Source organism: Globicephala melas, chromosome 3, assembly GCF_963455315.2.
Source record: "Globicephala melas chromosome 3, mGloMel1.2, whole genome shotgun sequence".
Lineage (NCBI taxonomy): Eukaryota > Metazoa > Chordata > Mammalia > Artiodactyla > Delphinidae > Globicephala > Globicephala melas.
In genome coordinates, this window is record NC_083316.1 from 70,127,314 (window position 1) to 70,199,402 (window position 72,089).

Genomic DNA, 72,089 nt, shown 5'->3' on the forward strand with positions numbered 1-72,089 from the left:
CGGGGATTATGTCTGTTTTGTTCCCTCACAGGACTCTACTACACTGCCTAACAGAAAATGAGTACTCAGTATTTGTTGACTGGGAAAATATTAGGAGATGGCAGCTTTGAGTAAGGAAATCATTTTAGTGCCCATGTTTTTCTTCGACTGTCTATTTCCTTACTTATTTTGACAGACAGAAAAATAAGGCCAATGTTTTTTGGTTTTGTCTTTTCTTCACTACTTATAGCTAAAGATTTGCTTGAGCCTCATCTCTGTTATTGCATAATAACAAACAGATGGTAGGGTTGTTTGTTTTGGGATCTGGGGTTTTTTGACTCCGAATTTCTCTCCCTCCAAAAGATGTTTTAAAATTTTCCTTCTAGAACTGTTTGGGACATACCCTACTAGAAGTATAAGCCCATGAGCAGGGAATTCCAAAGCAATCCTCTGTAGCCCGTAGCACTGACAATTGAATTTGGGGAGCAATGTATAGGATGCAGAGTCTAGAATAAAAATCCAAGTTTCTATTTCAGACTCAGCCAGTTGTGTGATCCCATGCAAGTCATTTAATTGCTTTGATGAATTATTTTCTCCCACTATTTCCACATCTTACCCCAAGTCTGCTAACCTGTGAGGCTTAAGATCTTCAGTGAAAGTTGTACCAAATTGTTTTCAAACAAAATCAAAATGTCAACAATGATACAAATTATACAGGTTATAACTGTGTTACATTTCCAGAAGGAGAAGGGGACCACTGGGGAAATGGAACAATGGAGATGTTGTTCTAACAGTGATCCTGTTTACCGAGTCTCTCTTGCCCACCTTCCCCTTCCTTTTGTCATCCTCTTCTTCTGGGGGTACACTTTCACTGGCAAGGAGTATAAAAAGCTATTACAAAAAGAAACTGGTAAAGTATTGACCCAGGGGGCAAGGAAATGAATTAGATAACTATAGAATGGTATGTGAGAAAATATATACAGACAGGAGATGAATAAAAACAGGCACTGTGCATGTTATTAACTTGAACAAGAATAAAAGAAAAGAACCTTATCATCTCACTTTTTCTCCGCCGTATTTTTCTAGATACATTTGACCACTCCGAATTCCTCTGTGATGCTCCCGTCCTTATTTCACAACTTTTTGGTTCATCTTTCTTCCCTTCCTTCCAGAGTTTTCAAGCCCCCCTCTCAAACTAAGAAAAAAAAAAAAAAAAAAGGAGGAGGGGGAAGAATCACAGTGCTGGGGCTTGCACATAACTCTGCAAGACTTGGAGGAGTCTGTCTCTCTGCACTTGTTTCTTCATCTGGAAAGTGGGCACAATAATACTTGTCCCAGCCATGAAACAAGAACCTGTGACTAGCAAGTTGGAGGACATGGTGCAAAAGTTAACCTCTTTAAGTGTCATTTCTCCTCTCAAATCTCTCTTTAACTCACTAGGAGCCTTGCTGGTTGTGCGCTTCCAGGGTCCCCTGCCTTTTCATTCACAGCCACTATTCTTTTACTTGCCCACCCCTGTAAAATGATCTTTTTTTTTTTTTTTTTTTTTTTTTTTTTTTTTGCCTATGGCATCATCTGGTTTTAGTCCTTCTGCTTCTCTCATATTCTTAGCTCAAATAAACTAATAGTTCATCAACATCTATAATCTATTTATCTATGATTTTTAAAAACCACATAAAATCCCATTCCCATGTGAGACTAAAATGCCAATTCTAATTCTTCTTTGAGTTGGAAGCATGTGACATTTTCTTGAAAAACCTATTAATCATATTTACAAAGAAGAAAGCTTAATTTTAATATTCTTTTATACTCATTGTAGTTATTGATTTCTTTTCTTTCTTTCTTTTTTTTTTTTTTTTTTTTTTTTTGCTGTCTCTGACCTCTTTTGAAACTGTCCTTTAAAAACTCCCTTTAGTGTTTGTAGGAATAGAGTAAGTAGGACAAATCCCCCAAACGCCTAATAATTTCTGGGGGAAACAAATTTTCTTAACACTGTCTATACCAATTCAATACCATGAAAACCTGTTTTCTTTCATATCTACATCCTGACCAAAGAGTAAATAAATAAAAAGTTCGATTCCTACATTACTTCAATACCTTTTTCTTGTGGGACATGGAATTCTGTAATACCTCCTACAACATGGTCCATGCTTTTCCTTGTTTAATTCTTTACAATTATTGTTTTAAAGAGTGCAAATTAAACTAAGTAAATGGTGACATTGGGCTGGAGTCCTCTGATGCAAAATTATAGATCTCAGAGGGTCTTTTAAATACGGCTTGCTATTTATCATCAAACATACCCAAATGTTTATAGTGTGTGAATATTTTAAAGCCAACCTACCATAGTGTCTGAGTATAGAGTTCAGTCAATAGTTTGCAAACATCTCTTTGCTTCTTTATATGCATTTAGCTACTGATATATCTTTTTCAGTGAATGAAGCAGACCTAAGCACATACAATAAAGGAAAGCAAAAATTACCAGGTTTGGACTTCACTTCACAGCCAGAAAGATTCTCTTGAGTCTGCCAGCAGGGGATCTTGCGTATTAATACCCTACCTGGAAGAGCTGACATGTTGAAAATGAGATTAACACCTTCCTGTTTTACATTAACTAAGGCTAAAGTGGCATTTGCCTAATCGGGAGAAAAAAATTCAGTACTAAAATGATAGGGTTGCCAACAAGGTATGGTTTTAAGAAAATGTTAAAATTTTAAGTAGTATTGTGTGTGTGTGTGTGTGTCTGTGTGTGTGTGTGTGTGTGTGGTGCTGTTGGTGAGTCTCTGAAGATAAATATGTTGTGCAAATAAAAGCCAAAATAATCAGGATGACTCGAAAACTAAACACAAACACGTGTAGCACAGTAACTCCTTTTTCAGGCCAATGCTAATTGACATTTGGCTCACAGTAAACAATTTGTCAGAGCACTAAAAAAATAATAAATTAATGAATACACCATGTCAAAGAGTACTGATGTCCTGGTATTTGTTGCCAATTCCAGACCAGCCTAGAAACAGAAGAGCTAATATAAATGATTTATTCATTCAGATATAAGATAGCACTTTTTAATTCCCTCACTTCACAATCCATCTAGTTATATATTTACTAAAGATGAGCATTTAGATGAAAAAATATTAAAAATTCTAATATAGGAAAGTCTCAAATCACTGTCAAGTGTAAGTGGAAATGGGGTGGGAGAAGTGGGCCAGAAGTGGTCTGATGTTCCCCTGATCGAGAGGGACCCCAAACTGGAATTGGTGGGCTTTTCTCAGGCTCAAAGCCCAGGCAGGCATCCACACTTCATCCTCAGGTAACAGAGCCCTTCTGCTGTGCCAGGCATCCTCCTAGGAATGGCAGAGGGTCCAGAAAGGAGGACATAAGTTCTTTGTCCTCCATCTCATAATCTAGTTGTGTAAACATATATCAACAATAGCTGGATTTCAAAGTAGACTCCAATCAGAGCGGAGGCATCAATACTCTCAACGGGAGCCAGGAGGGAGGGAGAAGAATTCTCCGGAGGATTTGGGACAATTGCCCAGGGGAGATTTGACTGTGAGCTGGAACCTGCAGAATGGGTAGTATTTTAACAGGTGGGAGGGGAAAATGGTGGAGAGGGCTTTCTAGGTAGAATGGACCAATTCATTATATTTTGACACCATGACCACATAGAGCATTATCGTTAAGCAGACACCTAAAATACATCAACGGAAAACACATAATTACAGAAAACACTGTCAACAATCCACTGAAAAATAAACTACACATATACACTGAATATACAAACGGTGAAAAAGAAAAAGGGGGGGGGAATGAGACTTCATTCTGCATGCTAAATGTCTACTATTCAGATCTCAAGAATAAAACGTACCAGTAGCTATTGTTTCTATTCATTTCAGAGCTTCTAATTGCTGCTATCTTATGGGGTCTCACTGAGAAGGAAGGAGGAGGGGGGAATGAAAATACAAGAGAGTTGCAGGAATGTGAAGTTGGAAGCCCACTCTAACTACTTTCATTCATTGTTCCAAAGGTGACACTGGTCCTTGCGTTCAAAGGGAACCGGAGGAGGACAAGCAGTTTTAAGGTAGCACAAAGGAAGGCAACTTAATGCCTCCCTAAGGAGAAGCCGCAGAGGGCTGTGCTGGTGGAGAGAAGGCTAAGAGCAATAATAACAATAAAAGAAAAAAGAGTGGGGGTGGAGTGGGGTGCAAAGGAGTCCTGAGAACTTGGGATGAGGAGGGAGGGAGAGGTGGAGGTAACCTTCGCAGGTGTTCGAGGAGGATTTGTAAATGATGCAAACATAGAGACGACAGAAGCTGTGAGGCAGGATGCAGGAACATATTCAGGGAGCTCGCAGGAATAATGGAGAGCACACGTTGCATCATCAGGATCATTGAGACCCGAATCCTCTGGGGAAGTCACGTCTTTTTTGTACAAAATGTTTTGAAGCTGAGCTTGGGGGTGGAGTGAAAGAGGAGGGGAAAATCACCGGGAAAAATTAAGCAGTCTGAAAGGAGTGTAAGATTATGAAGATAAATGTTTACCTCTCCGCTGCATTGTATCTCTTGAAATGGAACTGTTTTTGAATAGTGCTGCATCCGTACTGCAAGAATGTGGGCATTGTGAACAAATTGACTGTCTCAGATGATTTGACACATTTTGATTTCTGCTTAGGAAAATATCTGTTAATCCTATTAGAACAAGGAGGAGAGGGTCCTGAGCAGGAATGTAAGAGATCAAATCACTTCACCATCTTGATCACACTCTCCCAATGCCAAGGTCTTAAAGTCTCAGCTATTTCCACAAGACCCGGTGCCTCATCCCTGCCCTGCTTGGCATCACATCAAAACCCCTTCTTCTCCACCTCCCCCAGCCCCACCATGGCACTGGCTAAAATCAGGACAAGACTGGATGGCTGCCCTCTCCCTGGCAAACTAAAGCAGAAAAGAGATCTTATTTTATGCTTTATCTTCATGTAGTTTTCCTTCTTTCCTTCCTATTCTCCTTTTCTTCCTTCTCCCTCCCTCATGCCCTTTCTTCTTTATGTGGTTTGCTGTTTGCTAATATCCAACTCCAGACCATTCTTTGTGTTTGGCAAAGGAAGCAGTTTTATTGTTTGGTAACTCCAGGGGGGATATGGTGTCTATGATGTTGTCTAGGCCAAGTCTCCCCCAGGAAGGTTAACTACCTCTGGCCTGCTCTCCAAGGGCAAACATGCCTGGCGATGCACACTTCGGCACCTGCCATCCTTCAGCGAGAAAGCAGATCCGCCCTGGCCCAGAGGTACCTTTGCTTCCCACAGTGGTGCATCTCCAGGTCACCGTGCCACTTACTGGGACCAGTTACCTGGAATCCCAATCTACAGACTGCAAATTAGGAGTGAGGGAAAGAGAAGACATTTTTTTCCCGACTACTTTCTGAAAAAGGTTCTTCTTGGAGCAACACCCAAGTCTGAGCAAAGGGTCTGTTCATCTGTCGCAAGAGCCAACACTGGAGCCCAGCATGTAGCTAAAAATATGCACTCACAGTGCTAGAAAATTGTGTTCATTAAACTCTACCTACAGGTCCTCACCCAGAATCTGCTCTATGCCAAAGCAGCATGTTGCTTTTTATCCTCCTTTATAGATTAGGCAGTAAAATAAAGAGGGTGGGGCTGAAATGCAGGGGAAGTCTGCACACGTGTTTGGAAAAGAAGAAAAGGAAAAGCACAGGGATTTCTTTTTCTCTCCTTCATGTTCCGAGTTGCCAGGGTTGTCCAGACACCACGGAGAGGTGCAGGGCTTTTTCACGTTCACAGTATTTTCACTTCCACAGGGTAAGTGCTACATGTAAAATGGGAATTTAGAGCCAGATCAAATAAATGCCTTTCAAACTGTGGCACATTGCTATTTCTGGATCCCCTCCTCCCCCCTTCTTTGTACATTAAGGAGGAAATAGGAATAATCACAGCTGACATTATTGAGCACTTACTATGTGCCAAGCACTGTGGCACGTGTGCTGCATACATCATCTCAGTCCCTTCTTCTAAAATCCCCACAAGGTGCTTGTGTCACCACCATTCTGCAGAGGATGACATGAAGGTTGTAGAAAGGTGAAATAACTTGAGCAAGTAAGTGACAAAGCTGGGATTTGAACCCTAAGCTTCCAACATCTTGCTCTTAATGTCTATGCCATAATGCCGTCTCTAAGCAGTTCCTGTAAAAATATGCTCTGTGGTTTTTCATTTAAGATTTTGGTGACTTCGCCTTAATAATAATTCTGTTATTATCTTAATTTTTACAATTTTCTGCAGTCAAATAGTAGGGTTCCTCAAAGGAAGGGACTGTGTCTCCCTCACCTTTGCACCCCCTGCAGCCCTTAAAACAAAGTATCTTGAACAGGAGTTAAAGAATTATTTGTTGAAATGCACTTTACGTTATCTGTGTACCTAAATAAAGCCCATCTAAACAAGTCCATTTCGCAGACACTGGGGTTTTCCTCTTCTTTGTAGCCACCCTCTTCTCCCTGTTTTGTTTTCAAAAGGTTGATTTTTAACTGGAGGGACATTGCAGTTGTCTTGTCACTTAGCGTGATTTGAAAGTGAGAGTCTGTGTAGTGCTTTAGCCTGCCCTCAGCAATCAGGCTTCACACTCGCAAGGCTCTGATTGTAGGAGTTGCCTTATTTGCATTGATGAGGATGAGCCAGCTGCTAGAGCATACAGAACTGCACCTGACACAATCACCGAGTTCAGGATTAGCGCGGGGAATCAGGAATCCACTGCGCTGCATGGCAATCTCAGCCCCACATTAGAGTCACTCATGCAAGATGACCCAAATTTGCAATGAGCACAATTAGCAATCCAAAGATGCATGTTAATTTGGGGGCTGGAGATTTTCCTACATTTCCCTAAATTAAAAATAATAAATATACTCTTTCCTAGACGAGTCTGGGCATGAAAATAATGCAGGGGATTCTGAGTTTGTAAAACATGGGTAAACCCCAGAAAATGTGGATTTCTTAGCCCCCCCCCACTCCGCGCCCCCCCCCCCCATACACACACCCGAGGTATTAAGTTTGGCATCAAATACAGTAAGGGCTTTGTGGTGTCATACTCCTTTTTGAATTAGTAGAAAACAGCTATTTATAAGGATAAAATAATAAAAATAGCAATAACTATAATACGTAGAAATGGAAAATTTAAGCTTCTAAAAGGGACCTGATATTTTATATTCTGTATTAATATTTCTGGGGCTATGTTTGGGTCACACATCACCACAGATACACCCACTGATTTCAGGATTTCCTAAAAGTGCAAGAGATTATGTTGAATTTTTATGAAACAGAGTTTGTAAATCAAATGGAACATACTCAAGCCTTGGGCTGTGTTTCCATGGGTCTGCAGTCTATAGGTATTGAAATGCTCACCTATACTTTAGGAAAAAAAAAAACACAACATTTTGCAAAAATTGAATGAATGATCATTCGAAGCAAAAGCATGCAGTTCAAAAGCTAAACCTCCCATTGGAGAACAGAAAATTTAATGAGCTTTTAATGGAATGCAATGCTCAGAGTAGTAAATTATTTGTTAGTTGACGATGCAATCAGCATGCTGATTAAGGTTGCTTGGTTTTTTACTAAACATTAACTGAATGAAAACGGGTAGTCCTTGTTCTGCTTGGGGGGCTTTAAGGAAGCAAATGGACTTTCAGAACAGAGATTGTCAATAAAGGTGAGTGCACTCCAGGTGTCATTTGAATATGATGATAAAATACTTCTGATAAATATTTAAAAGCATTTTAAATCCACAATGTTCGCCTAGTGTATTGTGGACTCTGTTTAAAGAAACAGTGGGCCTTAGCAGGCCTAACAACAATCCCTCTATCTCTCTCTAGAAAGAAATATCTAGATCTGCTTTCTTTTATTGCAATAGAGAAAAAAAGGGGGGGTGGTATGCTTTGAAAATATAAGCCAGCATGGACTCTAGGACCAGGAACTGTTTGGGAGTTTGGAATATAAGCCTAAGAAAAGACAAAAAAGGACAAAAATCAAAACAAAGGAAAATATTCTGACAGCAAATAAAGAGACATCTGTTTCTCTGGAATAGATTAAGATAAAAATTTAATCAAGTAGTTTTGATGTTTTAAAATAATTGCTATTAGAATACATATTTTTTTCAATTTATAAATGATGGCATTCTGAGACAAGAAGGATTGTGATATCGGAGTTATATTCTGTCTAATTTAGGAGGTCTGAAAGGGGAGTAAAAGATCAAAACTTGGAAATAAATTATGCAATGCTTATTTTTGTGGTTAGATTGTTAATACAGAATTTATAAGGTATATTATTCACCATATATTAATCAATATGTACATTAGCTACAAATTATTGTTTCTGAGAGAGATTTTGTTACTAAATCTGTTTAAATTGCTAGATTTATTTTCCCCCCAAAAAGAAGGGATTCTTTTGTTTGTTTGTTTTTCTCCCTACCAACTGAAGAATTATGGTAGGTTAATTTTCTTTGAACAGCTACAAAGTTCTTTTTCTGTAAATCCTAATTAGTTTCATCATCGGTGATTCTCTGGCAATGATAAGGTACCCTTAAAATCCGATAAATAACTACCTCTTGCTTTTAACTCTTCCTGTTTTATGACCCAAGAGGTTAAAAGCCTTTGACTGGCATTTGACTTCTGACCTCATATAAATGTTATCTTATCAGTTCCTGCTTGTTAACTCGTATTGAGTACTTGTCCCTGATGGCTTTTAGATAAAGGGTTGTGGGTTTTTTTCTTTTTTTTTTCTTTTTAATATATTTCCTATAGGAACTAAACCACTTGCTTTGTTCTATGCCTAGTGCACTCCAGTCTACACAGTAACCCGCTATAAATCTGTTAGAAAACCCCAAATATACTTTTATTTATTCTCGACATTATTTTTAGTTTAGCTTTATGGGTGGGATTTTATGATTGAATATATTTATTATAATTAATAGCAGTAATTACTAGTGCTCTTAATCCTTTAACATGTCAGTCAGGAAGCTGGTGAGCATGGTACACTTTTTTTTAATGCAAAAAAATTTAAAAAATAAACAACAATTTTAGCTTTGCATTTTGCACCAGCATGAGATGAGCTAGAGAGATAATTTATGGAAATCTTGTCTCCCCAGACTTCAGAAGTCTGCCTAATGAGAGAGTCATCAGTAAGATATATCTTTTTTAAAAAATCGAATCCAGACCATGAACAGTGCATTTTTGGACCTTTGAGGGAGGAAGGTGGCGGCCTGGCGTCCTCCTTTGCCCTTCTGTCCTAAGAATTAAGAAGGATTTCAGCCTTTTATTCCTTTTGCAGCCGTGTGTGTTGTTCACACATTCAAGTGTGTATGTGTGTGAGTCCAATCACTATGTACACATCTAAATACATTTGAATGTTTGCATTTTAATCTCTCTCCATACCTCGACGGCATCATGAGGGTATTCTAGGTGGATGCTGGTGCCTCAGAGACTGCCTCATTCACAGATGACCTACAGTGTGATTTGTAAACAAAATATTACATGAATTTCTATGTGGAAAACAGGCAGCGGGGAGGGGAAGAAGGCAGAGGCAGCCATCTTGGAGTCATTTTTCCTTTTAGCCTCCTTCTTCCTCATCCCAAGGCTCGATAGTTAGAATATTATCTTCATTTTTAATTGGCCTTCAACATAATGCAGGAGGCATGTACAAGGGACCTTTGTATCAGTGTTTGGAGTAGAAAAAAGTTGTAACCTCTTTGGACTTTAAATAATAACTGCGACTATACACAAGCTACACCTATTATTCTCTATCCTTCTAAATAAATATACATATAAATGAAACATATGCCACGGCTTGTAAGAGACCTGTACAAAACCTATTAAGGGAAACAAACGTCTATTTGGACCATTCATTTACTGCTATCTAAAGAATTAATATGTCAGTAAAGTTATCTGCCCTTCTCCTCCCCATTCTTTTCTCCCCACACAAACACTCACATGCACATACACAAACACCCTCACCATGCAGCAATGACAACCCTAGAAACTTGTTTTTTTAAACACGAATTCCCTTTCTCTTAGATCTGAAGTAGTTAAGGATGAATTTAAAAGACCAGCTTTTATTTTTTATTTTATTTTAATTTTCTGTGTGTGTGTGGAGAGCTGCTCCGGCTCTGTAATGTCCCAACACTGCTTTCATCATGTTCATATCCTGGCAACACACAGGTTTCACGCAATTTGTCCTAACTTTTCATTTCAACCATTGCTTTTCTCAAAGTGGCCAGAGTTTAAAGACTCAAAAGCAAAGGGAAAAGAAATACCCCGGCAGGGGGAATAACAAACCAGCCCCCAAACTGGTGCTGGTATTCACAGCATTGACACATTCTCCAATGTTTTCTCTGTAGTTATAACACAAAAGCGCTTTCTTCCCTGTTTTGATGTGTTAAAGACGAGAAAGAGAGAGGACACTTGGAAGTGGTAAAATAAGTATTTGGAAGCACAGGGAAGGTGTTTCTCCTTTGAATGTCCAGCATGTGTCAATAACATGCAGATACTTACAGTTTAACATTAATTAAATGTTTAAAAATGGAAAGGGGGTGAAGAGTTAAATTTAAGCAAGTTGTGTCGCATCCGTTGAACTTTTAGCTATCAGTGTTGCCTTCATATTTGTCTAATGAGATGTGCATCTGATGCCAACCATTCTGCTATCTCTGAAATAAGGGTAACCACGATCCTAAGTCCCTCCGAAAAGGGTGTGAGTGGATCAATAACGAACTATTGTCTAATTCTGGTATTTGACAGGAGAAACCACAAACTTTTACTCCTTTTGTGTCAGTAATCTGAGTTAATTTTTCTAGTCAATACGATTTGCAGATTGTTTTACTGGGCGAAACAAATAAGGATCTGAAACAAATAAGGATCTGAATCCTAAACGCTCTCCTGTTCTGACGGCTAAATTCTCTGAGTTGAATCCCAGAGTCCTCTACCATTGTACGTTGTATCCTGGCTTTAAGAAAAAACAAGATTTAAACATGTAAGCTAGATGATTTCAAAACTGGTGCACATTATACCACCATTCTTATTTATAATTAATTTTTTAATATATAGTTGTAAGTCTTCGTATACCTAAGGCAGAAAAAAGTATTTACTTACATCAGTTTCTATACCAATCAAAATGAACTCCGCAGCCATTTTTGAGGTAATATTTTAAAATCATTGTGGTTAGTAATACTTGTAAATCATCATAGTGAGAGGAAGAAGACGAAAGGTAATTGAGGCCCTTGTTTTTCTGTATAGCTGTATCATCAAGCTTTATAAAGTTACTTAAGGGTGTATTAAAATACATTGCTTCTATGTATTTATACACTTATAAACTTACTCTAAGAATATAGCAAGAAATACAGTCCATTTGATTTTTTTTTTTTCCATTCCTTGCCAGAAATCAAACCTGCTCTGTTTGGAAAAAGCAGAGACTTCTGTGATATCGTGGACTTTTTTGTATTTCAGTAAAGAAGTTGAGGACATGGAATCAGAAATATCAAAATTTTTAGGACCCAAGTTATTCCTGTAAAGGTTTTATCCCTTCCTTTGTGAAGACTGATACAGATGGATTTCTAATTTCCTTTGGTCTCTGTCCTCTCTTTTTTGTGTTTTCTTATTCACATAAATTAGCTTTGTCCTTTCTTACTAGAATGTTTGATTTGGGCACACTCTCCCAGATAGATTCTCAGTCTCACTCCCCCCAACTTGTCTGGGGTTTAGGATGGGGAGTGGTTTTCCTTATTTAAAAAGCTTTGTAATTCAGACTCCGAGAGCCTGGACCTTTTCTCTATCCATCTGGACATGCTCAAAGGTCATACCCAAGATCATAAGCCATGTTTATATCCTTCTTATGGGCAAATGATAAAATAATATCCACAGGCATCTGATACTAGGGGCATGGCCTGGACACACACCTTGCCCTCTTCCCCTTGGCCTCTCCTGCCCTGATGAATGAATACATCCTTCTCCAAAGCTGATGCTTTCAAGGGACCAGTCAGATGCTGGCAGGTCAGCTGGCTGTCCTCTTGAACACTCTAGGGTTCATAAATCAGAGAAACGTTGGTGTGGTTGAAAGAAGAAGGTAGTCCAGCCTGAGGGAAGCCACGTAAATCTCTCCCGGAGCATTGTTCCTGATAGAGAGTGGGGATTCGAGCTGGGGTAACTCCTGGGGTCTTGGCTGCTATTAATGCCCTGGCCCTCCCGCAGTGGGTGCTAACTTGTGCAGGAGAGCTGCCACCACCCTTCCCAAACATCGGGCCACTTGGAAAAGTCAAGCACTGCTGAGCCCTGATTTTCATTTAATAGTCAAAACCAAGATGCATTTGGGCTATGATGATAGGACAGCTCCCTTGAAAAGAATATTTGAACTACAAAGGCATTCATTTAGGGCTGGCGATGTTGCAAAAGGGCCTGCTAGAAATTAGCAGCCTGTCCTGGTATTTGGAGAGCAAGAGTGACAACTTATTGGAAGTTCTCAAGGAATCATTTATATTTCACACTCCACTAGGCCGCTGATTTGAGATTGTCTGTTAGCATAACAAAGGCTCTGAGCCTGTGAACTTCAGAAACCTTTCGACCTCTTAGCTGCTGGCATGAATAGCCCCCAGTCCTGCCTATAGAGATCTCCCAAAGCTCCCCTGTTCGTGGCTAAATTGTTAATCAGGGTAATTTAATATAGTTTTCAATATGCCTCATCTCTTATTGGGAAAGGTATTCACAGCTCCCCTACCCCTGAAAAAAAAGTTCTTTTATTCAAGTGTGAGAGGGGCAGCTGCAGACAGACCCCCATCCCCCAACACCCCCCCTGTAGCAGCAGTAACATTCGGAGCAGCAACCATGGTGAAGGGCCAGAAAAAGAAACTCGAACGACCATCCCTCTGCGTGCATGCACTCCAACCTGAACCTGAAATTCCAGTCTGTTTAGGCTAGGAACCGACAAAACAAAAACCCAGAGCTCAGCATAACTGAAACCTCAGCGCTTACACACACACACACACACACACACACACACGCCACACCCCCTTCTCCACCCTCTCTTTTCCCCCACCCTTCTCCTCCCTCCTCGTCTCCTAACTAAGCTTCTCTTCTGGCTCCCGTCAAGACAAAACGCACCAGAGCCCAAGGCCTGCTAATTTTCATTTCTCTCCCTCTTTGGAGGCAGCCCACACCATCCTGCACGCTCCTTCACACAGTCACCCTCAGCCCGAGCCCGCAGCCTCCCCCAGTGTCACATACACTTGCTCTCACCGTTCCCTCGCACACTCTCAATTCACATGCACATTAGTTAGCTGAAAAGAGCCAGAGCACAAATATATTCATTTTAATCCAGTTAAGACCTAAGAGGTCTCATAGGATGTTCTTCGATAGTTTGAAAACCAAGTATAAAACTCAGATTTTGCTGTTTCATCTCTAAGAGGCCTACAGCGTGCCTTTCTTTCACTTTCTACCAGTATATATTGTAAAAATATAAAATAAAGTGAATAAAAAACAATCACGAGCAAACCACCCAGCTTCAGGCAGACGCTGCTCAAATATTAATATGTTGTCTTTTTAAATTCTTGTACCCATGTGCAAAGTCAGAAGAATAATTTCATACAAAGAAGGAAAAAATATAAAATCACTATTTTTAAAAATTACAAATGTAAGGATACAATCTCTTAATCTCATTTTTCCACGTGAGAATTTTAAGACATTTATAATCTTCAATCTTTCATTTCCACCTGAGAGTTTTAAGACATCTGTAAAGTGTATCTGAATATTTCCTGATCCCTTTGGTGATGATTTTCTGTGCATTTGTGCTCTGTCTTTGTGCGAGTTGAGGCCCTGTGTCTTGCTGCTTCCTGCAAAAGCCATTACTAGTGTGCCCTGTTTTGGTTGGTGGGCTGGCCTCAGCCTCCTGAAGTTGGATAAAGCCAGGATCTAGTGCCTGAAGTATTTTCTTTGAATTTGCTGTAGTTAGAGTGGTCCCTGGTGGGGGTGGGGAGACATTCTTTGCTCATTTGGGATTGTAATCTAGCATCTCAGAATCGCTGAGATGGGAGACAAATTTCTGTATACAGGATCAGGAAAAGGATTATTAACCTCCAAAACAGTAGTACAAATATAGGCCCACAATTAATAAAACAAAACAAAACAAACATTCCAACCTCTTTCCCAAGATAATTTTTCCTGGAGTTAAAAGAATAAAAGGTTTTAAAAAAAGTTTTCCTGGTCAATTTTAATATCTAAACAATACCCAGAGGTGACACTTTAGAACATAAAATAAAATAAGTATATCTGGTTGATATATTACATGGCAATCCTAAAATCTGCATTTTCCTTAAAAAAAAAAGGATTCTGACAGCTTTCATTTCAGTGTTTGAAAGTTTTTAGATTATAAGCATTTTTGTCAATAATCTGTGCATTATTCATTTTAATGTTGGGCTTTTCCATTTATTTTATTCTGTAAGTAGTGCTTTTCATTTTCCTAATGTCTTAAACCAGAACATTTCTAAAAATATTAATTGATAGTTACTACAAATCAGTGTATAAATATTTCTGGTTTCTCTTGTTAAAAAACCAAATATGTTAAATAATTCCTATATAAATTGACAGAAATTTAACTTTCAAAAGATGTTTAGAGAGAAAAAAATATTATGGCTTTTAAACCCAAGAAAGAAAAAAAATACACAATTTGCATTTTTCAGTGCTTTCACTTAACATTGTTTTCATTAGCTTTTTCTTCATTAGAATTTATGATCCATGTCCATCATTACACTTTCACATCTCTGATTTCTGTTAAATTTTCTAACAGAGGTTAATAAATATAAAGGGGTAAAAAGGCCTATTTGCTTTCATCTAAAGTGTTCACTATTTCAAGGTTATTTGTATTTGCATTAACATTTTTCCATGTTCTAATTTAAATTATTTAAATTGGCCTGAAATTAATTCTATTTGGAGTTAGGAAGTAACAGGAGGATTTTTTTAAAGGAATTAAATAACATGATTTTGCTTAATTATAATGTTTTCTTAAGGTTGGGCCATCTAACACTCTTTCTAGCATGGCAGAGTTTGGGCTTCATATTTATGGAAGAAATAGGGTTGGGGGGAGAAGGATGTATATTTGGAATGGTGTTTGACAGGGGGAATGAACGCAGACACCAGAACAATTATATTACAATCCCATTGGGAATGCCAGCACCAAATTTAGCCAGACTGATGGGGTACTGTCTAGACGGTCCCCTTTGTGTATCAGCTGGTTTCTCCCTGCTTTATTGCACTGCTTGAATGTGTGAGTTGAACGTGCATATGGATCCCAAACATAACCATTCCTGCAACCATACATTGCTGTTAAATTTTCTCTCATTTGGCTAAGAATCAAGGGCTGTGTATACTTACTATATTCCCTTTACAATACTTTGTAATTAAAATGCAGCTTCCAGAATCAGAGGTTTAACAAAGGTCATAAGACAGAGTAGAAAGTGCCTAGGCTGTTTCTTTATATGAAGAAAAAAAATGTACTAGGTAAACATTTCTATCTTCTCAAACATGTCCACCTCTTTTCTACAGAAGTAAAAGAAAGCCAGAAAGAAAAGAAATAGAACAATGAGAGGAAAGAGGCATAGTACATGTAAATTACCACCTTTCCTTTTGCAAAGGATAGAAAGAAAGAATATTTATTAAATGTTTACAGTGTAATTAATGGCAGTGTGTGTGGTTTTCCTTTTTTTTTTTCTTTCCCTCTCTTTATTTGGTAAACCAAATAGAGTTCAGTAATCAGGGTTCTTGTGAGGTCTTAGAAATAGATTCCCAAACTCTTAAATAAATGCTTACAAGATTGCTGTTCTGTTATTGGTCAGGTAGGAAATCCCAGAGACATTTCACATCTGGGCAACTGTCCGGATTGTGTTTTGTTTGTCAAGATAGTGCAGGAAGGCTAGGACTTAGTTATATGTGATTACAGTATCCACACAAAACATTCAGTGTTCAAAGGAGCAGAAATGCACCCCTAAATATGATGCACACTCCACGGGTGATAGGTACTAAGGTTGGATGCCTTTGCTAACAACCAAGAATTTGAAACAAGCACAAATTAATTATTCAAATTAGAAAGTGAGAAATAGAAAGACACATTAATGCTAATGAAAGTAGGTATCAGATCTACCTCTGTCTATGAAAGGTTTATCAAAAATTTTTGTCACCAAGAATGAAAAGGTATAAGAAATTGGAATTCCACAAAATGTAAAACATCACAAATATAATTCTTGCCTTGTAGTAGTAGCCCAAATGAATCCACTGTTTCAGGAAAGAGAATCCCATGTTTCACAGCACATTAATAACTTTTATTAATATGTACACACAAACTATTTGGAGCAGGTTCCTACTTTCCATTTGTTGAATTATTTTGTGTGTGTGTGCCTTAACAAAAAGGAAAATGGTAAAAATGTTTTGCCCTTAAGGAAAATAAAATAAAAAAGTTAGTGATAGAAAAAAATATTTTTAATAGTTATATGGTTTGGGGCACTAAATTTTGTCAGTAACTAATTAATGGATTTTTAAAATAATAATTTTCCATGCTTTACCACTGGAATTCAGTAACTACCATGTCCTATGGGCAATGAAGATTTTGTCCATCTTTTGAGGATTGGGTATTGAAGAGAAGGCTGGAGGAAAGAGAAAGTAAATTTTGTTCCCAATTTTACTGAACAAGGTAAGACTAGAAGTGATCTGTTTTTTGGCTTGAAACATCAGATCACAAATCAACAACCATAAGATATGACTGGGGATATAGGGTTGGGGAAATTTCCAGGTTGGAAGAAGGTATGAGACTTGAACAACTGACATTAAACATGACGACCTTGAGTAGGCACTTGTAGGCACTGATATTAAAAACCTCTGAGATATAACTTTGGCATGACTGAGAAAAAAATTCAACCAGAGGCAGGGACAGAGAGCAAGAGAAACCAAGACTGAGATATAAGAAAGCAAGAGAAAAATGGTGGGAAGGGGGGTCCGGGGAGTGGTGCTTGGGGGTGGGTGCTAGGCAGGAGTGGTGAGTGAGAAAGAAAGAGAGAGAGAGAAGAGAATGAATATTCTAAGCATTGTTTTAATCTAAAACAGAGATGCTTCCAGGAGAATGAATTTCAATGGAGCTGAGCCAAAAATAATTATAGAGATTTTCTTGTTTTGTTTTGTGAATGAAGAGCATCTCTTTTCTCTGAGGATGCGAGAGTGAGAAAGGACCAGAGCCAAGAGATTGAAGTGATGCCCCTCTGCCCCTTTACTTCCACACAGCACAGTAGCGGACCTTTCTTTCTTCCCCTTTCCAAAAGCTATTGGCACCAAACTGTGCTAGGAAGAGAGGGAAGTGGCAGCAGCCCTCCAACCTAGCTGGATTTTCTATTCTTACAATAGCTTGTTTACTTTGATAAGGCTGAAGTATTGAAATTGGATGCAAGATTGGGTTGGGGGGAGCAGGGATACATATTTTAGGTTCTAGAGATAAAATTGAGCTATTTACAACTATGAATATTTCCCTGTTAGAGATACTTGAAACTTCCTCTGGGGTTTGTTTTATCAATTACATTTGTTGTCTTGTTTTTCATTATCAATAGCAGGCTACTAAAGGAAATAAAGTATTCTCTCAATTTTCTTCCATTTTCTCTGTGATGTAAAATCTTTATCTTGGAACCTTTCTTACAGGGAAAAAAATTGTCGTTTGTTAAAATATCTTAAGCTATGACTGGATTTTTGTGAAAGCGATATAATATACCCCTCACGAAAGCAGAAATAGAAAGCTTTATACTAATCTGAAACACAGTATTGGGGGAGAAACTCACTAACATTAATAGACGTTGGGGAGGAAGTAATCATAAACAACTCAGAATTAATACCTAAAGACTATTCATTTTCTTAAGTTAAATTGACTTTCATACAATTCACACCATTAAGTACTGTCTGAACTTGAATATTCTCTCCAAATCTCTTGTTTTAAATGTTGTGCCATGTTAAAGACCCTGTTGTCATTTTTATCATTCATAGATAGAAGTTAGTTCTACAAGTAGGCTTCAGGTATTTTATTTTTGTATTACTTGAATTTATATATATATATATATATATATATATATATATATTTCAGAAACCTAAGAACCATTTCCTTTCCTCTACATGGTATGTCACAACTTTTTTAAACAAAAGTGAAAATTAACTTTTGTTTTTATAAATATTTGACCTGCTAAGTTTAACAATGTAGTTATCCAATAGAAGAACAACACAGAGTCATAAGCTTAATGGGTTAACACGAAAATGACCTTCATACACATTTAAAACAAGGAAACCTATGTTGCATTAGCAGTCAAGATTATCTATTGGCTTAAGCATAAACATCTTTGAAAGTAGCAAAAATACATCTAATTTCCTTTAAAACTTTTACATATTAAAATTCTTCCTGTTTCTGTCAAAAAACTATTAAAATGTATAGGAGTTGGCAGTAAAGTTGTATGATTCTATTATGTAGTTAAGTTTTTAAAAAATTTTCTTAAAGATGGAAAATGTCTTCATGTACATGAGACTTTATTTAGGGATTTTCAAAACATGTTTTAAATGTCACTGTGAATATACTGTATAAATCTATGAATATGAGTTTTATGAATCCACCTTTAATTTAATTAATCATATTGATTCACTTGACATTTTTCTCCTCCTGCATCTCCCCTCCCCCCTTTTTCCATCACTCTATTAAAAGCAGTTCATTCACAGGGCTAGACTAATTATTGAAGCAGATTTTACAAAATAAAACTGACAATGGTTTTAGAAGAACTTTTAAAAGCATTCAACTTAGATTTTGTTAAAAGTGGTTAAAATGAATATTTAAGAATTCAAAGTACTTAATCATACTAATCTTAACATTACATTTAAAACCCAATCCCCAAATGAGAGATCAACTTTTTAAAAAGAGCAATTATTAATATTAAATAACCAGAATAATCACTAATATATTCTAAGCTGAAATAAGTATATGAGATTAGCAATAAATATTTATTTTTCCAAGTTTTAAAAGAAAGCTTTACCTCTTTTAAAATAAAATAATTTGCAAAATAGGAAAATATGTAGTAATATTTAATGTCTATTAAAAACCCAATATACACCATTTGAGAATTTATGCTTATGCTGCATCATTAAAGTTGTTGAGGGAAACTATTAGTCTACCAAAACATTTAAAATATAGTAGATAATAATTGATTAACAGTAGTGAAATATATCACATCAACATATGTATTTGTTAATACTATCAAGCTCTAGAATGGATTAGGAATCAGGAGATAAAGATAGATTTACAATTAATAAATGCCCCAAAGATATTACCAATGGCAAGGTCTATATTTTACAAGAGTATATAGATATATGTATGTAGATATGCTAGATGTAGATATATTTGTCCTTTGTTTGTACTGGTCATCATATTATAAAATGTATTTTTAAGGGTTCTATCTTGACCAAATATGTTGGTCAGAAAAGTTATGTTTCACTTGAACCCAAGCATAGAAATTGCCCGAAAGGAAGTCTCGTTGGTTTGTTCATTTTTAGTGGTATAGAGACCAGTTTGCAACTGTGGGGCTGGGGACAGGGGACAAAGCAGCAAGAAGCAATTGAAAGGATTAGAATGGAAACTTCCTCAAGCTTCACAGGCGTGTTTGCTGGTCACAGATGCCATTAAGGTGTATAGATAAGATATATTTAATATTAAGACTTTAAAAAGAGCCTTCACACTCCTGAAAATTCGCAGGCAAAGCTGAGCCTCTTTCTTTAGCCCATATACTTTATTACGTTGGCCCAGGAATCCTGGCTAAAGATAGTTTCATACAGCTCACATGCTTGGGTTTTGTCACTTCATGTCATAACCTCCACATTACTTAAAATATAGTTTTAAAATGTATTAAACAGAAATGCTGATATAAGCCTAAATGTAGCTGTACTTGCTGTTTCTGCTCTAAGTTCATTCATGGTGGTGGATTTAGTTAAAGGGCCCTGAACAGCCATGCTTAACAGTAAGGAAACAAAATCCTCTTGGCTTCTATGGGGGCTAGGTCTATGTCAGAGCAGAGGGAACTCACTGTAGATATCTGAGATAAATACCTTCTGTAAAAATGTACACATTTCACTGGTGTCGTATATAATGTAAAGAAAAGTATGTTGCGTTACAAACAAAGCCCTGTTAGCTTTTTTTGCCTAAACTAAATGCTATTTTATATATCTTAGACACAGATAATATGCAGTAACATTTATGATAGTAATAGCTGACTCCAAATAAGAACTGCAAGTGATCCTAGGTGTCTCCTGAATCATAATCAAGGACTACCTGGTAAGCATTAAGTGACAATAAAGGGTATTCTTGCTAAAATATTAGATGAATTAATAATAGAGAAAACGGTCACTTTTACAGAAAAGTCAACAGAAAATAGCAGTAATAATATGTGCCTTGTATACGAGCATAGTGGATTACAACCAGTGTGGAATGTGCTATTATAAAAAAAAAGTATGGTACCTCTTCTGGATGATACAGCTGCATTAGGAAATTTTATAGAATGGCTTATTTTCCAGAGCACAACATCTAGCCTTTCCACATGCTTTTTTGGTAGAATTTCTCCTCCCAGTTAAAAACTGGTTTTCATCACACAACTGCATAATTATTTTTCTGCAACTAGCGATAATTACTTGTTTTGTGTATCTCTACTAGAGTGATTCAGTGTTTGCTGTTCTACCTCATAAAATGCATCTGTATTAGAGGCGTATGAAAAGGAGTATTGACCTTATATAATATATTGCTATATTGGTAGGGGCACACAGCTCTAATTCTTTGTAAAAGGCACAAAAGTCTATATTGCTTTGAGTTTCCCTTTTTGAATGCTATGTGAGTTTTCTGACTAAAGCATAAAACTGGAGGTAACTGAAGACAAGAAACCTCACAACATGGAAATTACTCAGTACACAAAGAAACTCCCTCTCAGATAGATGTACAATGGGTGACTGAATAAAAAAAGGCTGTTGGAGGGATGTGTTTATAGTGGCATCATAAAAAACTCTGGAATCACTGTTAGTGAGATTTGTCACACCAAAAAATCAAACACAGATTTCAGATCATTCAAGAATATCTAATCATCTTCTGTCACTCACAAAGCTCTCCACAAAAAATTAAAAGAAGGAAAATTAAGCAGAGCCCCTCCTGCCAGCCTTCTTTTATCTTACAGCAGTCCTCTTTCTCTATTTTCCTTCCAACTCTTGTTTGTGGTTCTCCTTTCTTTCAAGTTCTCTTTAATCCTTGCTTTCCCATGTCCCTCTTTAGTCTTATTCATCAGTGATGCCAATAAAAATAAACAGTCTATTTAAAACAAATGAGTCAGTGCCAAAAAATATACGTGATTGGTGTGTGCCTTATTTTTTAATTTTATCTTTCAGTGAAACTACACCTGTGGCATTCTCTTACTTAAACTTTTTATAACTCTAAAAACAAAACACAAAGAAAAGAGCAGAGAGCCGAAGTACTCTTTAATGTCTCTGGGTTTATTTATAAATATATGTAATGTTAAATGCAGTGAAATCCTTGTGAGACTACTTTTGTGCTTACTGATCCCAGGGTGCAGAAGGAATTAGCTTATCCAGGAAAACTCAAAGTCATAATTAGTCTTGTGAATTATAATAATCAGGTTTCATCCTACATTTCTTTCTCATGTGGTACTTCCAGTGGGAGTTCTGCATGAAAAAGGACTACAGGATTGGGCATTAATAATGGTATACCTGTGAAATATGAGTATATTCCTATAGTGCCAATGAATGAAATTAGTATACTGCCCAATTTTTGTCCTATACCCTTCAACCAAATGAAAAAATAACTTCAAGAGATTTTTCAAATTTCAAAAAATTCCATTCTTAGTTTTTTTTAAATACTTCTTAAAATTATAAAATAAAAATGGAAGTTTTTTTCCCCAATGATATATATCTCTCACTCTTTGTTATAGATATAAGGCTATAATTAATTTTTATTAAAAAAAAGGTTAACAATGCTTAAGTTTTACATAATTTCTTCCAACAAATAGAAACAAAAGAACAAGTAGGGAAAGAATCAGTGAAACTCAGCAGAAAGCTATATTTATTCTCAAAGCTCTCAGATCAGCCATTTTCACTAATTTGATTATTCAGGTCAATCAAACACTTTGCTGACTGATGGAGATGATCAATTTCTTTAATATATAGACCTAGCCTAAATTAAACAAAAGAAGTGTAATAGCTTACCAATCCTGAGATGTTGATGTTTTGTCATTTGTGAAACAGAAATACTTCTTTCAAAATTTACACTATGATGAACTGCTAATTAGGCTTAGAAGAGTATGAATGAAATGAAGAGACAGAATGCAATCATAACTGTACATCTATCTAAAGCCCAAACCTGCATAGCTCTAATAACCCTAAAAATTTATACAACTGTCCATCAACAGGTAAATGAATATACAAACTGTAGTATATTCAAATAATGGAATACTACTCAGCAATACGAAAAACAAACCACTGGTACATTTTACAACATGGAAGAATCTCAATAAAATAATGCTGAGTGAAAGAAGCAAGACCCAAATCATTTATATAATAGTCTAGGAAATTCAGACTAATGTATAGTGACAGAAAACAGATCAGTAGTTGCCTAGGGGAAGGATCAGGAGGCAGGAATTACAGAAGTATGAGGAAACTTTTGGGGGTGATGGATATGTTTGTTGTCTTGGTGGTGATGGTTTTCACAGGTGAATACACATGGGCAAACTTTAAAAAATATACAGTTAAATATGAACAGTGTGTTATGTATCAATTTTACTTCACTAAAGCTGTTAAAAATAAATGGACCAATTAGAATGGATATGGGAATCAATCAGAATGGATGCTAGACATTATCAAAAAAAAAATTCAGACAGTGGGTTTCAGAATTCTCTAGGTAATTGGGACCATGTACAGTTGACCATAAAGATTTTGGGGATTGAGAATGTCCTCTTCATCTCCTTGCTGATGTTTATGATACCTGGTTTAATTCAAAATAATTTTCCACTTTTTCCTGTTAAAAATCGATACAGTCCTGAATGAGGTGAACACCACAATTTTAGATTTTGTCTCTACCAGTGCTACAAACCATGTGACTTAGGTCAGGTGACTAAACCAACATCAGACTACCTCCAGACAATTGTTCAAGGTAGAGGTAAAATGAAAGATACTTCTTTCTAGAGAAAATAGGATCCATCCAGCAAACATTTCCATTTAACAGTTGTGTGTTTTGTCATAAAATCTCCAAAGGTTTTCTCTACCTTTTGTTACTGTGTGTGATAAAAAATGGAGTAAGGAGGTAAATGGCGGGGGGGGGGGGGGGATACTGTTAGCAAAATAACAAAATTACTTGAATATATTTGTCTCAAGTAGATCTCACTATGTGAGCTGATTGATTTCAATTTGCTACAGCAAAAAATTTATTAAAATACACAATAAGGGGCAAAATCACCATATTGCAACTCTATTCTGGAATGGAGGATGACTGAGTCACCGGTCAAGGTGCCTTGTAACGTATAGAGTAAAGGACTGAGATAACTCCAGGTTGTTATTTTTATTGTTCTATTTTTATTACAGTGAATATTATGTTTATTTACTTACAACTAAATTTCTAGGTATATAACTTGAGTTAGATCAGTGCCCATATCAGGGACAAAGGAAAAATAGCCCTACATAATTTTTAAGAACCTCAGGAACTGAGCTAAAAGTCAATAAACATATGGCAAAAAGACTGGAAGCAAATTGAATATATGTGCAAATTGACATTTTACTAAAAGAACATGCTTAAAACTTTAGGTTTATCAAACATATGTCAATGAAATTGAAACTGAAATCTATTCAGCAAGTAGAATGTATTACTGAATGCAGAAATACACGTGTTTTACAGGACCTGAAATGCAAACGTTTTTCCATCTTGTCATATTATGGTTTATTATTCTGATTTTAGAGATATAATATTAAAAATGTGTTAATGAAGACATTTCTATTTAGAGTCTTAGGTACATTTTAGTTTTTAAAATGTCCATCTTTTTGCCAGGGTCAATCCTCACGCCACATGGTTGTGTTTCCGAAATAAGATTTGCAGAAAGAAAAATGTGCCATTGATCTTGGACATAAATTTATAACTTATCTTATGTTGGTATGTAGCTAACTCCTGAATTTTAAAACTATATATAATAGCTATGGTTATGATTTTTTTTCTGGGTACTTTTTCAAAATGGAAAAAAAAATTTAAGTTCAACTTTGTACTTATCCATGTCTCCTATTTTTCTTTTTCGTGTATTCTTTCCTCCCTCCTTCCTTCTCTGCTCTCACTTCATTATTTAGCCAATGATTCTTTTTCTGCTGTTGGCTACTGTCAGTTAGTGACCAAGACCTTGTCTTAACCCTGAAGATGCAGTTGCTTTAGGCAAGTTCCCTCACTATTTCTTGACTGTGTTTAGGGTTAAGAGCTCTTTAGGTACAACGTTAACTATCTCTCTTTCTACAGTGTCTGTGAGATTATTTTCTTTTGTTACTTCTTAGTACAAAATGTTAGCTTTAACCAGTTCAGTGATAAAGGAATTGGTAAGGATTTGAAGAGGCCCCACCACAGCCTCCCTTCACCTGATTTCTCATGTTCCATGTAATCTAATGAGATGAATACACCTCCTTCTCCTTCAGACTGTTGGGAAACGGATCTAAATCAAGCTATTTCAAAGCCAATACCTAGACAGCAAACCCATACCTAGGTTCCTGGAACTGGGAACTCTTGCTGGAAAAGCACGAAGGATCTTTTGATATTGAGATGAAGATCACTGAGAAAGCTGATTTCTTCTCTGTGTGGAATCATCTCTTGGTGTTCAGCTGTGGCTTCCTCTGGTTGAGATGCTCAATCAACTTCTCATCTGGGTCACACTCCTTACCTGAAGGGAGATTTAACTTGGCGTCATATTTATGATACTTCCAGATATCTGTTTTTATCTATATATCTTGGCAAAAATCTACCCTACCCATCTCATTGGATTTTCTTCAGGGTCCAGTGTTATAATATATATTAAATCCTCTGCAAACTATGAAGTATGATTAAAATGTAAGACAGTTTTCCTGGAGACAACAGAACACTAGAAACTGATATGGTATAGCAATATCAGCCAGAGACATATTGGTTGATTCAGACCCTTCCTTTTTTTAGGTCCTGACACAGCCACCTTGCTTGTGCGATACTCTTTTTTTAGTTCACAGGAAATCAGATCATTATTAAGGTCAACCAGCTGCTCCTTGAGATGTTTCGCCATGTAGTCTGGAGGAAATATTGCAAGAGTTTGTCAGCATTGAACCATTTGGACATGGGTAGTCTCATCAGAAAAAAGAATCTTGTCTTCTCAAAGGACATGTGACAAATGTTTATGGACAAGCCATGTAGCTGATAGCTTTATCAAGGTCTATCCTCTGTTAACTTCCCACATGCCCACTCTACTGCAACTTAAAGACCCTCCTTTTTCTCTATTGATCCATTAACATAAATAATTACAATTAGAATGGATTTATTAATTAATGGCTATTATAATCATTATGAATTATTCTTCACTATATAGCATTTCATATAATCCATTCCATAACTCCTCATCTTTTAAAAGATAGCATTCAGAGCTACCCCTGAGGACAATGGAACCCACAAAATCAGTTAGAGGCTATAGTTAGAAAAAAGAAATAAAAATATTTAGCACTTCAAAATGAATAGCTAAATAGACCTTGCAAATCTCCATGTTTATTTTACGTGCATTAGGTTTCATTAAATTGGAAAAATCAATACAATTTCCAAATTACACTTTGTTCATTGCTTTTATCTATCAACTATCCAAGGAATATAATCTCAAATTTTTATTTATATAGATCTGTAACATTTGGATAGACAGTGAAGAATTTTATCTGCTTTCACTAAAATTTTTACAAAATACAAAATTAAGAGATGGTAATTTTTTAACCCAGAACATGAGAATTACTTGTAAGAAAGTAATATTGATTGGAAAACAAAATATTACTTCAGTCGATGTCCAAGGAAAGTTATTAGAGTATTTTAGAAAATTCCAAATTCCATGTATTTATTTTACCTAAAATGACATCCTTTGCTATATACATTATTTATCTGTAACTAATTCTTTTTACAGGTTGTTTAATATTCTATCCAAAGATCAACATATCATGTCAACACTTTCTCTAATACGATGGCAAGTGGCAAGAACAAACTGTACAGAATCCTCTTTCAAAGTAAGCAAAATTAAACTATGGAGAAGACTGATGTAGCCCAAGCAGGTATTATAAGCAGAGACAGATAGATATGGGTTAAAGGCAAAATTCTTTGCCTTAAGAGATCCTAGAACGAAGCTGAGGTAGGGGAGATACAAAAGACATATAATTAGACATAAATGTTACTTTTACCCTCAAATAACTAACCCAGTTATTCTCTTCTACTGACCATTTATGGCTCAATTCACTAATCTCCTAATCTGATACACAGTTGAAATGTTTTACCCCCAATTCTTGAGACCATGTATCTCAAGAAAGATACTACATGACATCTTTTAAGATGCCATTGTACAAGAACCAGCAAGTTTGCACCTGGTCCATTAAAAATGGCCTGTATAAAAAATAAGATATTCTGCAGAATCCTATAAATCCTGCTACTGCTGCTCCCTGGTTCCTATCTGTCTGTTGCCTTGGTTTGTTTCAATAGTCGCTGATCCTTTGTTCTTGTTCTTACTTCAGTCCTTGGCATTTCCTGTATGACTCCTGGTAATCGTATTTAGCCACTCTTCACCACCCCCCTGAACCTAATGTCCGCTTGTTCTTTCCTGGTACTCTCACTGCCTTCTTTCTGCAGTCTTGCTGTACCAGTCCGTGTTATACATGGTCTGACAGCTATGTCAAGCATCATCTTTTACCTATGTAAGCATAGGTACTTGGTCAATTCGGGAAAATAAACAGTTTATTTTAATATGTACTTGTCCACCTGGAAGGCCAATTAGGAAACTGCTGCATAAAATAGTCAAAACATTATGAGATTCAGAACTAAGATGGTTAGCAGGAGCATGAAAACATGATGGTTTAAGAGCTACTGAAGAGATAGAATTAACAGGATTTGACGACTGAATTGAATAATAGAGCTAAGGCAGAGGGAAAAGCCATGGATCATGCCTTAATTTTGGCTCAAGAAATGGAGGTAATCATGAACATATTTATTGAAATGGGAAACACAGGAGGAAAAGTAGACTTGGGGTAGTGAGATGTGATGAATTCAGCTTCTAATAACCGAATTATAAGCGTGTTCCTAAGACATCTAAGTTGTCATGTCCAGTGTGCAGATAAATTTAGGGTCTGCAGATCAGGCAAGAAATCTAGCTTGAGGATACATATTAGAGAATAGAGTATTTTAAAAAGACTAAGTGATCTAAAAAATAAAAGTCAGGGAGTCACTAGGATAAGGACTGAAACCCACCGGGTTTACTACAGAGGCTGTTGATGAATATGGCTGGTAGAGTTTTAATTAAATGGTAGAACATAAGCCAAACTTCGGAGGACAGAGGAGTAAATGGAAAGTGAGGGACAGGAACGTCTTATCCTTACAATGAGGACAGCTGGATTTTTATCTCAGTCAGGATTAAGAACCAGAATTACATACATATTTTCTAAAGAAATTTAAAATGAAGTCTTCTACCTCTCTTCCACATCTATTCTCTATTCTTTCTTCTAGGTGTCTCTGCTGAGGCAGTTTATTTTAAAGAGATAATGTATATAAAATACTTAGCACAAAGTGTAACATAGTAAATACCCCAGGGATATAACTACAGGCTTTCGTAATTATCTGAATGTAAGCTACTTCTGAAAAACATGTGGGAAGGCAAATTTGTGTGTAGCAAAAGCAAATATTTAATTATTTTAAATGGGAATAATAATAATAATGCATTCTTAGTACATGTAGAAAACCCAACCAGTTCCTCTAAAAATCATTAACATACTTAAACATGTATATAATAATCTACTAAGGATTTATGCATTATAAAAACCACATAATACTTGCTTACTTAACATTTAATGAGCACATTAGTGAATGTGTTGATGTGGGTCACAGATACTATCAGGTACATATTGCATTTTCATTCTACACCACAATGAATATGTGTTCTAATGTAAATAGACAAGAAGATAATATGGAAAAATATGTATTGAATGCAATTAACAAAATAAAATAAACAAATGAGGCCATTTTAAAAAAATGGTTACTTTCCAGAGTGAGGTTTAGTGATGTGGGAGACGTTTTCGCTTCATAATGCATAACACCTTCAAACCAGGCAAACACAAAGCGCTGTCTTATTCAGAGAATAGCTGAGATGTGAATGCAACATACTCGGCATCCTCTTGTACACTCTCTGGAAATTACATGGAGATTCATTATAACAAATAGATTCAAACACTAAATTTGGGGTAAATATTTTTTAAAGTCGTTATCACTACTGTTAGTATTATGTGGACCTATGGTGTAACTCAAGAGTGCTATTTTTATGGGATACGAGCCAAGAAGAGCAGTGGTTCTTAACTGGGAGTGAATTCTCCTCCCAGGAGACATTCAGCAATGTTTAGGGACATTTTTGGCAGTCACAAAATATGTGGTCCAGGATGGTCCACAAATCAAAAGGTTAAGGATGCTGCTAAACATACTACCACAGAACAGAGACCCACGACAAAAATAATCCAGCCCCAAATGTCAATAGAGCTAAGGTTGAGAAACGCTGAAGGAGAGAAAAGAGTGAAATCAAACCAATATTTCAGAGGAAACCTCAACTGGAAGAAGGAAGAGATCAAATATTGCAAAATCAGAAGTTGGAACAAATTGATGTTATTAGCTTGGGGAACTATAAAGTGGATCTTTTCATCAACAGTGCTAATAAATACAAGAAAGGGAGGTACTTTGGGAAGGGATTATGTGGAAAAATATTAAGTTTAGTTTTTACTATGTCACACTTCAGGTATGGACGGAACATCCAAATGCATGAGGTAATTTTAATGAGTGCAGGGGTTTTGTCTAAATTTTCTGGTTAACTTTTTTTTAAAGCATTTAGATACTCTTCGGGTTATAAGTCAACTAACACATTTGAGCTCTAACTCTGTGTCATATATCATACATTTTTCACATGCAATGTTGCTTAATCTTTAAGAAATTACTGGAGAATGATATTACCACCCCATTTTATGGATGAGAGAAATGAGGCTTAGAAATGTTAAAAGTGACTAAGGTCATACAGCTACTAAATCATTGTACTAGGATTGAAATCAATGTCTTTGAACCCTAAGTCCTGGGCTTTTGGCTAAAATAATTTTCTTTTAATGCTCATGAATGCTCCAGTTATTTCAGACAATCCCCTACAACCACTCTTTACTGAGCTTCATAAGTAACTTCCCTCAGCTACAAAACACACACACACACACACACACTTTTTAAAATACAGTTTTTCTTTTTTCTGTTCTTATGTCAACGTAGAAGTTTGGAAAACATAAAAAAAGCATAAGTCAAGAAGATAAAAATTATCATTAATTCCACCACGTAGAAATAACTGCTACTAAATAACTTTTAGCTAGTGATTTGAATTTTTACTGTTTTTCTTTTGCTGTTTTTCTCTGCTGATGGTTATGCTGACGTACAGTGATATTTCTAAAATGAATCATGAAGAATTAGAAAGAGGAGATGAAGGGAATGATGGTAATAAGCTAGAGAATTAGCTCTCAAATTCATAAAGAAGAAACTGGGGTGAGGTGAGGGTGGGGAAAGAATGGGGACAGGGTAATTTCCAGAACCTTTTTTTTGCCCAAGGAGTACTAGGAACTTAATAAATCTTAGTTCATCTGTCATCTCTATGCTCTGCTAATGACAAGATTAAATTGAAGCTACACTCTCCTGAGTGCTTATCATTTGCAAATGCAGTACTAAGAGCTTTACTCACATTATCTCATCTTATCCCTGCAGCAACCTTGAGTAGGATATTATTATTTCCAACTTAGAGAAGAAACTTAGGCTTAAAGAAGTTTTCAAAACTTGCCGGGTTCCACATCTGGTTAATGGAGAAGTGAGGCTTCAGAAGCAAATCTGTCTGGCCACGGAGGCAGTGTTCTTCCTCTTTGCTAGGTTGCCTCCTTTCTCAGAAGAAAATGAAGCGTGGAAACTATAGAATTCAGGAAAGTGATGGCAGAGCTGAAGGAGATCTTGGGATCTCGGACAGAATACTTTTTCGTGGTTACTAGCTCCCACTTCCTTTTCTTTTCCATTTGCAGGAGTGGGTTAGTATTTGGCCTCTGAAATATGGTTCTAAGCTTAAGTCACCAGATGTTTTTAATTTGATTTCATTGGAAAAATATAGTGTGATAAGGAATGCACATGAGAAGATTACTACCTGCCTGACACATAGTAGGCTCTCAATAGTGTGCTGAATGAATGACCAGAGGAAGGCAACTCCAGCAAACTGAAGATCATTTTTCTGGAGCAACTTGAATAATAAGCTGAGCCACGCATAGCACAGGGAGATCAGCTCGGTGCTTTGTGACCACCTAGAGGGGTGGGATAGGGAGGGTGGGAGGGAGGGAGACGCAAGAGGGAAGAGATATGGGAACATATGTATATGTATAACTGATTCACTTTGTTATGAAGCAGAAACTAACACACCATTGTAAAGCAATTATACTCCAATAAAGATGTAAAATAATAATAATAAGCTGAACCAAACTCCTATTGAAGTTTACCACTTATTTATTTAGAAGAGCCAAATATCAACAGGTGTTGGCTGATTGAAATTACTATTCCCTGCTCCCTTTCTAAAAATCAGACCACTGCTCTTGGAAAAAAGAATATCAGAGTTTAAAACTGTGTGATTACAAATGATCATATTTTGGCTCAAATTTAAAATAAGTAAATATATTCCTTTGGTTTTGACAACATGTTTGGAAAACATAGTCTTTGGCTTTGAGTTTTAGGTTGTAGGATGGAGCTGTTGTGGAAAAGTAAATCATAGTTTAGGTGTATTTTCGCAGCTAGCCCTCTGGGTTAGGAATATTCTGCTCATCTGTGGAAACATGACCTCCCAGTGAAGTGCCATGCAAATCATTGGTTTTACATGAAAGCCTATATTAGTCTAGTCACTCACAGGCATCTTTAAGCATAACTGTTGGGTAACAGTCTATGTTTATTGTTATGATAAATGTTTCGAAGCTACTGTTCTCTGGGGTTTTCACAGTAAAGGAAGATACTTATCTCATTGGAATTTTAACCACACTACAATTAAAATGAAATGCAATCAATAAAATATTAATTCAGGTATGTTTGCAGATCAACTACTTAATGGCTAAGTCGATATCTATCATTCTTTAGTTTTCTGAAGGTCAATACATAGCAGAGTCAATGAGTTAACCAGCAAATCAGAAATACCTGTCTGTCTAATTGTGGGTCTATTATTAAGTCCTTAATAAAGTGCATGACTTGATGAGAGCTTACGCTGCCTATTCTTTTTAAAACCTTCTGCCAGACTGGGTTGCTACTTTAAAGTCCAAGGTTATTGAACAATATTTTTAATGCTAGATATCAGTGTAATACCATGGGAAGTAGAATCATCGGATGTTAAAGTAAGAAATGGCTATCCAGATCCCTTCTCACCCTTTCTTTTAGAGCAGGGGACACTGAAAATCAGTGAAGATAATTGAGTTGCTCACCGTCACACAGTCAGTCATGGAGCTGGACCTGGAGTCTAGTCTCCTGGTTCCCAGGCCCTTGCTCTCTGAAACACCAAGCTACTGAATTTCAAGATTCCACCCCAGGGTCTGGTTTTGCAGATACTGTGGGTAATCTGCCTTGCTACTTGTGGGTCTGGGCTGTGTTCATTGTTTTCTGAGCGGAATTAAGTAGGTGAAGGCATAAGGGAGCAGGAGAAGCTTGCACTAACTGAAAATGCAGTCTCATAGTGGCAGGTGCCGTGGAGATTTTTTGAGGCTGCTATTGGTGAGGGTGAGCTACCTGTCCCTCACTCAGAAGTGAGTATCTGAAGTGACTAGCACCAAATTTAATACTATGAAAAGTATCACCTCCAAGTCCCAGGCAGATGTATGGAACTCTTTGGGGCGTCTGCCAAGTAAAATGGGTTATTGAAAAATACTGATATCTCAATTGTCAGTGTGGTGTTTTTTATGTAGGCAGTAGAAGTAAAAAACTAACAATGAATTTCCCTACTAATTTTCCACTGCTACTTTCTATGTGAGTCAGCTTTAATCACTTTTTTACTTTATGCTGGGTAACAAAAAGATTCTAAGCTTTGGTCACTTGTGTAACTCTAGCAGCACTCTACAAAGGAGAAAGCAAAGGTTTTGAACTGAGGTTTTTACTCTTACTGTACAAGCTTAGAGCAAGAAAAACAAACACAAAGTTATAAGTGGAAATAGCAATTCATTTCAGTTTTTAAGACATTTACTTTCATCACATAAATGGTCACTGGGCAGTTAGAAAATGTTAAAGATGCTTACGTTTTGCAGTATTATCACACTGCATCAATTTGCTATCAAAATACAAAAAAAAAGCATCAGCTCTAAAAAATAAAACAAAAACAAACAAAATACAGCTACTCTGTTAAACTGATCACAGTATTTGCTTTTCAGCTCTGTCAAAAATAGTTTGATTTCATGACTTTTTCCAATTTGATTGTTAGATAAAGGTCTTTTGTAACAACCAAATCAAGTTGACCACTTCTTATGCACACATCCTCATTACCTTTTCGTGTCTGAACAAGTTACCCAGAGTCATGGAGTAGAGAGGAGTCAGCTCTTCCTACGAGATGTTTGCATCTTAGCTGTTCAAAGCACCAGCAGAGGAATGTACCTCTATGTCTTTCGTGTGTCTGTAAACTGAATTTACTGATTTGCAGTATAATAAATTGTTAGAACTGGCAGAGGTCTTGGACAACATACAACCCAGTGCTTCCCAGGTGGAGGGATATGTACCACTAGTGTGTACAAGATAATTTTAGGAGACATATCAATATTGCATGACACAGTGAGAAAATTCACTGCATTTCAGGTTTTTGGAGACTTCTAATTATATCAAGAAGAAAGTCTCAGGCTGGTGCTCACAAAGAACTATCTAACAGTTTTCCCTTTCTTTTTAAGAAATAGAAGGCAAGCCTCGCGCAACTACGTGGAGCTAGAACTTAATAATACCGTATGGTTTTCATTAAATTAATTTTTTCAGGTTACCATCTATTTATGACAGGGAAACAAAACTTCCTTTCAAAACGCATTTATTTAAGTTAATTAAAAGATAAAAACTAAGTAGAAATTACTGCAGGGATATTGGCACAGTAGCCCAAATATTAAATAAAGGCTATAGTCACTTATGTGGTAAAAATCATAAAGCTTCTGAGAGAGCTGGAGACCAACTCCCTCACTGGACAGGTGGGAAACCCAAAGCCTTGAGAGGGCAGAAAATCCCAAAGTCAGGAGTGCAGTCCACAGGCTACTCACCAAGTGGATATCACCTCTTTATTTGAATCATTTCTGAAAAATGACTAGTTTGAATCATTTTCCACAAAATGGCCTTCTCCCCATCACTTTGTGAACAATGCACATTAAGTCTGAACTTGAAAAACAATAAAACATATTTCTTCGTTCCCATGACTGGAAAAGGTTATTGAACAGGAACTATAAATATTAGGAAAATTAAACTAGATTCATGAGACATGAGTTAGTTAAAAAGAAAAGTGGGAAAAAATTCCCCAGCACAAAACTTTAAAGTTTAAATTCAAAACTAAACAAGTAGTTTTTTTCTCTTTTGAAAATAAAATGTGTTTTGTCTTGTTTTAAATTTATAAGTCTTGAATACTTGGAAACATAGCAAGACTAATTTTCTAACCAATCATTTTTTTAAACATGTACAAGCTTTCATTGAAATACAAAACTAAAATCCTACTAGAATAAGAGGAAATTTAAATTAAGGGGAAATCATGTGTCTTGCAAATCTTAAATTATAATTAAACTTGCAGTCTGAGAAAAGAATTCTAGAGGTTTTTGTGAAATCCAAAGATTCTTGATAAAAAGTATTTCTGCAAGGCCTGAGAGGAATGTAGGCACAATTTCCTTCTACTAACAGAGAGTCAAGGCCTCCAAAGGTACTGGCCACTCAGCTGAGTATATATTCTAGAGGATGAGGAACAAAATTTCAGAATGACAGAGTGGTCACTGGACTATTGACTTTAAAAATAAATAAATAGAAGGTTTCCTCTTATCGTTTAGTTTCTGTGACCCACAAATGACTTTTATATCTTTGCTCTTGCTTAGGAGGTTCAACTGCTTTATATGTCCTGAAAATATCCCCTGGTCCATCTGTGAGGATTCAGACACAAAGAGCTATTTACTTATTTATCAACACCAGGTCATCCCATAGTTTTATCGTAATTGGAATAGACTCCAATACTCAGCCTTCCATTCAGACGTTTCTTCTATAAAGCAATTCTCACTAGCATCCTCTATCTTCGTGTTCACCCTTTCCAGGTGAGTTCAGAAAGAACTGTTATCTCAGGTCTACCTATCCTCATCATTTGTGAAGGATGTTACAGTGGTCCCATTTACGGATGAGGCAACTGAGTCTCAAGGAGAATCAAGTATATACAGGCATATCTCATTTTATTGCATTTTGCTTTATTGCACTTCACTGATTCTGTGTTTTGTTTTGTTTTGTTTTACAGATTGAAGGTTTGTGGCAACCCTGCATGGATCAAGTCTATTGGCATAATTTTTCCAACGGTATTTGCTCACTTCATGTCTCTGTCACATTTTCATAATTATCACAATATTTCCAATTCTTTCATTATTATTATATTTGTTATGGTGACCTCTGGTCTGTGATCTTTGCTGTTGCTCTTACATTTATTTCAGGGTGCCACAAACCACACCCACATGAGACAGCGAACTTAATTGATAAATGTCATGTGTGTTCTGACTGCTCCCCTGACCCGCCGTTCCCCTGTCTCTCTCCCTCTCCTCGGAGCGCTCTATTCACAACGATATTGAAATTAGGCCAGTTAATAACCCTACGACGGCCTCTAAGTGTTCAATTGAAAGAAAGAGTCACACGTTTCTCACTTTAAATCAAAAGCTAGAAATAATTAAACTCAGTGAGGAAGCCATGATGAAAGCTGAGATAGGCTAAAAGCTAAGGATCTTGTGCCAAACAGTTAACCAAGTTTTAAATCCAAAGGAAAATTGGAAATTTTGAAGGAAATTAAAAGCACTACTCCAGTGAACACATGAACGATAAGAAAGGGAAACAGCCTTACTGCTGATATAGAGAAAGTTTTAATGGTCTGGATAGAAGATCAAACCAGCCACAATATTCCCTTAAACCAAAGCCTAATCCAGAGCAAGGCCCTAACTCTCTTCAATTCTGTGAAGGCTGAGAGGTAAGGAAGCTGCAGAAGAAAAGCATGAAGCTAGCAGAGGTTGGCTCATGAGGTTGAAGGAAACCATAACACCTCCATAACACAAAATACAAGGTGAAGCAGCAGGTGCTGATATAGCAGCTGCAGCAAGTTATCCAGAAGATCTAGCTAAGATCATTAACGAAGGTGGCTTCACTAAACAACAGATTTTTAAGGTAGATGAAACAATCTTCTACTGGAAGATGCCACCTAGGACTTTCATAGCTAGAGAGGATAAGTCAAGGCCTGGCTTCAAAGCTTCACAGGACAGGTTGACTCTCTAATTAGGGGCTAATGCAGCTGGTGACTTGAAGTTGAAGCGAATGCTCATTTACCATTCTGAAAATCCTAGGGCCCTTAAGAATTATGTTAAATCTACTCTGCCTGTGCTCTCTAAATGGCACAACAAAGCCTGGATGACAGCATATCTTTTGACAACATGGTTTACTGAATATTTGAAGCCACTGTTGAGACCTACTGCTCAGAAAACAAGACTCCTTCCAAACTATTACTGCTCATTGACAATGCACCTGCTCACCCAAGAGCTCTGAGAAAGATGTACAAGGTTAATGTTCTTTTCATGACTGCCAACACAACACCCATTGTGCAGCCCATGGATCAAGGAGTAATTTAAGCTTTCAAGTCTTATTAAGGAAATACATTTCATAAGCCTATAGCTGCCATAGATAGTGACTCCTCTAATGGCTCTGGGAAAAGTAAATTGAAAATTTTCTAGAAAGAATTCACCATTCTAGATGCCATTAAGAAATTCGTGATTCATGGGAAGAGGTCAAATTATCAACATTAACAGGAGTTTGGAAGAAGTTGACTCCAACCCTCATGGATCACTTTGAGGGTCTCAAGACTTCAGTGGAGGAAGAGCTACAGATGTGGAAATAGCAAGACAACTAGAATTAGAAGTGGAGCCTGAAGATGTGACTGAATTGCTGCAATCTCATAATCAAACTTGAACAGGTGGGGGGGTTGCTTCTTATGGATGAGAAAACAAAGTAGATGAAATCTACTCCTGATGAAGATGCTGTGAAGATTACGAAATGACAACAAAGGACTTAGAATACTACATAAACTTAGTTGATAAAGCAGTGACAGGGTTTGAGAGGATTGACTCCAGTTTTGAAAGAAGTTCTACTGTGGGGCAAATGCTATCAAAAAACATTTCATGCTACAGAGAAATCATTTGTGAGAGGAAGAATCAACAAGGCAAACTTCATCATTGTCTTATTTTAAGAAATTGCTACAGCTACCCTAACTCTCTGCAACCACCACCCTGATCAGTTAGCAGCCATCAACATCGAGGCAAAATCCTCCATCAGCAAAAAGATTATGACTCGCAGAAGCCTTGCAGGATGGTTAGCATTTTTTTAGCAATAAAGAAGGTATGTACATAATTTTTTAAATAATTAAGATATGTACATTAGTTTTTGTACATGCTATTGTATACCTGATAGACTACAGTAGTGTAAACATAACTCTTTATGCACTGGGAAACCAAAAAAGTTTTGACTCACTTTATTGAAATACTCACTTTATTGCAGCAGTGTGGAACCAAACCTGCAATATCTTCAATGTTTACCTGTACCCTAGCTGATGGAGGAGAAGGCAGCTTAGTTAGCTATAAAAGTATCGATTCTTTTTGGTCAAAAAAATCACTTACTTTTGTTTCCAGGGTTTCTGACTCAGCAGTCACCCATCTTTCATGTCAGACCTCCTTCACTGGCCTACTGCTTGGCTCTTCTACTCAGCAAATAGGGGTCACGTGATTTAGTTGAATTGAAGTCACCTGGATTTTTTCCACCACTGCCCCCCCACCCCCTGTGAACAGCACACATACCTTTGCCCTTAACCAATTACAGAAGAGTTTTCTTGTTCTCTATTATCCTTTAAGTACTTAAAGAGAGCTTTAACTAATTCTTTAAAGAAAGCCACTACCGTTTGCAGCGTTAATAATTCATTTGTAAAAAATTAAAAATTTGTAGTGAGATATTATAAATTGAAAACGTTATTTGGTCTTTTGGTTTCATCATACTTGCCTGAGGAAATGAGCAGGAGCTTAAAATCTGTCCTTGGGGCTTCCCTGGTGGTGCAGTGGTTGGGAGTCCGCCTGCCGATGCAGGGGACACGGGTTCGTGCCCCGGTCCGGGAAGATCCCACATGCGGTGGAGCGGCTGGGCCCGTGAGCCATGGCCACTGAGCCTGCGCGTCCGGAGCCTGTGCTCCGCAAAGGGAGAGGCCGCAACAGTGAGAGGCCCGCGTACAGCAAGAAAAAAAAAAAATCTGTTCTAATGTTGACCCCTCAGATATATAATCATCATGGAAAAGTGAAGACCTTGGAATTGTTTGGAACTTGGTTTTGTCAAGGCAGATGGCTTTACCTTTTATATGTTTTTCTCTTCTTTATTAGTGCTACAGCCGATAATTATAATCAAGTAGCCCAGAACCATGTGAATTAAATTATCCTGAATAATAATGCGTTTGGTTTTTGCCCAGTATGAAAGGACAAGGATATAAGGCCAAAGGGGAAATTTATCTTTCATCCCTCCTTGATGAATGGTTTCTTTAATAATAATAATAAATTAATCAAATTTTAAGGTGGTTTTCTTTTTCATGGCTTAATTCTACATCCATTTTAGGGAGAAGGAGTTGAAATCTCTGACGGGTGGTTGCACTCATTAATTATTTACATTGAACGTAATGTTCGCTTAGTATCTAATATATCTAACCAGACACTCAATGTTATGTAGACATGTAGATAAATGTGGATGAACGAGACACAGGCCTTAGAATTTGACCAAGGAGAAATGTGTGTAAGAAATTAATTATGATGAATTGGGAGATTGGGATTGACATATATACACTAATATGTATAAAATGGATAACTAATAAGAACCTGCTGTATAAAAAAATAAATAAAATAAAATTCAAAAAACTAATCATAAACATAAATTTTAAAAAAATAAATTAATTATAAGAGTATGTTTTAATGATGAAACTGGGAAAGATTTCACAGAGGAGATCACATTGAATATGGTCCCAGAAGACTGAGTTTGCTGTCTTGGAGGGGGCAAGAAGAACATTCCACATAGAGGGAATAATTATGCAGATATACGGACAGATGCAAGTTGGAAATTTTATGTTCAGGACGTAAATAGCTCAAAAACTCAAATTTGAAGTCAAAGTTTATCAAATTTTTTTCTCTCCTTCAGTCCTTTAAGAAGTCTAAGTTGTTAAGATGATAGTGATACCATTTTAATCTGATGCATTGTTTAATTGTTTCAATGATCAGACTTAAATAGTCTTTTCACAGTATCTCTCCTCCACAATCTCTGACAGGCCAGAAAGGTGTCAGCAGAAAAGTGAGCTGACATTGGGAGCCCTGAATGGTGACAGACCGGTCACTTTCTCCAAAACACGAGTGCTCATGAAAGAGCATGTTGTAAGATGCTTAAGCACCGTGGTCTAGATGCTATCATAAAATGGCATGGAATTGGTAATGACGCCTAAGCTTAGTGGGTCTAAAGCTTGGGGTTGAGAGAAGGTTTTTAGATTCATTTAGTATCATATACCTGAGGCAGGGAGACAATGATGTGAAAGTGGTAGCCCGTGTTCTTTCGCAAATGACTATGCAGGAGAGTGAGGTTGTCACAGAAGTGCCCTTTGTATCAGGAAACATTTTGGCAGAGCGTGAGATGGTTAGACATTTCTAAAAAGCATTAGGATTATGTTTTTTACTTTCCTTGTGATAATAATTTTACATTTAGGTAATCAAGTATCACTCTATAGCAAGTCATCTACTTTAGGTATCCTCATGTATTCATTTAAGATGATTCTATGCAGCAGACTCTTAGGGGCTAGGCATATAACAAAAGAAAGAAAAAAGTCCATAACTCCTTCCCTTAAGGTGCTACCATTGTGAGATTGGGAAGAATATGTTAATGTGCGGAAAGGCAGTCTGAAGACTTTAGGAACCATGGTCCCTTTGGGCAGGCACTGCAGCAATGGGAATGGTAAAAGCTCAAGATTAAGAGAAATCATTCCAATGGAAACTACACCCCATATAGTCATTTGAAACCTACCTCCTTTAGAATGGATAAACTTTTTCTCAAAGAATATAGTAGTCTGGAAATCTCAGGATGCCATAGAACTGGGTGTCCAAGAACATGCCTGGAAAAATACTTCAGGCCACTTGGATAAAGCCAAGAACCCACTGCCTGCTCCTACTCCAGCCACACCCTTCAAAGTAATTCATCAGAATTCATGCTGTCTTTGATGAGGCAGTAGGAGCTGACGTCTAATCTTACTGTAGATCGTAAGTAAATATTAGCTTATGCCAAAACAAAGAGGATGGCCGTTGCCACTGATTGGCCTAAATCATAGGCTATATATAGGATTTCCGTGGAACTCCAGGAGTTCTTGGATCACATTTTGAGAACCACTACCCTAGTGCACTTTATGCTGGTGTCTTCTTGGAGAGTATATATCTGGGATATATAGATGGAAAGTTCATGCTTCTAGTAAGGCCAGAGATGGAAACTCCATGTGTGCAACTTTCAGGAAAGCTTCAGGCTGATATGTTCACAATTTATTCATTAGATTGCCTGGAAATGATTTTTGGTCAGAGTAAGTTTTGGTATTCTTCTGGGTTTTTTTTTTAAGTGTAGAAAGTTTCTTTTTTTCCATCTGTAATATTCAGCACTCCAGCCATATCTGCACACTTCTTTCAGAGATGCTTAATCATTTTTTGGTTTACCTTTCAAGAAGCCTGAAATGAGGTTGGGTTTTCTATGACTTTGACTCGTAAATAAATATGCAACTGAGGTAAAGTCCACCTCATTTTAAATATGCATTTTCTCAGAGAATACTTACTTACCAGTCTCTAGTCCTAAATTTTTGTCATCATTGTAATAGTCTCTTTTTGGGCACATGAATGAAACACACTCACACACACACACACACATTCCCATGCACATTCTTCCCGTACCATGATATAAAGTCTAGGAGTTTGTCATTCTAATTGCCAGTGGTTGAAATTCTGATTTCAAAAAAATAATAAAACAAATTGAGAAATCCTGAGATTTTACTTCGTCTAAGCACTCAGCAAGGGAAATGAGCTTAATTTGAAAAATGGTGGTGATATATGCACTGGATTGCCTACCCAGCTGGGAGATTTATAGCATGAATAAGATGCCAAGAAATGAACCAATAGGGTACTGTGTGTGATTGTCTTTAAAGGGGAAAATTATTCTACAGGACTCATGAGCCATAATTTCAAATGCTTGTGTAAATATGGTTTAGTTCATCATCACCTTTTCCAATTATGTTTATGTTCAGCTCCAGAGTACAGCCTCTGCTTCCTTGTTTGAAATGCCACCAACTGAACTAGCGTTTTCATTAATACAAACAATGTTTACAGTGTCCAGAAATGATGATAGGAATATAGGAGTCTTTTGTTATTTGTAAATTAGACATACCTCAAAGAGGTGCCCCATTAGCTCTGGCTTAGCTTTTGAACATAGCCTATTAAAATATTACAATTTTTAGGTTCTTCATGAAATTTTCTTATTTATATAGTAATTATTATAATTATGTAGATAAAATAATATTATTTTTTATTTCTAAAAATATAATTTGCATACCTAAATAGATTAGGAATTAAATCATAGTTTCTGAATAAAAAACTTTTGTTTTTCAGGAAAGTTATAGAACCACTAAATATTTGGAAACACACCTATAGCTTTGTTGGTAACTAAAGTTTTATACTTAGAAAACTACAAAATATTTTAACTGTGTTAAATATGGTGTAGGGGTTATTTTCCCCAAGTCGTTGCGACTTGGAGAAAACTGCCTGAGTTTGAATCCTAGCTTCACTCTCCATGACCTTGGAGAGTTGCCGGATCTCTGTGTGCCAGTTTCTTCATCTGTAATATGGGGATAATAATAGATCCTATCTTAGAGGTTTGTTGCAAAGATTAAATTAGTAAAAATTTGTTAGCGAGAACAGTGAAATAGAAGTGTTTACTCTTTTTTTTTTTTTTTTTTTTTTGCGGTACTTGGGCCTCTCACTGTTGTGGCCTCTCCCGTTGCGGAGCACAGGCTCCGGACGTGCAGGCTCAGCGGCCATGGCTCGTGGGCCCAGCCGCTTCGCAGCATGTGGGATCTTCCCGGACCGGGGCACGAACCAGTGTCCCCTGCATCGGCAGGTGGACTCTCAACCACTGCGCCACCAGGGAAGCCCTAGAAGTGTTTACTCTTGCTAATATGGCATTTCACAATTGTAAATAGGGGTTCAAGAAGGAGTAAAATAAGAAATATGTAAGGTATGACACAATCAAACAGAAACAAGGCTTTGCAAGTGCTAGGCTGTGAACGACACCTTGACATCTTTTGTCCACTCCAGGAACCAGGATATTATCTGTAAATATTACTGAGTCTTCCTGATTCAGGCGTCTTTCCTTAATAATACCTGAAGACAAAGTTGTTAAATACTTAAAGATCGGGCTTCCCTGGTGGCGCAGTGGTTGAGCGTCCGCCTGTCGATGCAGGCAACACGGGTTCGTGCCCCGGTCCAGGAAGATCCCATATGCCGCGGAGCGGCTGGGCCCGTGAGCCATGGCCGCTGAGCCTGCGCGTCCGGAGCCTGTGCTCCGTGGCGGGAGAGGCCACAACAGTGAGAGGCCCGCGTACCGCAAAAAAAACCCCAAACAAAAAAAAAACTTAAAGATCATCAAAAAGCTAATTAAGAATAATTGGGTGCTGAATTAGCTGATCTTCTGCTTTATTGTCCAGGGTTCTCTATTCTTCAAAGTTGATACATTCGGCATTTGACTCTTTCTCCTTTCCATGTTTAGCTATTGACTCATATTGTCATTCTTTCTGATTTAGTTCAAATTTGGATCATCATTATCTTTCTTTGTCAACTACTCCTTGCTTCTCTTTCTGCTGCTCACCCTAATTTCACCTTTCCCAAACTCAAAACGAATTTTTTTAAAGGAATATATGCTATCCTACTTTACCTGGTTGCTTATATCCAGCTGTCCTGCCTCTAACAGCATAAAAGACATGCTATGTGTCAATGGACTGAATGATGGTTACTGCCCTGCTGGTTCTCAGTGGTAACAATCCTAGCTGATTCCTCACCAGCACCTCTAAATCAAAGTAGGGAAGAATGGTTTTGTGGTACAATATACTAGTTGAAAGATATTGGTCGGGTCTTACTGCTTGAAGTCATAGGTGAGAAGAAGAGGGAACCATATATCTTTGGATCTGAACTGGTGACCTAGACATGAGTTCCAGCACCTGTTAAATACCCCAGAGCTATGCTAGCTTATAAAGTGATTACTCACTATTGGTTTGAAAACAGATGTTAAGGAAGAGAAAAAGGACACACTGAAAACCAAGCTTGAACTAAGGACCTTTGGAAAATCACTCTAATACTTGCCCAACCATGCTCAGTGGGAAGACTTCCTTTATTGAATCCATACTTTATCAGAATGCCTTCTCAGAAGACACCCAGTTTTTTCAAAATCCTTGTTCAGCAGAAAGCACTTGACATAATGGAAGGAGGAAGGACCAAAATGGTAATAATTTCACGCCCTCATCCCTTCCTTTGCCCTTTTTTCACTGCAGTTCAGGCAAAGTAGCATGGAGAGCAGAATATCGCAGTATGGTAGAAAGAACTCTGGACTAGGCGATGGGGTCAGTGTGTGGATCTAAGGTCTGTCACTTGGGAAAGGCCATTCCTCTGCCTGAATGTCAACGTCTATTCACATGAGAAGGTAATGATATGTACCTCACAGAAATGTTGTGAAGATTAAATGAGACTTTCGTATGTTGCAATAGTAATATTAGACATTATTACTGCTTTTTACTAGCAATGAATAATTTTGATGTTATAGATCTGAATAATTAAGGTCCTCAAACCAAACCATTTTTTGTCCCATAAATTCATAATTGGCATGTCTTCTGGGATGCAGTATGTGAAGTGCACAGGGCTCAGACAGTAGGAGATGAGAGGTCTGAAGACAAACTCAGGTAAGGCACTTTTAGTCAGTGCCAGTCAGGTCTCTGACCCTTGGTTTTCCTTTCTAATGTATGATGGCGCCTAGCACAGTGAATAGTTCACAGTAAACAGCTATCATATTATAAAATATTTTGGGTTTTTTTTTTTTTTTGCTTTGTTAAACCTTCATATTATCATCCATATTATGGGGTTGCTTTTGTTTACAATTGCTTTATGGGTCCTCAAGCATTGTGCTTAATGAATAGTAAGTGCTGACAAGATTGTACCTTATAAAGATGTCATTTGGATTGATAAAACATTAAATGTTAATATAGCGGGCTCAAACGTTCTTTTTTGTTCAGATATCCTAACTGGAAATTCTTTAGAAACTCAAGTTTCTGAGGAATGTAAACATTGATAAGACATGGTTATTGCCTTCAGGAAGCTTACATCTTAGTAGGAGGCATTTCTTTCACTAAAAGCTGTGTCCAGGGCTTCCCTGGTGGCGCAGTGGTTGGGAGTCCGCCTGCCGGTGCAGGGGGCGTGGGTTCGTGCCCCGGTCCGGGAGGATCCCTGTGCGTCCGGAGCCTGTGCTCCGTGGCAGGAGGGGCTGCGGCAGTGAGAGGCCCGCGTACCAAAAAAAAAAAAAAAAAATCTGTGTCCAACAGAATGTGGTCTTTTTATGGTGACTGGGCTATTAAGTAAGAAACGGAAAACGCTTTCAGAGATTAGACAGCAGTCTCTGAAGTCAAACTTCTGTCAAAAGGGATGAGTGATGTGGAACTGGATTGGTGGGGCCGGCGGAGGGGGTGGGGTGGAATTAAAGCCTGTTACTTGTATTCTATTGTCAGGCACAGTACTAGGCAAGTCACATTCATTGCTTTAGTTAATCCTAAAAGCAATCCTATGAGATGGGTTGCAAAACGTTGACTTTATGGTTGAAAACAGTTGGTAACTCAGAGAGGTGAAACAAGCTTGTCTAAGAACACACACCCAATGAGCGCTGGAGATGGGATTTCAATCATTAACACAGGGAGTGGATTAGAAAGTGGGTTTTGTTCAATTTAATTGAAAAAAATTTTGAATCTGAGTATCTCACCTTCTGCAAAAATTTCTTATTTTCCCTCCTGGATTCTTCTCCTTCCCTTCTCTGTTGGGCCTGATAATGAGTTCAATTCTGGATTTTGGAGCCCTCTGATCAGGTCTATAGTCATCTTTCTGTGCACATAACCCAGGAAGGCTTATCTTATTTTTTTAACCTGCATACTTACAGCAATAAGAACTGATAGCTATTGCAGATGTGCTAGTGTTTAGCATTCATATGAAAGGAAAGTCACCCAACATTAATTTAATTGTATAAATATGGTATAGAATACACCACAATTAAGATATATGACTCAATCATTTATCCTTTTAACAAATACTAGTGATTATTGCTCCCACCCCCTCAATAAGTCACAAAACTTTAAAAAGTAGTTTTAGGTAATCAGTATAGTCAGCCACAAGTATCAAATTAACATGGCTTAGCAGAAAGGAATTTTTTCCCCTTATGTATTAACAAATCTGAAGATGGATAAACCAGGATAGATAAAGAAGAAGGATGGAGGGGCAAGGAGACCAGGAGTCTGTCTCTTTCTTTTTTTTCTTTTCTTTTTTCTTTCTCCCTTCCTCCCTTTCTTCCTCTCTCTCTCCCTTTTTTCCTTCCTTCCTTTCTTCCTTCCTGTTAGAACACTTAACATGAGATCTACCCTCATAACTAGAGACCTGCTGTACAACCAGCAAGTCTGTCTCTTTAAAAAAAAAAAATTCTGGGAAGCCCCAGCTACCAATTTCACCTTCTCCTTGGCTGAAATCTATCACATGGTTACTCCTAGGAGCAAGGAAGGCTGTGCTGTGGTTTGAATTATTTAAATTGGAAGAAAAAGAGAAATATTATCAGAGACACAGAAAAAGGTCTCTTTAGAATATCAAGAATTTTAGTTTTCCAGCCTCCCTAGTAAAGAAAAGCAAGGCAGAAAAGGGCTACGAAAGGCTTTGAGGAAGCTATCAGGTCACCCACAATGCTGGGCATGGGAAGCTAACTGGCCTTCCCGGGACTGTGTTTAATAATACAAAGGGCATTCTGGTTCTACTATTTACTGTGAATCACATTCATGTTTCTTGACCTCTGTCAAGCTCATCGGCCTATTTATAAAACAGAGATAATTATAGTGCTTATTTATTTTAAAGTATTTTATAAGACGGTGAATGAAAAAAAGTGCTTAACATCATGCCCGGCACATAGTTAATTTTAATAAATATGAGCAACTATAAAAGTACAATCACTGATATTGTAAAGCATAACACATACTTCTTGACTAAAGTGAGCCTTTTTACATTAACTGCACATTCCCTTTAGTTTCTTGCTTTGTTTGTTATTTTTCTGTCCTAGGAATACCCTTCCTAAGCTCTGGATGTGTCCTCTGAGAAGGTACCCATGACACAGACCACACTGGACACCAACTCAGATACTGGGGGACGGTTCCACGACAGCTGAGTGTGGACATGCTGATCACTGAGCCCCTTGATGAATGAAAAGCTGCTAAGCTCTCCTCTCAAGCTGATGGGGCTGGTGCTGCCTTGAAGCGCTGAGAGATGCCATGCCAATTCACGGCAAGGTCTTTATTGTTGAAACTCTTGCATCATGACATCTTTATGCATGTGAAAATACAGGATGAATTTCAACTATATGATATTGTTCATGTTCATCAGAAATGTTATTTGTCTTTACAAAGTCTGGTTTCAATGAACCAGTTATGTAATGGATATTAAATAAACATGGAATTTTACATGTTCATAATATTTGGTTTCTTGTTGTGATTTTGATGAACTACACTTTCGAGCACTGTCAGTTCATCCTTATTTACAAACAAAACGTTTGCCTGTAGCAGAGTGATGTAGTGACTTGCTTTATTTTAAGATAAGTCAACTTTTCTATTCAATGTTTAATGTGAAACTGACTCAAAATGTTCTTTTAGGCCACATTTACATTTCTCTCTGTATAACATGTATTATACTATCTTAATGCTGTGAGCTATATAAACCAAAGACATTCTAATTCTGTTTTTAATGTATTTTTCCAAGATAAATAATTTATAACACACTAATAAAAGTAAGGAGCTCATATTAAAAGAATTATATGACCTACTGAAATGGATCTATGGAAATTGACTCTCTTAAAAGTAATTCTGTGAAATTATTTTATATAAAATTGACTTCCTTATATGAATTCTTGACAACAAATATAAAACAAAAAGAACTTGAAATCTCCCTTCTGTCCTTTTACACATTGAAGAGAAGTAATCGAATACTTTCTAACTTTATGATTTTGGGGGTTCTTAGAAAAAGAAACCAGATGAATAGTAAACATTTCAGTTGCACATATCAGCTCTGGCTACCTATTTAAAATAAAAATACTGGGAACATATGTATATGTATAACTGATTCACTTTGTTATAAAGCAGAAACTAACACATCATTGTAAAGCAATTATACCCCAATAAAGATGTTAAAAAAATAAAATAAAATAAAAATACTTTTCAAAGTACTCCTTTCAAAGTACTAGTCTTTTCACATTTAAAGTGATATAGTTTTATCTGTGGGTTTATTTGTGAAATGTTTTCACATTGCCATCCAGGTGAAGAAATATCTTTGGGGTTTTTTGTCTTGTTTTTTTTTTTTTTTTTTTAATTTGGAAGGCTGAAAATAAGTAACCCTGAGCCTAAAAGGCACCTTGTGAGCACTCACATGCATCACAAGAGATAAGAAAAGCGACGAAAGGGCAAACAAATATTCCAAGCATTAAGGTTCCTTTAACCTTGAAAGGGTTTGTTTCAAATGGGCACTCATGGCATACCATGACCTCCTAACGTTATCAAGTACATATCAGTGTATTTGACATTCTGCCTTTGCAGGGAGGCACCAGGAAGATGTTGGGGAAGGGAAAACTGACCAGCTTTCAGAGAGAGTTTCAGATAACAGGGTGATGGTGTCTGGTTTTTAGTTTTAAAGTTGGGGTGGTGGCAGAAATAAGGGAAAGAAAGGGAGGAGAGAACTGGGGAACCTGAAGAGTTGAAGGAGTAGAAGAAATCTTTAGGAATTTTAGTGACAAAGTGCAGATTCCTATGACCATGCTTCAGAGCATCCTAGCACCAGCTTGCAAGGGGCAGCAAGATTATTTAAAAGAGTTAGAACTTTGGAGTCATAAAAAATAGTTTTCTATGCCATTTCTTGGATCGGGCTACTTTTGTGGGTAACTAACTTCACCCATTCCTAGGATTCTTTCCATTTGACTAGTTCCATTTTTCAGGCAGTGACCTTTCCCTGACCTCGGCCCCAAATTCCAGGTCACCTTGCTGTAGCCTTGGTGTGGTGCTGAATAGAGGGCTTACCAGATTGTTGGCACCGGATAAGTGGTACTGAGCACAATCGTCCTCTTTCATGAGCGGGAGGGAAGTTGCCTTTCCTAGGGTTCAGAGATCTGGGCTGACTTACGCCTCCTTTTCATTTTGTTGTTCAGTAATTTTCCCTCTGGCCAGATCTGCAAACTGGTTGCCTTGCAGGAAGGTGACATGCACCACTGATGCAAAAAGAAAAAACAAAAAAATACTATTGGCATCAGCACAACATCCAACGGTACTTCCAAACAGTTTCATTTTATGATAGAATAGGTCAATTATTTGCCCCAAATAATTAAAAAGTTTCATTGCTTAAACTTAATCTCATATCTTTATGTTCCTATGTTGTTATTTAATTATACTCCTCTTCTGAGTGGAATCATTATCTGAACACCGAGCTTTGCGAGTTTTCCAATCCACCCCCAAATTATCTTGGGAAAGACCTCCTTCTTCCTCAAAATGAAAATAACCTGTATCTGCCAAGTTTTTAAACAGTGACAAAATAATTGTTTGATTATACCTCAGTCAGAGACTCTAAATAACCTCAGTCATCAGCCTCCATGTTGCCACACGGCCATGGCTCCACAAGCAGGATGGTCATTTCTGATGTTCTAGACGGTTCTGCTCCTCTTTTTTAGGAAGAAACCTAATGGGTCCTAATGCTGAGATTCAAGGGCTACAGTGAATGGCAAATTCTGACATGTCACATTGAAATGCAAAGCCAGTGTACGAGCCTCTCTCTTTTGAATAAATCAATATGGCAATACTGACAATTTTCAAGCCTACCTCTCTCTATTCTGTGTTTCCTCCCATTCTAAGGATGTCAGAACTAAAGAAGGACAAAAAAGAAGAAATAAAGAAAAAGAAGAAGGATCTCAATAGTGAATGGAAAACATCAAGCTAATCTCTTATCTTGGCATCCAACTCAGTCAGTTCTTGGAAAAATAGTGCTTCGAATTATTTTTCAAATGATTAGATTCATGTCTTATGTTTGGACATTTAATTAGGCTTAAGGGAAAAAACACGGAAGTTTTTTAATACCATTCTGCTGTGTAAAATACTCATGAATGTTTCCACCATATCAGGTAATTCCCGATCAAATACACTTGTGATTCCAAGTGGCCTGGCCGGGGCGCCGAAGCACGCAACCGCCAGCCAATGCTAGCTCCACGCAGCACGCATTGTGCCCTGCGTGCTTTAAAGCAATCAAACGAGTCTGCAAATGTTCTTCAAAGAATACATCTAGAATGTTGCTTCTCTAAACATCTCCTTGGCATTCATTCTATTTTCCACTTTGAATTGCTGCATTTAGTTTTGTATTGACCTTCTATAGCAAGGAGGTTTTATTAACTCTTTGATCTTCTGGCTTTGGGATGAAAACAAAGAATATATAAATGAGCACTCTGTACACTGTCTTATAGAGGAGACCAGAAGAAAAAAGGAAATATGTTTTCATCAAACAGATTGGTCTGTGTGGAGAATTTCAGCCCTTCCTGTTCTTTTCTCTCTTTAAGCAAAACGCTTATCAGTGTTGTACATGTGTTTGTTTTAATGCTGCCTGAATAACTAGATCTTTGTTTCTCTTCTCTCTAGCGGCCATAGCTGAGGTGAGGGTCAGATATCTCTTTGTGGATTTTCTTTTTAAGGCATTCTTCATCCTTGGTTTTTCTAACCCTAAGTGCCATTCTTGGGACAACTGCCATCGTCTTTATGGGTTGAAGGCAGCCCTGCTCTGTTTCCAAGTGTTCCTTTGCATGTGTCTCCGTGAGTGGGGCAAGGGAGCGGATCTGCGGTCAGGTAGTTGCCTAATACTTTGAGGAGAAATAGATTGAGAATCCTACCTCCAAATCCCAGTTCTGTACTTCAGTGTAACTGTGTCTATATATTCTGGAATGGAGTCTCAAAATTTATTTATCTTGCCCCTAAAGTCCTAAACTTGTGACATTATTAATCTAGAGATGAGACACTGCCTTTCACAATGGCTGACTGTATTTTTACTCTTTGTCACCCTTTGGTTTGTTTCCTTTTACATACTCATATGATTCTATGTTTTTGGTCTTTAACACAACTTTGGAAGCAAAACTTTAGGTAAAATATTATAAACTACCACCATTCTTCGATAGAAATAAAAGAGTGGAAATAGTTACTAATCAGGACAAGCTTTTTCTTTTCCCAATCTTATAATCAGTCATTTATTATAACACACACTTTCTTTAGCATCTTGAAATCTGATTATTTGTTGTTAAATCTGAAGCAACTTGAACGAAGAGCCTGGGGACTTTCTGGATATGCTCAATCCAGACTCTAGAACAACAGGTGCTCCAGTTGGATGCTGATAATGTTATCTGGTCCTTTTGTAGTGCCTTAGGTTTACTTGAAATGCAAAACCTTTTTTTTTTTAATCTCAAAATGTTTTCATTTTGCTTTGGCTAAGGTTTTCTTTTACCTGACTCATGTAACACTATTCGCTGTTACTGGTGTGCTAAAAGTGATAAAGTAAGTGATAAACTTACCTTAGAGATGGAGAAAAATGAGTGATAGTTTACCTAGGTGCTTTGCCCAAGTAAAGCAGGCCCAGTATTAGAACCCACACCTTTTAATTTCCTGCCTGCTTTAATTTGCTTTTCTGGGTCAGACAAAGGGTGGGGGAAATGATCAACTATTGAAACAGGAGATATTCAGCTTTTCATCCTTGGTGTTTTCTCCAGTGATACTCTCATCTGTGAGAGGAGTGCCTACCAGCTTGGTCAACCCCTTTTCACATTTTCATTTGGTGCCTTTTAATTGGTTTTTTTGGAGAATATTCGTTCCTCATCCTAGCAATTATTTATATTGTTTTATGTTTGTTTGTCTTATCATACTTCAAATTATAATTTCCCTAAGATGAAAACTTGCTTATGCTCTAGAATATGTTCTAAAAATATTTTGCAATGATATTAATAACGATAAATTACTGAAAACTGTGAGACTGCTTCTACTGGGAAATTTGTATTTATAGATAAGTTACTGACTTTGAAAGGGTGTCAGTCTGGCAGTTGTGATCAGAAAATAGTCTAAATTTACATATACATCAGGAATATTTCTAAACATTCTACTGAAATACCTTTCTATAACAAAGCAAGTACTGAGCAATCAACATTTACATACATGCAGTGCTTTGACCTTGGGTACAAAGCAAGATGATAAACAAAGAGATTATTATTTATTAATAATTATAATTATAACTAACTGTATATTATGCTAATATAATTATTAATTACATTATTACATTTTTAGATGAAAATTATATATATACTATAATATATATATATATATATATGAAATGCTGAAATTTGAGATCTTGAAATACTAATTGTTTTAAATGGTTCCAGAGAGATTGTAAAAGATTGGGAGAAAAAAATTAAATTACTTACAGAATTCTTTTCCATCTTTACCTTTTCGTGGTCCATTAAAAAAAAAATAGTGCAAAACAGTATGACATTTATTCAGAGGCTAATAGCATTTTTAACCTATTTGATAATCTTAAACTATGTAATCATAAAATAATATTGTGGTGGGTGTACATAGGGTGTACTATTAAACAGCTGAAGGGGAAAGCCCTTTATCATGGACAATTATTTATTTAGATTTTTCATCCATGTTACTAGGTCAAAGAGTAAATTTGTTTTTCTACTTTGCAAAATGGTGGGGGCAAAGGAATTTAAGGATCAAGGGCTCTTGTGAAAAGTTCTGACTGTCTTAATGCTTGTGGAGAAAAAACCAAAAGGGCTCTTCGTTAAAAATGGTGAACTAATTAAATGCACTTATCGCTTCTCCTTTCACAACCTCTGCCAAAGTGATAGTGAAAGAATAGCAAAGGTATTTGCCTCTAAGAAAAGAAAATGAGAAAGAAAAAACAGTGAACATGGGATTTCAATAACTATTTGGAAGAAAAGCAGATAGAGAAGTATAAACAGATCAGAGGAACAGAGCCAGAAGCGTGCCCAAAAGCCCTGAGAGACTGAATGCAGAAGGAAGCGTGGAGTGCAGGGCTGGAAACTAGAGGGGTGGAAAGCTTGAATACAGACAGGGTGAACTCCCAGATCTCTTCCCTCCCTATACACACATACACACACACACACACACACACACACAACCTTCACTCTCTCCCCAGCAGGAGAGAGGGGGTTATTCTCCAAAGAAAATGAACTATACTGGCTCTGGTTTCAAGGATCCCAGGCATAGCAGAGACTGAGGCTAACACACAGGACTGAAATAAATCAAATTTTAATACTAAATTGTAAAACTTCTATCCCCTTCTCTGGCTCTGCTCTCAAAATTCTTGCAACCAGGAACATGCTTTCCTACATAGGAAACTTCAAGAGAAGTCTCTAGAGAAATTGAATGGTCCCCAAGAAAAGACCTATACAAACTGAAATTTGGGTACTCCCAAGAAAATGCTGGTTTAGTCCTACAGTGAAGTCTAGTCATCAGTAAGCTCTCACTGTACATGCAGAGCTTTCACTCAGCTTTATAATGTTCTATGTTTAAAATATGACTAGGCAACTAAGGATCACCAGACACATAAGCAAAGTCTTCCATGTGAAAGACAGAGACAGAAAATCTAAAGACAGAGGGGAAAATAGTGACTGAAAGAACAGAGAAAAAGAATTCAAAATTAGTATAGTCAGTATCTTCAGATATATGAGAAAAAAATTGTGTCCAAGAAGCAAAAACAGAATGTTATGAAAAAGAAATAAAAGAAATAACTTTTTTTTTTTTTTTGTGGTACGTGGGCCTCTCACTGTTGTGGCCTCTCCTGTTGCGGAGCACAGGCTTCAGACGTACAGGCTCAGCAGCCATGGCTCACGGGCCCAGCCGCTCTGCCGCATGTGGGATCTTCCCGGGCCGGGGCACGAACCCATGTCCCCTGCATCGGCAGGCGGACTCTCAACCACTGCACCACCAGGGAAGCCCCAAGAAATAACTTCTGAATATGAAAAATACAGTCTTAATTAAAAATTCAACAGAAAAGTAAAAAGATAAAGTTAAGAAAATGATTCAGAAAGAAGAGTAAGTCAAAGAATTGGAAAATAAGAGAGAAAAGATATGAGCAGAATTATCTATCTCAATATAATGACTACACAAAGAACATATATTCCTTTTGTAATCGTGTTCATAAGTTAATGGTAGATATTCCATGTGGCTGGTGTTATGGCTCTCATGAATTTTGCAATGGAAGAAAGTGCCACAACTTTATTGGGAAAGGTCTTCAGAGAGTTGAGAAATGGCCAAGCTCACTAGGTGCCAAAGTCAGTATGGTCCAGACTTGAATAAACACAATTTTCTATCGATTCAAGACTGACCGAGGTCACTGCTAGTACTGAACATCCTAGGGTTGGTAGCCAGTCAATGAAAGAGACCATTACAAGGACTGGGTCAACTATAGGGTCCAACTGTAGGGTCCATTAATGAGACCATAAATGAAATACTCAAAATTCTAGGGCTTCATTCATTCATCCATTGATTCTTCAAACATTTAGTTACTATCATCCTTTCCTCTTCCCTGTGCCTTAAGACATTTGGTCTTTAATACACAAAATAACAAATAAACGCAGTTAATTTTCCTTGTAACCTTTTCTGATTCTTTTGTACTCTCTCTACTGCATTTTATCTCCATCTCACCCCCTCCTCCCCTCTGCCTGAAAAAAGTCACATTATAAGTCTGTCTCATGCAGCACTGCCCATATAGTCATCTCAGAAATATTTGATATTAATTTGTATACATATTGTGGCATATGTGCTGTTAATAAAATATTCTCCTTGTGGACACAGTAGGATTGTATTTCCTCTTCAGTGAAATTAGGCATGGCCATGTGACTACTTGGTCAATAGAATTTGAGTAAAAGTGAATATAAATTGCTATCGCTTTTTCCTTCTGCCATGGTGACTGGAAATGTTCCAACTGCTTTTCTGTTTGACTCAAGTGAGGATGATGCAGAGCAAAATTCCAAGTCAACCCATGGAAAAATAGAGTGAGCAAGAAGAAATAATCTCTGAAGGGCTTAAGGAGGCTTCCGGGAAGATGGCGGAAGAGTAAGACGAGGAGATCACATTCCTCCCCACAGATACACCAGAAATACATCTACACGTGGAACAACTCCTACAGAACACCTAATGAATGCTGGCAGAAGACCTCAGACCTCCCAAAAGGCAAGAAACACACCACGTACCTGGGTAGGGCAAAAGAAAAAAGAATAAACAGAGACAAAAGAATAGGGATGGGACCTGCACCAGTGGGAGGGACCTGTGAAGGAGGAAAGGTTTCCACACACTAGAAGCCCCTTCGCGGGCGGAGACTGCGGGTGGCGGAGGGGGGAAAGCTTTGGAGCTGTGAAGGAGAGCGCAGCCACAGGGGTGCGGAGGGCAAAGCGGAGAGATTCCCACACAGAGGATCAGGGCCAACCAGCACTCACCAGCCCGAGAGGCTTGTCTGCTCACCCGCCGGGGCAGGCGGGTTTGGGAGTTGAGGCTGGGGATTCGGTTGGAGCGCCAGGAGAGGACTGGGGTTGGCGGCGTGAACACAGCCTGCAGCAGGTTAGTGCGCCACGGCTAGCCGGGAGGGAGTCTGGGAAAAAGTCTGGACCTGCCAATGAGGCAAGAGACTTTTTCTTACCTCTGTTTCCTGGTGCGCGAGGAAAGGGGATTAAGAGCGCTGCTTAAAGGAGCTCCAGAGATGGGCGCAAGCCACGGATAAAAGCATGGACCCCAGAGACGGGTATGAGACGCTAAGGCTGCTGCTGCCGCCACCAAGAAGCCTGTGTGCGAGCACAGGTCACTATCCACACCACACTTCCGGGGAGCCTGTGCAGCCTGCCACTGCCAGGGTCCCGGAACCCAGGGTCAACTCCTCCGGGAGAATGCACAGCACGCCTCAGGTTGGTGCAACGTCACGCCGTGGCCTCTGCCGCCACAGGCCCGCCCCACACTCCGTGCCCCTCCCTCCCCCCCGGCCTGAGTGAGCCAGAGCCCCCGAACCAGCTGCTCCTTTAACCCCATCCTGTCTGAGCGAAGAACAGACGCCCTCTGGCGAACTACACGCAGAGGCGGGACCAAATCCAAAGCTGAGCCCCTGGGAGCTGTGAGAACAAAGAAGAGAAAGGGATATCTCTCCCAGCAGCCTCAGAAGCAGCGGATTAAAGCTCCACAATCAACTTGATGTACCCTGCATCTGTGGAATACATGAATAGACAACGAATCATCCCAAATTAAGGAGGTGGACTTTGAGAGCAAGATTTATTAGTTTTTCCCCTTTTCCTCTTTTTGTGAGTGTGTATGTGTATGCTTCTGTGTGAGATTTTGTCTGTATAGCTTTGCTTCCACCATTTGTCCTAGGGTTCTATCCGTCCTTTTTTTTTCATTTTTCTTAATAATTATTTTTTATTTTAATAACTTTATTTTACTTTATCTTCTTTCTTTCTTTCTTTCCTTCCTTCCCTCCCTTAGACAACGAATCATTCCAAATTGAGGAGGTGGGCTTTGAGAACAAGATGTATGATTTTTTTCCCCTTTTCCCCTTTTTGTGAGTATGTATGTGTATGATTCTGTGTGAGATTTTGTCTGTATAGCTTTGCTTCCACCATTTGTCCTAGGGTTCTATCCATCCCTTTTTTTTTTTTAATTTTTTTCTTTTTTTTCTCTTAATAATTATTTTTTATTTTAATAACTTTATTATATTTTATCTTACTTTATTTTATTTTATTTTATCTCCTTTCCCTTTTTCCTTTTCTCCCTTTTATTCTGAGCCATGTGGATAAAAGGCTCTTGGTGCAGCAGCCAGGAGTCAGTGCTGTGCCTCTGAGGAGGGAGAGCCAACTTCAGGACACTGGTCCACAACAGACCTCCCAGCTCGACATAATATCAAACGGCGAAAATCTCCCAGAGATCTCCATCTCAACACCAGCACCCAGCTTCACTCAACGACCAGCAAGCTACAGTGCTGGACATCCTATGCCAAACAACTAGCAAGACAGGAACACAACCCCACCCATTAGCAGAGACGCTGCCTAAAATCATAATAAGTCCACAGACACCCCAAAACACACTACCAGACGTGGACCTGCCCACCAGAAAGACAAGATCCAGCCTCATCCACCAGAACACAGGCACTAGTCCCCTCCACCAGGAAGCCTACACAACCCACTGAACCAACCTTAGCCACTGGGGACAGACACCAAAAACAATGGGAACTACGAACCTGCAGCCTGCAAAAAGGAGACCCCAAACACAGTAAGATAAGCAAAATGAGAAGACAGAAAAACACACCGCAGATGAAGGAGCAAGATAAAAACCCACCAGACCTAACAAATGAAGAGGAAATAGGCAGTCTACCTGAAAAAGAATTCAGAATAATGATAGTAAAGATGATCCAAAATCTTGGAAATAGAATAGACAAAATGCAAGAAACATTTAACAAGGACCTAGAAGAACTAAAGATGAAACAAACAATGATGAACAACACAATAAATGAAATTAAAAATACTCTAGATGGGATCAATAGCAGAATAACTGAGGCAGAAGAACGGATAAGTGACCTGGAAGGTAAAATAGTGGAAATAACTACTGCAGAGCAGAATAAAGAAAAAAGAATGAAAAGAACTGAGGACAGTCTCAGAGACCTCTGGGACAACATCAAATGCACCAACATTCAAATTATAGGGGTTCCAGAAGAAGAAGAGAAAAAGAAAGGGACTGAGAAAATATTTGAAGCGATTATAGTTGAAAATTTCCCTAATATAGGTAAGGAAATAGTTAATAAAGTCCAGGAACACAGAGAGTCCCATACAGGACAAATTCAAGGAGAAATACACCAAGACACATATTAATCAAACTGTCAAAAATTAACTACAAAGAAAACATATTAAAAGCAGCAAGGGAAAAACAACACACAAGGGAATCCCCATAAGGTTAACAGCTGATCTTTCAGCAGAAACTCTGCAAGCCAGCAGGGACTGGCAGGACATATTTAAAGTGATGAAGGAGAAAAACCTGCAACCAGGATTACTCTACCCAGCAAGGATCTCATTCAGATTTGATGGAGAAATTAAAACCTTTACAGACAAGCAAAAGCTGAGAGAGTTCAGCACCACCAAACCAGCTCTACAACAACTGCTAATGGAACTTCTCTAGGCAAGAAACACAAGAGAAGGAAAAGACCTACAATAACGAACCAAAAAATTAAGAAAATGGGAATAGGAAGATACATATCGATAATTACCTTAAATGTAAATGGACTAAATGCTCCCACCAAAAGGCACAGACTGGCTGAATGGATACAAAAACAAGACCCATATATTTGCTCTCTACAAGAGACCCACTTCGGACCTAGAGACACATACAGACTGAAAGTGAGGGGATGGAAAAAGATATTTCATGCAAATGGAAACCAAAAGAAAACTGGAGTAGCAATTCTCATATCAGACAAAATAGACTTTAAAATAAAGACTATTAGAAGAGACAAAGAAGGACACAACATAATGATCAAGGGATCGATCCAAGAAGAAGCTATAACAATTGTAAATATTTATGCACCCAACATAGGAGCACCTCAATACATAAGGAAAATATGAACAGCCATAAAAGGGGAAATCAACAGTAACACATTCATAGTAGGGGACTTTAACACCCCACTTTCACCAATGGACAGATCATCCAAAATGAAAATAAATATGGAGACAGAAGCTTTAAACGATACATTAAACAAGATGGACTTAATTGATATTTATAGGACATTCCATCCAAAAACAACAGAATACACATTTTTCTCAAGTGCTCATGGAACATTCTCCAGGATAGATTATATCTTGGGTCACAAATAAAGCCTTGGTAAATTTAAGAAAATTTAAATTGTATCAAGTATCTTTTCCGACCACAACGCTGAGACAAGATATCAATTACAGGAAAAGATCTGTAAAAAATACAAACACATGGAGGCTAAACAATACACTACTTAATAACAAAGTGATCACTGAAGAAATCAAAGAGGAAATAAAAAAATACCTAGAAACAAATGACAATGGAGACATGACGACCCAAAATCTATGGGATGCAGCAAAAGCAGTTCTAAGAGGGAAGTTTATAGCTATACAATCCTACCTTATGAAACAGGAAACATCTCAAATAAACAACCTAACCTTACACCTAAAGCAATTAGAGAAAGAAGAACAAAAAAACCCCAAAGTTAGCAGAAGGAAAGAAATCATAAAAATCAGATCAGAAATAAATGAAAAAGAAATGAAGGAAACGATAGCAAAGATCAATAAAACTAAAAGCTTGTTCTTTGAGAAGATAAACAAAATTGATAAACCATTAGCCAGACTCATCCAGAAAAAAAGGAAGAAGACTCAAATCAATAGAATTAGAAATGAAAAAGGAGAAGTAACAACTGACACTGCAGAAATACAAAAGATCATGAGAGATTACTACAAGCAACTCTATGCCAATAAAATGGACAACCTGGAAGAAATGGACAAATTCTTAGAAATGCACAACCTGCCAAGACTGAATCAGGAAGAACTAGAAAATATGAACAGACCAATCACAAGCACTGAAATTGAAACTGTGATTAAAAATCTCCCAACAAACAAAAGCCCAGGACCAGATGGCTTCACAGGTGAATTCTATCAAACATTTAGAGAAGAGCTAACACCTATCCTTCTCAAACTCTTCCAAAATATAGCAGAGGGAGGAACACTCCCAAACTCATTCTACGAGGCCACCATCACCCTGATACCAAAACCAGACAAGGATGTCACAAAGAAAGAAAACTACAGGTCCCTATCACTGATGAACATAGATGCAAAAATGAAAGAAATTAAAGATGATACAAATAGATGGAGAGATATACCATGTTTTTGGATTGGAAGAATCAACATTGTGAAAATGACTTTACTACCCAAAGCAATCTACAGATTCAATGCAATCCGTATCAAACTACCACTGGCATTTTTCACAGAACTAGAACAAAAACTTTCACAATTTGTATGGAAACACAAAAGACTCCGAATAGCCAAAGCAATCTTGAGAACGAAAAACGGAGCTGGAGGAATCAGGCTCCCTGACTTCAGACTATACTACAAAGCTACAGTAATCAAGACAGTATGGTACTGGCACAAAAACAGAAAGATAGATCAATGGAAAAGGATAGAAAGCCCAGAGATAAACCCACGCACATATGGTCACCTTATCTTTGATAAAGGAGGCAGGAATGTACAGTGGAGAAAGGAGAGACTCTTCAATAAGTGGTGCTGGGAAAACTGGACAGGTACATGTAAAAGTATGAGATTAGATCACTCCCTAACACCATACACAAAAATAAGCTCAAAATGGATTAAAGACCTAAATGTAAGGCCAGAAACTATCAAACTCTTAGAGGAAAACATAGGCAGAACACTCTATGACATAAATCACAGCAAGATCCTTTTTGACCCACCTCCTAGAGAAATGGAAATAAAAACAAAAATAAACAAATGGGACCTAATGAAACTTCAAAGCTTTTGCACAGCAAAGGAAACCATAAACAAGACCAAAAGACAACCCTCAGAATGGGAGAAAGGATTAATCTCCAAAATTTATAAGCAGCTCATGCAGCTCAATAACAAAAAACCAAACAACCCAATCCAAAAAGTGGGCAGAAGACCTAAGTAGACATTTCTCCAAAGAAGATATACCGACTGCCAACAAACACATGAAAGAATGCTCAACATCATTAATCATTAGAGAAATGCAAATCAAAACTACAATGAGATATCATCTCTCACCAGTCAGAATGGCCATCATCAAAAAATCTAGAAACAATAAATGCGGGGGAGGGTGTGGAGAAAAGGGAACCCTCTTGCACTGCTGGTGGGAATGTAAATTGATACAGCCACTGTGGAGAACAGTATGGAGGTTCCTTATAAAACTACAAATAGAACTACCATATGACCCAGCAATTCCACTACTGGGCATATACCCTGAGAAAACCATAATTCAAAAAGAGTCATGTACCAAAATGTTCATTGCAGTGCTATTTACAATAGCCAGGAGATGGAAACAACCTAAGTGTCCATCATCGGATGAATGGATAAAGAAGATGTGGCACATATATACAATGGAATATTACTCAGCCATAAAAAGAAATGAAATTGAGCTATTTGTAATGAGGTGGATAGACCTAGAGTCTGTCATACAGAGTGAAGTAAGTCAGAAAGAGAAAGACAAATACTGTATGCTAACACATATATATTGAATTTAAGGGGGAAAAAATGTCATGAAGAACCTAGGGGTAAGAAAGGAATAAAGAAACAGACCTACTAGAGAATGGACTTGAGAATATGGGAAGGGGGAAGGGTAAGCTGTGACAAAGCGAGAGAGAGGCATGGACATATATACACTACCAAACGTAAGGTAGATAGCTAGTGGGAAGCAGCCGCATAGCACAGGGATATCGGCGCGGTGCTTTGTGACCGCCTGGAGGGGTGGGATAGGGATGGTGGGAGGGAGGGAGACGCAAGAGGGAAGAGATATGGGAACATATGTATATGTATAACTGATTCACTTTGTTATAAAGTAGAAACTAACACACCATTGTAAAGCAATTATACTCCAATAAAGATGTAAAAAAAAAAGAAAAATAATATTGTTATTAATAATAATTAATTGCAGGGCAGAAATTGAGACACAGATGTAGAGAACAAACGTATGGACACCAAGGGGGGAAAGCGGCAGGGGGCGTGGGGATGGTGGTGTGATGAATTGGGCGATTGGGATTGACATGTATACACTGATGTGCATAAAATTGGTGACTAATAAGAACCTGCTGTATAAAAAAAAAAAAAGAAATAATCTCTCTTTTATAAAATCTCTGAGATTTGCAGATTGTTTATATTACAGCAAAATCTAACCTATTCTGACTGATACAAATATAATATAAATATAAAAAATATATAGTCTTTTCTCACCACCAGTCAGCTAATACATATGATGAGTGCCGTTTTAAGCTTTCAGCCAGTGAACATTCACATGCCATTCTGTGTTTTCTTTAATGGTACTTCCCTTAGTTGTTTTAGTTCTGCCTTTATTTCTGGTGAAGAATTTTGACTAATTATGACAAACCACATGTTGGAAATGGCTGTTCTGGAGGTTTCACCTGAACTCCCTAACAGGCTAGACCTTAAAATGTAGACTTTCAAGGAAATGGAGGAAATAGAGGCTAAAGGGCAACATGTAGAGATTGGTGGAAGACATTTGACATGACGAAGGGCAAGCATCACTGCAACCTGAAAGATGTTATTAATTGTATGAATAGTAGCCAGAAGAAACCATGGCCCAAAACAGGCCACAATTCAGGTGTTTTTTGTTTGTTTTTGTTTTGTTTCTGGCCATGCTGTACGGCATGTGGACCCTAGTTCCCCAACCAGGGATCAAACCTAGGCCCTTGGCAGTAAGAGTGTGGAGTCCTAACCACTGGACTGCCAGGGAATACCCACAGGTGTTTTGAAGATAGAGGATGTCAGGTATCTTTTGCTGCATAACAAATTTCCTCAAACTTAGCAGGAATTCAGAAGTGGTTCTGGTTTGGGGTCCTGCAAGTGTGAGGAGTGCCTTGGAACATGGATCTCATCACAGTGCTGCTTGAGTGTCTGCACAACATAACAGCTAACTTCTTCTAGAGCAAGTGATATAAGAGAACAGGATAGAAGCTTCCATGTTTCTGACCTTGACTCAGAAGTTACATGCTGTCATTTCCACAGTACAGGCATACCTCATTTTACTGTGCTTTGCTTTATTGCACTTCACAGATATTGTTTTTACAAATTGAAGGTTTGTGGCAATCCTGCATTGCCAGACGATGGTTAGTATTTTTTAGCAATAAAGTATTTGTAAATTATACACATTGTTCTTTTAGATGCTACTGCATACTTAATAGACTACAATATAGTATAAATATAACTTTTATATGCACTGGGAAACCAAAAAATTTGTGTGACTCACTTTATTGATATATTTACTTTATTGCAGTGTAAACCTGCAATATTAGGTGGTTCCTTTATTTGCTGGAACCAAATCTGCAATGTCTCTGAGGTATGCCTGTATCCTACTTGCTACACAAGTTAACTCTATTCATTATGTAAGGAATTAACATAAGGGCTTAAATACCCAGAGACAAGGATCATTCATGGCCATCTTGGGGGCTGACTACCACACTAGACGAGCCCTTGGCAAAGTGTAACTCAGGGATTGTATCTCGAAAGGTGATCCTGCTATAATGGCCTTGCTGTTTGTAGATGTAGTGTTTCCATTCTAGAAACACAATCTATTCCATCTCATCTGCATCTACCCAATGGAATATAATTAACAAATTTCAATACAAAAAAAAATGATTGAGACACCTCATGAGCTACTATTAGCTTAAAAAAAGATATTCTACCCCAATGTTCCATAGTATTTTATTATTATCTGCACAAAATTGAAAATAATTGAAAAGATTGAACTTCTGAAATCTCAACTAAATCTTTCCTTAAGTATATTATTTTTCTATCATGTAAATATCAAGATATATTAACCAAGAAAAGTTAAATTATAATTTTTCTAAAAGTAAAATTTGAAAAAAAAATTAAGAAGAACATTGTACATTTACATTGTACAGCACTCACTGTCAGCAGCAACTGTACACTTTTGGAATAATTATTTCCTCAGATTATTCTGCAAAGATTGATAATCATCATTTTGATTTTGCTCCTTTTCTCATGTCTTTAAAATTGGAAATATTTCTTGATTTTCATTATAATGACAAATTCATCATATACTTTAAGAATTTTCATTTGAATAAAAGTTTAAAGTTTTTATTATTCCATTAGAAAGACAAATATAATGAATATTTCAATTACAAATTTTTAGCAAGACATTATTTCTACCCTTGTTTGAAATTGAATTAACATTCTAAAATTCATGTTGATTTCCTTTTTATAAAAAAAAGCTGAAGAAGGGCTTCCCTGGCGGCACAGTGGTTAAGGGTCCGCCTGCCGATGCAGGGGACACGGGTTCGTGCCCCGGTCCGGGAAGATCCCACATGCTGCGGAGCGGCTGAGCCCGTGAGCCATGGCTGCTGAGCCTGCGCGTCAGGAGCCTGTGGTCCGCAACGGGAGAGGCCACAACAGTTAAACGCCCGCGTACCGCAAAAAAAAAAAAAAAAAAAAAGCTGAAAAAAACATCTAGCATGATGGTGACAAGACCATAACCATCTAAATGGCACCAATGTTCCTTCTACTTCTCAACTAGAAATGTATTTTATTGGCTGTCCTAGTTTACTGGTGGGTCTCATTTCAAAAGTTTTTTTCTAATTTGTTTGTTTTATAATCTGGAACGCGTTTCCCCATAGAAATAATGTTAAGCACAATAGTGAGTTAACTAAATTAGTCCTCAGAAGCCTTCTTAACCATAGAATTCCTCAATTGAGTATTCTCCATCTACAGAATCTAATCCCCTTGTGTGGGAAAACCTGAAGATGGGGCTTGGTTGAGGGATGTGCTACAGTCTCTTGTGGTTTGATTGGAGAAAAAAAAAAGAAGTGGTCTATATCTTTTTCCTTTTGTTCACTTCCTAGTGACTTAGACATATCTACCTTTTTCTTCCTACTACTGTTCCCTTTGCTTCTGCTAGAATTTATCTTCTTCTTTGTTTCACAATAGACACAGAACTTACTTCTTAAATAATAATAAAGTACCAGTAATCATAATAATAACAATAATAAAAATAACTAACACTTACTACTACAAATTACATGCTGGTCCAAGCATTCTGTGAGTATTTTCTCATTTAATCCTATAACAACCCTAGATGTAAGGCATTAATATTATCCCCATTTTAAGGATGAGATAACTGAGAAGTGAAGTTGAATAACCTGTTTAAAATCATGGAGCCAGAAGGTGCTGGGATAAGAAGTTAAACTTAAGGAATTTGACTCTGGATCTCACCTCTTGTTAACCATACGAAGACAGATAGATATAGATAGATAGATAAGCACACAATTTACCTCTACTAAAATTAAAAACAGATGGAAATAAAACTACATCTACCTTATTTTAAAAAATTTAGCAGCAATGGGAAAAGCAAAACTTCAGAGGTCAGCTATAACTTGTACATTTCATTTCCTTTCCAAAAATAAAACTTAACTTTTTGGAACCGAGGCAGTAGCTCTGGGCAGGCAAGGAAAGAAATGAATGCACTCTGACAGTGGGTTCTGGCCCGGGTGTGGCAAGCACAGCAATTTGTTGGAGAGGTTGAAGGGAATGACCCTTCCTTCTCCTTTCACTGCAGGACCACCCAGTCCCCATAGAACTTACCCTGAAGCAGCCTTCAACATCGCTGGGGAGGATGCCAAGAAGGCTTTGGGGTTCTGAGTTTGCTAGGTGGGGAGGGAAACTAGGGTCAGGATACACTTAAGTGGGTAATGGAAGGAACAAAGAAAAGGTTAGGAAGCTAGAAAAACACCAAGTGGCACATATGTCCTTCTGTCCTTTCAAAAAATAATTGACAACATGTCTAAAGTGAAATTTATAGGTGTAACATTTTACAGAGAATTTTACTCAGTGAAAAGTCATTTAATCCTAATGTTATTACTTCATTTCTTTAATCCATTGCTGATAGCTGGGAACAGAATCAAATACCACAGACACCTCTGGAGAAAGTCACGAGTAGCTAGGAGACTAAGTTGTTCTCAGTCTGAAAAATTAGAATCTTTCTCCATTGTGCATTCTTACATCCTTGCCAAGAAAATAGATACATTTCCCCACTAGGAACTGAACACGGTCACCTTGGCCCAGGTCGTCAGGATCTAAAACAGTAACACACACTTGTCTACAGCAAGATGATAATATTGCTATCAAAGATTTCTAACATTTCTTTAAAAAGAAATGGCATAGTAATATGTGGAGATTTAATGAATATTTAACAAATATGAGATAGCAATTTGGTTTGTTAGTGCCAGCTAAATACTTCTGTTAAAAGAAAAAATTAATAAATGAGCAAATAAATAATCAGTTCAACAGTCAAGTAGTCAATTGACTTCCTCTAGCTAGACAGAAAAACAGTAGTTGCAACTGGGAATAAAATCCAGATGGCAGCCTGCAGGGCACAGATAAGGACTGAGCATGTCTTCATAGGAGGTTTTGAGGTTCGCCATTGTAGGGGAAGTGGGACATCTATAAAGAAGGTGAAAGTTTTCATATGGATTAACATTGCCGTGAGAGTTTGGAATTTGGAGATTCACTGCTGCTTTTGAAATGAACAGTTTTGTGACCTTGGGAAAATTATTTTTCTTCCTTGGGTCTGGTTTCCTCTACGAAGTTAGGGAGTTAGAAAAAAATCAACAATGGAGGGCCTACAATGCCTGAAACACTTACTATCTGGCTCTTTACAGAAAAGCTTTGCCAACCCCTCCTGTAAAATGTCTTATAGGATTAGTGCTCCTTGGAACACACGGAAGGATAATAGGCTGGATGATTACTCCAGTTCTTTTCCCCTCTATCATTTTATTCATGCAGTAAATGAACATTTCACTGAGCACTCGTTTGTCTTAGGTGCTGTCCTAGGCCCTGGGACATAAAAATATGAATCAGTCGTAGCCTCTGCCCTCAAACTGCTTACAGTCCATTAGAAAGATATATAAAGAAATAAATGCAAAAAAGTGTTTTAGGCTATACGATAGCGGCCTGGGTAGAGTTCAGAAGTGTGTAGAGGATGTCTTTTGGTTGAGTGCTTAGTCCTTGCCCTTTTCCTGAGAACTGCCCACTCCAGGCAGTTAGGAGTTGTGGTTGCAGAGACAAGCACAACAGATTCAGTCCCAGCCTTCATGGAGCTTAAAACCTAGTGAGGGAGACAGAAATGCTTATGATTACAATAAATGTGACAAACATCTATGATGGAAAAGTATCAATGACTGATTTCTGACAAAACACATAAGAAAGGCACTTTACTCAGATTTTGAGGGTCAGGGACATTTTCCAGGACTAGGTTACATTGAAATTAGAAACTTTCGGATTAGTAGGAATGAACTGAACAAACATGGAAGGGTACCAGGGGATGGGGCATGGAGGAAGGATTCTGGGTGGGAGGAATGGCATGTGCAGCCACTCTGAATTATGTTCCTTCTGCTGAGAAGACACTTAAGCTGGTGTCTTCTCCCTGCAGGGAACCTGAACTTCTACATGAGCCCATTCATGACACCAGGAATTGAGGGTTCAATTTTGAACATGTTGAGCTTAAAGTGTCTGTGGACAACTGGCTTTGTCGAGAAGACAGTTATTTGGTTGTGAAACTCTGAAGACTGGTCTGGACTGGAGAAGAGATTTGAGAACAGCCAATGTAGATCATAAGTAAAAGCCTAAAAATGCATGAGACTGCATGGGTAATGGATGTAGAGTGAAAACCAACAAACCCAGGACATAACCCCAAGAGAAAACTAATGCAGGAAAGGAATCAGGGGAAATTTTTTTAAATGTGAAGGAAAATCAGGAGAGTGCAATATCACAGATGCCAAGCTAAGCAAAAGATCAACGAAGGGGGCTGGTCAACTGTGTCAGATGCTGCTAAGATGGTCAAGGAAGATGCAGCTTCGAGGTGTCCAGTGGATTGAGCAGAAAGGATGTTTTGGTCACCTTGATGAGAACAATTTCGAGAATTCGTGGGAACAAAAGCCAGATGGCAATAGGTACAGTCAGCAGCACAGAGGTGAGAGCAGAAGCCACAAGTTCATGCGCCACTCAGGGAAATGACAGAGCAGAGGTGAGTACATTTTTCAACCTCAGGATGAATTCAGGAAACAGAATTGTTAAAAGGTTATCATTGTTTGATTCAAGATGAAAGTAATTTAATTGAATTCCACAGAAAATAATATGAATTCCTACCATTTAGGTTATCCACTTTATTGAACAAAAAATTGTCAATGAGAAAATTGAATCTTTTCTTTTAGTCATTAAATGATTACACTCTAGGCACGTTTGTTAACAAACAAAACAGAGGCAATTTCCCAATCTTTTAACCTTTCCATTTGTATAACAATTCAAAGTTCAAAAATATTTGTTCATTCTCAAAATCGCAAACCCCAGGAAAGCACTGTTATTACTATTTTCTCCATCTTACACATGAGGAATCTGAAATCCAGAGGGTTTGAAGTGGCCTTTCCTAGGTCACTCAGCACCTCCCAGTGGTATGGCTAGAATCATTCATTCAGGTCAATGAAACTTTCCCCTTACCTATTGTATACCAGGCCTTGTGACAAGTGCTAGTTATTAAGATGAATGGGATGCTCCTGGTTACCACTAGTTCTCCCCACACTATGGCCATAGGACATCCTCTAGGACCCTACTGGGTGGAGTGATACAAGGGAGGTGGGGTGAACCACGTTAATGGGAGTGACACCAATGCCTTGTTTCAGAGCACGCCGACTCTTCCACCAAGGGCTGGGTTTGGGTGGTTCCTTGTATCCAAAGATTACAGCCTGCTGCAAAACTTAGCCCAAACCCCACATAGTGTCACCTTTTGACAGCTCATTATTGACATGGAGTAAGAAACAAGAGGCTCAAGACAGAGAAAACCTAGAAGCAGCTAGAGCAGCGGTCCCCAATCCCCAGGCCACTGATGCTACCGGTCCATCGCCTGTTAGGAACCGGGCCGCACAGCAGGAGGTGAGCAGCAGGTGAGCCAGCAAAGCTTCATCTGCCTCTCCCCATTGCTCGCATTACCACCTGAATCATCCCCCCATCTCCTACCCCAGCCCTGGAAAAATTACCTTCTACGAAACTGGCCCCTGGTGCCAAAAAGGTCTGGGACCACTGACCTAGAGAAAAAGAACCCGTGAAGAAGACTAAGCAACTGCCAGAACTTTAGGATGAAAATCAGGAAACATTGGTCTCAGCTTCACTTGGGAGATTGGTTCTGGGAGGGAATTCTCCACAGTGTCAAGTGTCACAAAGAACTTAAGTAAGATGAAGTTTGAAACATGTCCATTGGATTTTGCCGGTAAGAGGTAATTGATGACCTTGCCAAAGCAGTGTTCATTGGCCAAAGATAGTTGTACAAGTTGTTGACTGATCAAGGATACCAGCCTTCATTCTGCTCATGAAATCATCCCCCAGAGGAGGGGATGCATTTTTCCTAACTGGGACAAAGGCGCCAAATGCGCTTGTGAAGAAACTGAGGGTTTCAGTAGAGTCGGGGGGCGGGGGAGGGGGGGCAAAGCCCTATCACAGTGAATTGAAGACTAAACAGGAAGAGAGAAAAATGGTACATTCTAGGGTCCAAGCTCAGTATTCCTAGTGGGCAAATTTAAGCTGCCAAAAAGAAGGATTTTCACCATGGAGGGAAGTGGCGAATCAGAGGAGAGCTGTCAGCAGAACAAATGGAAAAAGTAAAGGGAGAAGGAAGTGCTGTGGAGTATGAGTTGTGGCTTTTATTGCTAATAAAACCTAGCTGTTTATTCTGCTCATTCTTATTTCTGTAGAGCTCCACAGCGTTTTGAAAGTTGTTGCATTTGATCCTTAAAATACCTTAGGAGATAGGTAATGCAGCATTCCTGTCCCTCTTCCATACCTAAGGAAACAAAATATACAAAAAGTTCAATTTTAAGTATATTGTAATGGACCAAGGATGGATCTTGCCTGCAAATTCAGGTGCCCGTCCTAGCACTGTCACTTAGGAGCAAGTTACATCAAATCACTGAGCCTCCATTTGCATGACGTTGAATGGAACACATAGTGTCTGCCTTATAGAGATGTGAGATGAGATGTACAAACACCTAGGAGAGAGCAGAGCACAGACAATCAACATCCATAAACCCCCTTTTCTCCTCTTCTCCACCTAGAACTCATATTCAGGTTATCTGACTCCAGGTTGATAGGTATAAAGTGCATACTGTGGTTATTTACTCATTTATTCATTTTCTAATCTATGTAAGTTTTTGTTTAATGATTATCCAAGAGACTTACTTTGTAGAAATTAAGCTCCTTACTGTTTTTCAGTAAGGAAAAACAGTGTTGGTTTTTTTTTTACTGTTTTCAGGGATTCAATTGGAATCCCTCCAATTATGTTATTAGAATTTTGGACTACTTCTTCAAGATTACCAACCTTGTTTCCTGCAGGTGTACTGAGAGGGCTAATAGGGGTCTGTGGTTTTCAGGGAATGGAAAAGGCCGAATGCGTTGCTTTTGTGTTAAACTACAGTATTATCAAGATGTAAGAATTATTTCAGGTTTTATGGCTAACATTTTATTGTGCATCACATGCACTTCTGCTTGTATGATTAGAGAATATAAAGATTGGGAACAGACACAGGGAAAAAAAATCACCTTGCGTATAAACTAAGAAATTGTCATTATAATTCAAAAATCCTTTGCAAAAGCAGTAAGTATGAGTTTAACTTGTGATATAAATGGCATGTAACTTTCTCTATATAAATACATAACATATATATATATATACATATATATATGCTGATGTTTTAGTGTCTTAAACAGTGGTTGCTTATGGAGATATATTCTGGTAACAAAGAATATAGCATTTTCAAGTTGATACTAACATTTTAACTCCAAATAGAGAGTAAAAGCAAAGCGAATATTTTTTCATATTTTTAATACTGTAGTGCTGCCGGCATCATTATCCACTGGTCATGATAATCTAAAAATGCACACAGTATTTGTATGATCTGTATAATGAAAAAAGTGTTCAAAGATGAGACAATGTACAGCTTCTTTGGGGTATTTATTAGCAGATTATTGTACTGTGCATCTGCTTTAAAGACTCTGGTCTTGCAAACAATATGTACTCTTCTTCCAATATCATACCACACCGTGTGCTGGATGTGGCTACAAAGAGTTGTCCTCTCTGAATTTCTGGGTCCATGTAAAAACCCATTTGCAGCTAACCAATAAAACAAAAAAGGAAACTTGCAAACAGCTGGTTTATATAGACTTTTCAAAAAGCTTGTGTTCTGACCCATAATATGTGCGGAATTTGTATGAGGTTTGGTGAAAGAAAATGGCAGTTACTATAGCTGTGAGTTAAGAAATTAATTCCAGGAAAAGAAATAATGTCTCCTTTCTCAGAAGATCGCAACAAAATGTGCCCTTGGTGTGGATGCGTTTCTTGATTTTGTGTTATTGGCTATGAAATACATGTGCCTGGAAGAGCGATAACATCCAATATGAAATTATTAACAGTTTCATCACTCTAATATGGGAACTTCCCTACTCATAATGTTCTAGTTTATAAAGATAATTGACTACAGTGGAACTCGTCAAGGTAGTAAAGAAAGATTTTACAGATTTGAAGACATTCTTTGTGTGTGTGTGTGTGTGTGTGTGTGTGTGCATGTGTGTGCATGTGCGTGTTTGAGTTCACATGTAATAGTTTAGTAAAGTGCAAAGGCAGTCTTATTTTGGGGGGAAAGAATATCGTAGTTTTACAAATAATAAACTCGGAAAGAAACTTGTTTGCTAACAAATTCAGTTATCTTATGGTTAAAATCATTATATTTCAGAAAATGTATTTACTTGGGTTTTATCCTTACTCCCTATATCCACCTTTGAATAGAGCTCTACTATATCACTGTATTTAGCCACCATTAACAGGTGTTGTAGTTGAACAGTCTTTATTCCTTTTCCTGTTAAAATTTTCTAACTCCTTCCTTTTTACTAAAAACTGCAATATCATTTAAAAATATATGATTTGATACAAGAATGGCATCAAAATATGATTCCTACTGGGTCCCTTCATCATTAGGAGATCATAGGGATCCATAACTTTTTTCCAACTTCACTTTAATTCAAAGGCCAACCCCAGTGCCTCTGTATTTAATAGGCTTCTAAAGAAGATTCTTGTACAAACTTTACATTTATTATTGAGAATAAAAACTTTAGCAAAAAATAATTGTGCTGATTTTTCTAATACTGTGATTACATGGTAGAACTATAATTCAGAGTTGAAAAAATCCAGTCCAGTCTCTTTTAGTAAACTAGAACTGATTAATTCAATATTATATCAAGCTGTGCTGAATGACAAAAGACACTTTACATAACTTCTGTAACCACTCATTCCAATGAGTGCATTTATTCATAAAAACAGAATAGATGCTCCTTCCTTAATTATTCTTCCTTTACTTGGTATCCTTATTTGAAAAAAGTTAGAATACCAAAGTATAAAAATTAATGTGCTGGGCTTCCCTGGTGGCGCAGTAGTTGAGAGTCCGCCTGCCGATGCAGGGGACACGGGTTCCTTCCTTAATTATTCTTCCTTTACTTGGTATCCTTATTTGAAAAAAGTTAGAATACCAAAGTATAAAAATTAATGTGCTGGGCTTCCCTGGTGGCGCAGTAGTTGAGAGTCCGCCTGCCGATGCAGGGGACACGGGTTCGTGCCCCGGTCCGGGAGGATCCCACATGCCGCGGAGCGGCTGGGCCCGTGAGCCATGGCCGCTGAGCCTGCGCGTCCGGAGCCTGTGCTCCGCAACGGGAGAGGCCACAACAGTGAGAGGCCCGCATACCGCAAAAAAAAAAAAAAAATTAATGTGCTGACATTTTAATAATACCCCCAAATAAAATTCCAGATTGCTAAATATTGGAGACTGGTTAAGTAAGTTAGAGTATACCCATATAATGGAATAGCATGCAGCCACATTAAGGGATGTTGTGGAAGAATATTTATTGAAATGGGAAATTGATAAGAAAAGTAGAAGCAGAATATATGGTATAACTTAACGGTAATGATATACCAAGATATTAACAGGAATTATATCTGGGTAGGAAGATTTTGATGATGACTTTTTTCAATTCCATTTTTCCTTTGTGCTCTTCTGCATTTTTAAAGTTCTCTGCATTGGCTGTTTAGTAGTTTTCAAATTGAAAGACAGTTATTAAGACCACCTCATTAAAGGGAAGAGGAATAAGTGAGCACAGAGGCAACAACCAGTACTTTGTCAGTCGGCCTCATGCTGGATTCATGCTCATCCTCCCTCTTCTGCCACCAAGCTCCCTTGGTGACAAGTGAGAAAAGAGGACTGGCTATGAGCCTATCCCT

The 72,089-nt window shown here is 37.8% G+C and overlaps 1 long non-coding RNA gene across 1 annotated transcript; it reads left to right on the forward strand.

The window, feature by feature from the left end:
• Positions 1-7,480: 7,480 nt before the first annotated feature.
• On the forward strand, positions 7,481-47,102 carry LOC132597080 (uncharacterized). Its single transcript, XR_009563412.1, has 3 exons — positions 7,481-7,682; positions 34,815-34,872; positions 45,995-47,102. It is a non-coding gene; the product is annotated as an uncharacterized lncRNA (long non-coding RNA).
• Positions 47,103-72,089: the final 24,987 nt, after the last annotated feature.